The 72089-nt window shown below is 40.1% G+C and overlaps 2 protein-coding genes across 4 annotated transcripts in view; one reads left to right on the forward strand and one right to left on the reverse strand.

Moving 5' to 3' along the window:
- Window positions 1–4218: 4218 nt before the first annotated feature.
- On the reverse strand, window positions 4219–47551 carry dspa (desmoplakin a). Of its 2 annotated transcripts, none has more exons than XM_056266393.1 (24): window positions 47191–47551; window positions 39129–39219; window positions 38910–39031; window positions 36824–36968; window positions 33611–33736; window positions 24078–24137; window positions 22131–22298; window positions 21476–21580; window positions 19921–20016; window positions 19083–19208; window positions 18849–19001; window positions 15842–15996; window positions 15626–15752; window positions 15358–15544; window positions 14347–14666; window positions 13956–14134; window positions 11793–11931; window positions 11030–11223; window positions 10746–10908; window positions 10411–10494; window positions 10216–10323; window positions 9738–9836; window positions 7124–8950; window positions 4219–6798 (listed from the first exon to the last, which is right to left on the reverse strand). In XM_056266393.1, exons 1-24 carry the CDS (start codon window positions 47439–47441, stop codon window positions 4327–4329), a joined length of 7497 nt encoding a protein of 2498 aa, XP_056122368.1. In that variant the 5' UTR covers window positions 47442–47551; the 3' UTR covers window positions 4219–4326. The 2 variants fall into 2 exon arrangements, with proteins under 2 accessions (XP_056122368.1, XP_056122378.1); XM_056266403.1 differs by having other exon boundaries at window positions 8453–8950; window positions 47191–47550.
- Window positions 47552–68248: 20697 nt separating this feature from the next.
- slc22a23 (solute carrier family 22 member 23) overlaps window positions 68249–72089 on the forward strand; it is a 63786-nt gene continuing 59945 nt past the window's right edge. The window contains exons 1-2 of one of the 2 annotated variants that reach the window (XM_056266424.1): window positions 68249–68382; window positions 68499–69100. In XM_056266424.1, coding sequence (XP_056122399.1) covers window positions 68681–69100 — 420 coding nt within the window. In that variant the 5' untranslated portion in view covers window positions 68249–68382; window positions 68499–68680. Of the gene's footprint in view, window positions 69101–72089 lie in introns of both variants that reach the window. The other variant, XM_056266416.1, reaches the window with a different exon arrangement.

Here is a 72089-nt window from a genome sequence, read left to right on the forward strand (position 1 = left end):
CGAGTGAGAGCTGGTAGCGGGGAGTCAGACAGAGTTTAACAGCAGAGCAGAGACAGCACGTTATATCTCTCCTTTCATGTTGTACGGCGTGGGTTACGGCCATAACAGTAATCCTGCAGTTCTTGAATAAAGCCTTAGAAGGAGGAAGAATCCGTCTGTTTACTTCTTAGTAGCGAAACGCTACAGTATATTTACAGTTGAATGCATAAATACTAGGTGTACAGTTTTCTGAACCCAAATATGACCAACTATTCAGTGTTATTTACAACATGAAGATATTCTGGTATATGTGGAGGGCATGTAGGCCTATTATGATTTAACGAAATTAAAGGATGCAAAGTCATGGTGAAATGTGCAAAAACAGGTTGTTCCCAGAGGCGTAGAGGACAGGCACGGATTTTAAATCAATAATAGGTTAGAAATGTTTCCAGGGACCTCCTTCCTATTAAACCCGCAGTTAATGTGGTGGAGTAATAATGAGTAATAAGCACAATATTTTATTGGCACAACCCCATCTGTAAATATGGACAATTAAAAATACAACACAGCACAGCTCAAACTTAAGTTGTTGACAGAAACAAACATCTGTGGATCGGTCGCATTTTATAACATTCAAAAATAATGTAAAATACCGGTAAATAAAAATAAATGTTTATATAGTTCCCCTCACTCCACAACAATCCTTAGAATCAAACGGTAATCAATCCTATTCAGAAAAAAAAAAACAAGAATGAAAAATGTAAGCTATATAGCCTGAAATATACATAAGTTATAGAGGTATTACAAAAAAACATTTATTTTATAGCCTAAACTAGTTAATTTAAAGTGAAACTGAAACTGGCGTTGGGCTCCTCTTTTGGCACGAATCCACATTTTTACATATTCACAAGAATATGCGAACATGCGAAAATCCGAATTTGGATGCTTAACTATGTTAACAAGGCTTTAGGCTATAGCCTAGCCTCTATAGTGTCCCAATATCCACGTAAAACAGTAAATCCTTCACATGCACAATGTAGGAATAACACCAGTGTGACTGACGGTAAGGTGGTGCTCACCGGTGTTGCACAATATAGCCCATTTCAATTCAGCCGAATTACTTTTTCTTTTGTCACAAAAATGAACCGAAACTCGAAAACCGAAAGCTAATTTGCCTCACATCATGTGAGAGAACCTCGTCTATAAAAAACAGTGTCCACTTTTGAACTCTACGTTTTGCTTATTTGACATTAAATGCACTATAACTTTGGAATATAAGTCGCAGTTTCAGATGATTTAAATACGCGACTCGTTTAAAATACGTTTTCAAATTATTTCGCGGACCCCACTTTGAGAACCCCTGATTTAAAGTTTTAACTGGAACTTTGCGCAGAAATGAGACGGGTCTAACAGAACAGAGATTAATATTATTAACTATCTCTTCATGGATGCACACAAATGAAATAATCATTGCTATTGTGACCATTCAGTGCTTGAACAAGACTCTATGGTGCTTTAGTGGAATACACTTCGCTTTGGAGTAAACGTAGGATTTTCGTCATGACCAATTAAAACATTTGAGGTTGCATTTAATTCCCCACACATGCATGTTTTCTAGATACATGCAACAAGTCCAAAACATTACTCATTAATTAACTGTGTCTGCTAAAACAAGACAAACATCAGTATGTTGTATTGATACAAACAGATTATATTATGTATCTAAGAATAAACACACGTTTTTGTGCTGGTATCTTGGCTGGTTTAGGCCTATCATGAATATTTTTTTAATATTCTTCATATTCCCTGTGGTGGTCCGTTCATTGCAGCGACAGGAAACAATTTTTCCTTTAAAGGTCAATATTTGCCTCCCAATTTGATTTCCATGTGTATTTTAACCTTTATAAAGCCTTTTTCTGACCTCATCAAATGTAAGCATCATCTTTTATGTCAAATTCCTACATTTAATCTATAACTGTAATTAGAATAATAAGAAACTATTGGGATGTCACCATCAAATGAAACCAGTATCAGCAACATCTGCAAAAAGTGGCACAGAATCTGCATCTGAAGTACTTTTGGTTACACTTTATTTTAAGGTGTCCATATTACAGTGAAATTATACATTTAAGTACTGAGTAATAATAATTAACTACTTGTACTTACTTTTGGGTTAGGATTAGGGGAGAGTTGCCTGTAATTATGCACAATATATCGTAATTACTGTAACTATACATGTAACGTGTAACAAGGACACTATAAAATAAAGGGTTACACTTTATTTTATCATTGTTACAGTGTAATTATATATTTAAGTACTCAGTAATATTAATGAACTACATGTACTATAGGGTTTGGGCAGGATTAGGATTTGATAATTTACATTAAAATGCACTATACAAACTTAAATGGTTGTAATTCAAGAATGCTTTGGAATATAGACCTAAGTTTGGTCTTGTTTTAAAGAAAACAATCAGCAGATTATTACTAAAGTGAAAGCACTTCAAAAAATTAAAGTATGAAAAAGTTATGGAAGTTATAATTTACAGTAAATCAAATATACTTTATTAATATTTTTTTTAATATAAAATAAATATTTTACAAAATATTTTTTTTACTATAAAATTACTATAAAATGAAAGCTATATATCTAACCAAGTTGTGTTCCAAATTTAAAGTTGATATCACAAAAATTGAAGTTCCCATGAGAATTTGTTTAGGCGTTATACCAAAAATAGCCACCGGGTGCCATTGAATTCCATTGAATTTAATTGTATGCATTCTGCCATAACAAATTAATACATTTCTATCCAAATATCACTTCTGTCACTAAATATGGAACCTTGAGACTCAGACCTTTCTGACAATATGTGTTTTGTCAAGATTAGAAAAGGTTTTGATAATAAATTATGAAAGATGATGCCCAAAAGGGGAGGGGCCTAATAAAAAATACAGTTTCTATGGTAACGCAACGTCCAATTTCAAAACGGTTTTCACAGGATGAATTCTGAGTTCGTAACCTTTCAAATGATACCTAATTTATGATACCTACTAAAATATGTGATATAATAATAATAATAAAAAAATTATATATATATATATAATATATATTATACTTTTTAGAGGACTTCTTACTTTACTTTTTAAAATATAATTTTATCTTTTTTTATTGACAAATACTAGATTATGTTTTATTATGAACTTTTAGCACTAAAAACCAAAGTTTCAATTATTAAAAGTGTGTGTGTCAACTTTTTGTGACAAAGGTCAGAACCTCCTGTAATGACGTCGATTTTTTGAGGCGCACTCTTGTCATAAATTCATATATTACTGTTCATTCATAATTTGTAAGAAAAAAACAGCACTAAAATATCTATTTAGGAGTCTTAGACCTTTCCAACGATATATAGTTTGTCATGACTAGATTAGGATTTAATAGTAATATAGTGAAGTAAATTTAGGTTGCCCGTATACGGGCAGGTGACAGTTAAGCATCTCATGTTGTAGTAATGCATTTACACATGAGGCATGCTGTCATAATACTAACCAATCAGACCTCAAACGTACTGCGTTTCTAAAGGAGCATCTTACACTATAACCCGTTACGAAAAACATTATATTTCATGTAATTTTAGTCAGTAGTTAATCACATACTAGCACAAATTACAACCCTGACTCTCATAGGATTTAGTTGCAAAGAAAGGTGTGAAGAGTAAAAGGAAATTTCAAATGTGATGCTATAGAAATAATTTGGACTTATAATAAGTAAGAGAGAGAATGGTAGTTTATATTTCAATAGTTTTTATTGTTTAAATTGCTCCATATAAACACAATCAGATCAAATATTAATTCATTATAGGCAAAATATATGATTTCTACTTTGAAATTAGTAGATGCCACGTCAGCAGACGATTCAGATAAAAGAGTACATGTTTCTAACTTTGTAATCGGCTTTGTGCGGCAATGCTTGTTACATTTCTTGGATAGAAGTGTCTGCTAAATGAATAAGTGTAAATGTAAAATGTAAATAAAACATGCAAAAAGGAAAATATTTGAAACCAATCGGAATAAACCAAATAAAGAAGATGAAAACATTACGTCATGACAGATCTATAAATCCCCTTGTGTAAATAATGAAAAACACCATTACATTAATAATCTAAAAGACATCTTAAACACCCAAGAAAATGTATCAGTGCTAGTGCTAGTAAGTAAAATAAGATGTGTTTAAAACAAGTCAATCTACATTCTGTATCCCAAACCCATACTGAAATCCTCCTGATTATAAAATCCTACTTAAATTTAAATTGTACACTCTAAGCATAGGCATCACGACTAGCCGTATAGCTAAGATGAGGTGTAGCTGTAAGAAACAGAGGAGGTGTAGTCAACACTGCCTCTACGTGATCCACTTCTCGAGCCGGTGCGAGATCCGGTGCGAGAGCCCGGTCCTGACGACACGTTGTACGGGCTGCTTATGCCTTTAGTTGACATGGAGGTAGCCTGGAGCATCTTCATGCCATTGGTCTCCTCCACCATGCAGTTATCCATGGCCTCTTTGTATGAGATCTTAAGTTTGGTTTTAGGACAGGTGAGGTTCTTAATGTAGTTCCTCGTGTCCTGCAGCTTCTGTGCCCCTCTGCCGTCAAGCCATGCTCTTCGGATAGACTCCTCGATGCTCAAGCGGTGGCCGTTTACTGGCTCTATAAGTCCACCGGTCAGGTACTGGAACTCCAGAAACCTCTGCCCTGCCTCGTAAGGCAACCACTTCTCCTTCATGGCCTCAGCGGCAGAAAGTCTCCTCTTGGTCTTCACATCCTCAAACCCTGCATACGCCTTCTGTGCTGGCTTTAGCTTGACAGCCATGTCTTCATCAATAATGCTTTGTTTTACAGCATCATTCAGAGAGAGTCTCTGGCCAGTGGAAGGATTGATAATTCCTCCAGTGCAAACCTGGGCTTCCAGGAGGCGCTGAGCGGTGAGGTTGTCCAGTATTCCCCGCCGCTGTGCCTCGGAGATGGTTATCTTCTCTAGTGTCTCGGAGTCAAAAATGGCCCCCACGGGACTGTGGTCATCAAATATATCAGATGGAGGGGAGAGTGTAATGGATACACTGGCAAAGCGTTTGCGGACGGTTGGAGATGATGGCGTGGGACTACTGCAAGTAGCAATATCTTCAGGACTGCTGGAGCAGATGGCGAGCTCCGAACTATTGCTTTTACTTGTGATCAGCGCTGCAAACTCAGTGAGTGTCACAGTCCCGGCACGGTACTTCTCCAAGGTTTGTCTATCTATAATCCCCCTCTCTAGGGACTCTTGAATGTCATACTGGTTTCCAGTTTTGCGATCAACAAGCAAACGTCTGCTTCCGTCAGAAGTTTCGATGGTGATCTCCTCCCACTCGCACTCTTGTTCGGACAGCTCCAGAAAAGTGTCGTAGTCGATCAACTCTCGGTGGAACGCTTCTCGGACGGTCATCTCTTTGCCGGTGTCGGGGTCTACGATCACCACTCTCCTCTTGCGAAGTGTGTTCTTTTGAGAGGTCACCTGCTTCGGCTTCTGCTTGTCCTTCAAAGGCAAAAGGATGAGCCCCGTCTTAGGATCTGTGATGCACCGCTTTTTCAAATCCAGATACGTGAGGTTTTCATGGGTGTTGGGGTCAAAGAAACCTTTGGTGTCGTCGCCATCATACGACAAAATCTCATTCATTTCACGGCCAAAGTAGCCTTTCCTGTACGCCACTTCCACATCAATTCGATGGCTCCCTTTGGGATCTATGATGCCGCCACTGGCAATCTGAGCTTCCAGCAGTCTAATTCCGTGACCTTTCTCTATGACCTCCTTCTCAATAGCTTGAAACAGTGAGATTATGTTTCCTGTGGCAGGATCTTTGTATCCGGTCACGGCCTTCTCAGCAGAGAGTAGCTTGTCTTTAAACTCCTTTCCCACAAGAGCTCTCCTCCACGCCTCTTCCACCGTCATGCACACATTGTTGACCGGATCGATTATGAAACCAGAGGCAGCCTGGGCCTCCAGGAGCTCCAGTGTGGTTCCCCGTCGAATCAGACCTTCTTTCATAGCCTGGTAAAAGGGAATGACCCTATTCTTGGCCTCATCGAAGATACCAGCGATGCACGCAGAGCCACCCAGGTACGATCTGAGTCTGTACTCGATATCTTCGCCTGTTAGTTTTCCTTGGTTTATTTTATCCAAATCTGTTTGATCAAGCAAGTCGGAATCCACTAGCTCCGTGAGCGAGACCTCTCCACGCAGACCTTTCACTGTGAATTTCTGGACGCTACCCTCACAGGCAGGCTTGGAAACCTCAACCGTCTGCGTATTCTTACAGGTACAGGTTGCGACCGGACGCTGTTGCAACCTCCTCAGTTCAATTTCCAAAGTCTCCTTCCTTCGGGAGAGCTCCAAGATTTCCTTGTCCGAGGTCTGAAGACGATTCTTGTAGCGGTCTTCCACACTCCTCAGCTCAGCGGTCAATCTTTGGATCTCGCTCAGAAAGGAGGCCCTGTCTCTCTCAACTTTGTCTTTATCTACCTCACTCTGTCTGATCTGCCCCTCTTTTAACTCGTATTGGCTTTTCCAGTACTTGAAATCCTTGGTAAGTCGATCAATTTCCTCCTGGAGACGCTGCTTCTGCTTCGTCTCAGATTCCAAGGAGAGTTTGATGCGCCTGAGCTCCTCCTCATATCGCTGCTGCTTGTCTTTGTCCTGTTGCGAAAGCTTCAGTTTGATTAAAAGACTATCTCTCTCTTGCACAATCTCTTTGTAGTTGGCATCAGATCGCTGGATGACCATGGAAGTCTGGAAACAGAAAGAGAAATATTTCTGATTATGATTCATTTAGAGGATTTAACAAAGGAAATATTTATGTATCACACAATTAAAAAATTTATGATTCAAAAATGGTTAGAATAAAACAACAAAAATTAGGAGACCAGAGAAAATATGAAAAAAGATTGCAACCATGCAGTGTTATGCAGAAAATGTCCTTTAAAGGTCATTCAAAGATTATGCAGCAAAGCGTTACCCAGCAAAGCCATTGTGATATAACTTAAAATGGTGATGTATTTTTGATTCAACTGATTTAGAAAAAAAAAAATCAGTTGTGTCGCTCATAAAAAAATACCTCCGTGAATTGCTTTTGGATTCGGGCAATTTCCACCCTTAAACTTTCCCTCTCTTTAGTCAGTTCATTGATTAGTTCCTGCAGTTCCAGCGCTCTGTTATTGCTGGTTTGCAGCTGGAACTGAATGGCAGACAATCGGGAAGCACTTTCAATGTCGATGGTGCTCAAGCTTCTCTTCACATCGTCTCGCTCCAGTCGCGCACTCCTCAGCTCCTCCTCAAGCCGCAGACGCTCCTTGGTAAGATTCTGAGTGAGGCTCTGCAACTTCTCAATCTCGTTGGTGCTCTCATTTAGCGCTCGACTCTTCTCCTCTATGGTCTTGTAGAGGGAATCGTTTCGTTGATTGGCCTCACGGACAAGGGCTTGTTCCCGTAGAAGCTGCTGTTGCAAAGGTTTCAATTCTGCATTCACTTTGGTCAGACTCTCTAAGTTGATTTTGTACTCCTTCCGGATCCTCTCCAACTCCTCTTTAGAGCTGCGAAGCTCCAGCTCATACTTGCGTCCAGAAGCACTTTCCTGCTCCTTATGGACCTGTAGAGTGGTGATGGTAGTGGTGTATTCCCGGCACATCTGGTTCACCCTCTCTAGCTCCGTTTCCACCCTTTTCCTCTTCGTGAGGTCATCCTGATTATTCCTCTTCTCCTTCTCCAGTTCAGCCTGCAACTCGTTCACCTTGGACTGCAGTTCACCGATGCGACTCTGCAGTCTGGTGGCATTCTGTTCCAACTTGCTCTTTTCATTTTTTTGCATCTCCATCTCTCTCTTTACCACCAGGAACTCTTGCTCAGAGATCTTTAACTTGTTAATGACCTCAGTGGTTGAAGTTTGTTTAGCGAGTATCTCAGCCTGAGACTGTCTGATGCTATGATTCTCGACCTCCATGGCTTTCCTCCGTCGGGTCTCGTCTTGTAGATTCTGGGTCAGCAAGGTAATCTCACGGGCCCTTTCCTGAGCAACTCTGTTGGCGTCCGCCAGTTCCACCCGGTGTCTTGTTTCAATCTCTTCCCTTTGATGCGTTACGAGCTGGATCTTTGTCTCCAGTTCCCTCTTGCTCCTGCTTTCCTCGCTCACCGAAGACCTCTGCTGAAGTGCGTCCTCTTCTGCTTTCCTCCGTGCCGCTTCTACGTGGGAGAAAGAAAGCTTCACCTTTCTAAGTTCATCTTCCAGGTCTCTTTTCTCAGAGGCTAACCTCTCCATCTGAAGCCTCAGAGTTGCAGATTCCTCATCCTTCTGCTGTGTTGTCTTGAGCACACTGGTCTTGGTGATGTGGATCTCAGATTCAAAAGTTTGCTTTAGGCTATTAATGTCCTGGCTCAACTGCGATCTTACCTTTGAGGTCTCAGCTTCTGCTGCACTCCGCCGGGAGGCCTCATCATCCAGCTGTAATCTTAGCCGCTCAATCTCCCGCTCTTTGTCTTTGATGGCCCTTTCAAACTGGCTTTTGGACATGCTGAGCTCGTCCAGTTCCTTCTGTCTCTTGCGGATAGCAAGCTCGTACTCGTCCTGCTGGGTGGTGTAGCGCTCCTCAGCCAGCCTCCGCTTGCGCTTCTCCTCCTCAATGAGAAACGTGAGGCGGGACATCTCGTCTTGTAAGCCCTTCAGCTGATTCTGGGTGCTGTCCAGGCTTTCCTGAGTAGCACTGCACTGCCTAGCCTGGGTTCTCTTCCCCTCCTCCAGAGATATAAGCTTCTCTTTGGACTGGGTCAGCTCCAGCCGATAGTGAGTCATACTATCCTCCAGTGACTTGTTCTTCCGGGTTTGATCGTCAAGGTTCTCCTTGTGACGTCTCAGATTCTCCTCCATAATCCCAATTTCAGTCTTACATCTCTGTTTAAAAAGAAAATTCCATATTAAGTAGAGGTAGTAAACCAAAATAAATAAAATACTAAGTGAATGCAATATAACCCTGCCAATTATTTCTCACTTCTAAGAAAGCATTTGAGCATTGCACTTCCTTCTTGTTTCCTGTTTGTACTACACTTGGCATCAGCACTACTAATATGCAGCCTTGACCCTATACCTGCTAACTTGACTCATTTGTAGCGACTGATCTGTAGTGTCCTGAACAAGTGTCCTTCAATCTAGCACTGGGAAAATCTAGCTGTGGTGAAAATCAAGTTTATATGTGGTGTTTTAAATATGCTTTAAGACAAAACATGTTCAAATTAATAAGTCAACACCATTGCTGAGTATTTTCTTCCTACGTATACTATTTTTACTTAAATTTTAAATGTTAACCTCTTACAAATTTTAGTATTTTTATAGTTGTATTAATATTTTGAAAAAGCTTATTTAGTTTTCATGTTAATGTGCTTTTGCCATATTATTATTATTAGTAGTAGTAGTATAGCTATTTAGGCTTAATTTATTTTCATTTCAGTTCAACCTTTTTCAGTTTATTGCAAAGGCAACATTTCTAATTTTCGTTTATTTTTTCAACAAATACTTTTAATAGTATTAGTTTTAGTTAACGTTAATACCCCTGCTTACAAAAGCCAACCAAATCAATTCATTTCTATGTAATTTGGCACTGGCATCTCATTAACTGTCTCGTATATTATATTATTTGGAAAGATATATTCACAACACATCTTGTCTGAGACACAACGCTTACCATTAAGTCCTCCATGTTATTCTGCATTTCCCCAAGGTATTTGCAGTAGTCACTTGAACGTGTCAAGAGCTCTATGTAGTGTGACTGCAGCTCCGTGGCCTTTAGGGAAACAGTTATAAGTCAGTGAAGGTATGTTGAATACGGATACACTCAAAATAAAGTTAATCAGGGGAACTGTGATGTTAAAGAGATCATTTACTCACCCTAAAGTTGTTCCAAACCAAAGAATTTCTTTCTTCTGCTGAACACAAAAGATGATATTTTGAAGAATGTCAGTAACCAAACAGTTGACCGGACCCATTGATTTCCTTAGTAACTGTTTGGTTACCCATATTTTTCAGTATCTTCTTTTGTGTTCAGGAGAAGAAAGAAACTCATACAGGGTTGGCACACCTTGAGGGTGAGTAAATGATGACAGAATTGTGAACTGTCCCTATAGTTGACGATGTTGAGTGCAGCATGTGAAAGGTTTGGTTACCTCCTGCCTGAGTTCAGTGGTTGGAGACTGAAGCATAGTCTTCTTGATGGGAATGTTGAGCAGCGTCTCCAATCCTGCGCTGTAGGACGCCAGCTGGAGCTCATAGTCCTGTCAAAACAGAGATCCGGGACCTCAGCCTTCTGCAACGTTTCTACATGTACTTGTAATAAGCAATACAGCAAATACGAGTCTCACCTTTATGGAGGCAGCACATATGTCTGAGTCTTTGACCACATCATCCACTTTTTCTTTCTTTCCTTTTATCTCAGAATACAGCGCCTGTTCATTGACAAAATAGTTTTCTCAATAGGACATATTTTATCCAAGTCAGGGTTACATAATTAACTGAAACGTGTGTATTTTACTTCAGACTTTCAAACATTTATTTCTCATTTTCATTTATTTTAACTTGATTCACTAAAATAACTAAAAACTGAAATAAAAATTAATTTAAAAAAACTGACAAAACACAAATTTTTTGACTAAAAAAAAATTACAAAAACAAACATCAGCGAGTGTATTGGACTGACTTTTTGCTGTTCCAGGTGTTTAATTAAATTTTCCAAGCTGCTGAATTTAGTAATCTGGAAGGCATCTTGCCGCTGACTTGTTTCCTGAATCCATTTGTTGATTATGGAGCTTGATTGCTTGTAGTGATTCAGCTGTTTCTCCTGTTTATCCAGGTCCCAGACCCTGACAAACAAGCAAGGAATGGATTACAACTATAATTATGCTGTGATGCTTTCTACAACAGTCGTGCATGTTGATATTCAAGAAGAAGAAGAAGAAGAAGAAGCAGCACATCTCTCCACACCTGCTGTCAATCTGAGCCACAATCCTGCGCCAGCGGTCAGTCATCGTTCCCACTTGCTCTGAGTATCTGGACAGGTCCACGTCACACTGATGGAACGATTTGTCGATTTGACCGTTCCAGTGAACAGCCTTGGACAGCTCCGACTCCATAGTCTTCAAAACACCCTTCTTCTTCTCCAGATCTGCTTTCATGCTCTGCATGGCACAAGACATCACATTAAATGAGACATATCATGTGACATACTCTATCATTTGGAGTCACAAGGAGCCATTTGTGGAGACAAATGCATTATAAATAACCTCTTAAAGTTAGGATGAACTCCAACTTGTCTTAAATCCCAAAAGTTAAGATATTCAATGAGATATTCCCTGTGTTTCGTGTGTTCTGTGTTCTAGGACTTTTACATTGATGTGTATTTTCTCCTCCTATATTAGTTCCTGTTTTACTTTGTTTCTATAGTTACCCTTGTTGGTTACCATAGCGATTGATTTCTATCACCTGTGCCTTGCTAAGGCCCTGATATACTCACGCCGAAGTTTACTGTTAGCGAACATCCGGATCTGGATTCAGGTTATGATGACAGCCACTATTTAAATTCTATTTTGGAAACAATAATTCTATAGGTAGATTGCATAACACTCCAAATGTGTTTAGGGTCAAAATGACTCTAAATCATGGAACGGGTCTCATACACACACTGATTAGAAAAAGACAAGGTGTCTTATTAAGAGTTTAGATATATAAACTCAAATATTAAGTTCACCTTCAGAGTCATGCGGTATCTGTCCACTTCATTCAGATCAAGAGAAGAAGTCTCTTTTTCTGTAAGACGAGCTTCGTGGACTTTAATGATGTCCTCAGCCTGCAGGAGGCTCTGGATCAGGGCTTGAAGAGCAGTGAGCCTGGAAACACACACAAACACCTATGAAACACCACTCATGATTGTTGCATAGGTTCATTTCCCAGAAATGTATAAGTCTACTCTGCTCTGATTGGTCAGATGGCCCAGTCTGTTGTGATTGGTCTACTCTGCTCTGATTGGTCAGATGGCCCAGTCTGTTGTGATTGGTCTACTCTGCTCTGATTGGTCAGATGGCCCAGTCTGTTGTGATTGGTCTACTCTGCTCTGATTGGTCAGAAGACCCAGTCTTCTGTGATTGGTCTGCTCTGCTCTGATTGGTCAGAGAGCCCAGTCTGCTGTGATTGGTCTACTCTGCTCTGATTGGTCAGATGGTCCAGTCTGTTGTGATGGGTCTACTCTGCTCTGATTGGTCAGATGGCCCAGTCTGTTGTGATTGGTCTACTCTGCTCTGATTGGTCAGATGGCCCAGTCTGTTGTGATTGGTCTACTCTGCTCTGATTGGTCAGATAGCCCAGTCTGTTGTGATGGGTCTACTCTGCTCTGATTGGTCAGATGGCCCAGTCTGTTGTGATTGGTCTACTCTGCTCTGATTGGTCAGATGGCCCAGTCTGTTGTGATTGGTCTACTCTGCTCTGATTGGTCAGAAGACCCAGTCTTCTGTGATTGGTCTGCTCTGCTCTGATTGGTCAGAGAGCCCAGTCTGTTGTGATTGATCTACTCTGCTCTGATTGGTCAGATGACCCAGTCTGTTGTGATTGGTCTACTCTGCTCTGATTGGTCAGATGGCCCAGTCTGTTGTGATTGGCCTACTCTGCTCTGATTGGTCAGAAGACCCAGTCTGTTGTGATTGGTCTACTCTGCTCTGATTGGTCAGAAGACCCAGTCTTCTGTGATTGGTCTGCTCTGCTCTGATTGGTCAGATGGCCCAGTCTGTTGTGATTGGTCTACTCTGCTCTGATTGGTCAGAAGACCCAGTCTGTTGTGATTGGTCTGCTCTGCTCTGATTGGTCAGATGGCCCAGTCTTCTGTGATTGGTCTACTCTGCTCTGATTGGTCAGATGGCCCAGTCTGTTGTGATTGGTCTACTCTGCTCTGATTGGTCAGATGGCCCAGTCTGTTGTGATTGGTCTACTCTGCTCTGATTGGTCAGATGGCCCAGTCTGTTGTGATTGGTCTACTCTGCTCTGATTGGTCAGATGGCCCAGTCTGTTGTGATTGGTCTACTCTGCTCTGATTGGTCAGAAGACCCAGTCTGTTGTGATTGGTCTGCTCTGCTCTGATTGGTCAGATGGCCCAGTCTGTTGTGATTGGTCTACTCTGCTCTGATTGGTCAGATGGCCCAGTCTGTTGTGATTGGTCTACTCTGCTCTGATTGGTCAGATGGTCCAGTCTGTTGTGATTGGTCTACTCTGCTCTGATTGGTCAGAAGACCCAGTCTTCTGTGATTGGTCTGCTCTGCTCTGATTGGTCAGATAGCCCAGTCTGTTGTGATTGGTCTGCTCTGCTCTGATTGGTCAGATGGCCCAGTCTGTTGTGATTGGTCTACTCTGCTCTGATTGGTCAGATGGTCCAGTCTCTTGTGATTGGTCTACTCTGCTCTGATTGGTCAGATGGCCCAGTCTGTTGTGATTGGTCTACTCTGCTCTGATTGGTCAGATGGCCCAGTCTGTTGTGATTGGTCTACTCTGTTCTGATTGGTCAGATGACCCAGTGTTCTGTTGTGATTGGTCTACTCTGCTCTGATTGGTCAGATGGTCCAGTCTGTTGTGATTGGTCTACTCTGCTCTGATTGGTCAGATGGTCCAGTCTGTTGTGATTGGTCTACTCTGCTCTGATTGGTCAGATGGCCCAGTCTGTTGTGATTGGTCTACTCTGCTCTGATTGGCCGGAAGAAAACTCAAGACTACAATGGAGCCATTTCAGGGAGTTCAAAAACACTGACACTGATATAGAGAATAACGTTGGAACTTTGCAGAGCTTTTTCATGCTCAAATAGCAACATTACACACTAAAGAAAGATGAACATGACGAAAAGCAGAATAGGTCCTTGTAAAATGTTCTTGCCTCTGGATATATGCTGCTGAAAATCCTTGCAGACTGCCCAGCTTCTGGTTGATGAGGTCCAGTTCAGAGCGCAGGTACCGCGTCTGCTCTTGGTTAGTGCTTCCCTCCAGCTCTCTTAAAATCCTCTCCCTCAGATGCAGGTACTCGTCCTGGATGGTGTCCAGATCATGATGTACACCCTGATGAAACAGATCGTTATGCAAATGTGCTTAGTAAATAAAAAATTAACTTGCTATATGGTTATGAGGCAACTGTTATACGATTATGCTGGAATAATAATGCTGGAAATCCAAATATTGGCTGATAATCGGCTTGGGCAATACATTGGTCCATCACTGGTTGTTCCAGCAGACTATGCTACTGGTAGTGATGTTTAAGTGTGTGGTTGTACCTGCAGCAGCACAAGTCTCTGTGAGCACTGCTGTACACCGTTCTCCTTCAGAGGCACGTGGAGATGCTGAATCAAGCCGGCCTCCGCTCCCTCTAGTCTGCGTCTGAGAGCGCTCAGGTCTGACATGAGACTGACGTTCAGCCCCGAGGTGACCGTCTTCCCAGTCGTCACCACCGGTTTCCCAGTTGTCCCCGGTTTCCCAGTTGTCCCCGGTTTCCCAGCTGTCATCGTGTTTTCAGTTGTCACCGTTGTTCCAGTTGTCACCACGATCTTCCCATCTGTCTGCACATTCCCCACACCACCTTTCCCCCCTTTATCCCCTGAAAGACAAATACAACTCCTTTGTAAAGCAAGAGTAATTAAATGAAGTCATCCTAAATCAGGGATGGGCAACTTCAGTCCTGTATATGTAAGCAAAAAGGTACGAGAGTATCAATATGTATCAATGCAACTTTCATGAAGTAAAATCAATAAAAGCCTCGTCCCTAGTCCCTGACTGTGAACAGCAACAGAAGTTACATTATTTCGCCATTGGATGGCGGCAAAGACGGTCTTTATGAGTGAGTCAGTCATTCAGAAGACTTTTATATTGAAAGGACTACAACTTGTTGTGAACATGAAGAAGCAAGACACAGTGTATCGCCAACGGGAAAACCCCTTGACTGTTAAAAGGACAAGATATCAGCGGACATTCAAACAGATTTTGTATCACGAATATAGGACTGACCTGAAGGAAAATACTATATCTACTGTAAATGCAGGGACACTTGCTTACTAGATCTCTCACAATACTCTAACGTTACACTATAAGCTTCAATGAACAATATCAATGAGAACATGTGTTTGCGTTGCTAAGAGTGGTTGCTAGAGTCGTTGGGTGAAGCGGTTATAGGCGTGTTTTATCATGAATAAAACGCACCTATTGACCAATCAGAATCAAGGACTGGGACTAACCGTTTTACATGAATTAGTACATGTGACTGGATGTGTTGAACGTGTCTTTGGTCTTACTATAGTTGGGCAGCTGGATCACCAGCTGGTCGTAATGGGATTGTGCTCCAGCGTACTGCTGCTCCATCTTTCTCTTGTCTTCATCGCCAAACATCTCAGAGCCGAGACTGTGACGCATGAACTCCTGGTAGTGAATCTCCAGGCTCTTAATGATGTTGCGATACTCCTCAGGACGCATTTGTGACAGCTAAAACAGACAAAAGATTCAGTAAAGCACCCATAGATGGAGACATTGGTGACTGGAGGGCAGTAAGCTCTCATCTCCTACCATTGTGAGCGTGAGGGAGTTGATGTGCTGAAAGTCCTTCATGCAGTACTGCCAGGATATCAGACTCTTGATGTTGATGAACAGCTGACTCCAGATGGACATGATGGCTTCATAGTACTGCTCGTTCCTGTCAGACAATCAACGAATCAATGCATTTCTGCTCTATGACACTGTCAGCTGCTCTGTGATCTGTGTGCATGTGTGTGTTTGTCGTACTTTTGTGCCAGACTGATGCTCAGAGGGTTCGGCGGTGGGATGATCAGACACACGGATGGTATCAGCATCTCCAGTCCTCCTGGTCCGGTGACATGCCACTTGCTGCGCTGCGTGTTGTCCTTCAGGATGCCTTCGTCGTTCTTCAGAATCCCCTTCTGTAACACACACACACACACACACACAGTGTTTCACAGGGGTTTGCAGAAACATCAGATATACATACACTCTGCGTTTACATACTAAATTTAGTTCTAGCGTTAAATGACACCTGAAACAACTAAACAAGGTCTTTGGGTTTACTTGAAAATCACAGCTGGAGGCTCGTGCGTTCAAGTCATGTTCACTCACATGAGCGCCTACACTAACTAAGAGTGGGACACACTGGATGTTCAATGAGAAACATGGCAGAATCAATGGATGCAACGTCTATAGTTGATGGTAATTCTCAGAAACTGACAAAGTTATTATGCGCTTGGTATATGCAGCAATTTTCTAGAAGTAGAGTTAAAAAAACCGCGGTAACACTTTATTTTACAGTGTCCTTGTTACACGTTACATGTAGTTACTATAGTAATAACTGTAAATTATGTATAAGTACATGCAACTAACCCTAACTCCACAGTGCATGTAGTTCATCATTATTACTCAGCACTTAAATGCTTAATTACACGGTAACACGGACACCGTAAAATACAGTGAAACCAAAATACCTTGCTGTATTTTTGTGTAGTTAATTAACGCTTCCCGCCATTGACAGAAATGTCCAACTTTCCATGTTTTCACTGTTATACATTAAGGGTCGCTCTTACACAACTTCTGAGAGAGTACAGAATCTCCGGATCAAAACAGGAGCAGAAACAAGCGATAAAAGCGTATTAAACCTGTGACAAGTCTGATCACAGCGATTCAGATCTGATCCAGAGAGAGCCGTTGTAAAGATATGAACCAGTCTTTTCAACCTCACAGTATCATTATTTCTGCCTTACAATCATTCATATTGATCACAGAAGTACTGGGAGAAAAGCGTATAGTTCGGATATAAACACTGATGTCTACGGTAGCAAATTTGAGTAAATCAGCTTTTAAAAGTAGGCTAAATTGACGCTTCAAATAAAGAGTGTATTAATTACATCGTTACACCAGTAGGGGGAGACACGTGACTGTTAAACATGTGTTTGTCATTGAATCATTCACTCAAGAGATTCGTTCAAAAATGCTGATTCATCTAGTAAAGAAACAAGTTTTTATGAGTGAGTCATTGAATCATTCACTCAAGAGATTCGTTCAAAAACGTCTTTATGAGTGAGTCATTGAATCATTCACTCAAGAGATTCGTTCAAAAACGTCTTTATGAGTGAGTCATTGAATCATTCACTCAAGAGATTTGTTCGAAAACGTCTTTATGAGTGAGTCATTGAATCATTCACTCAAGAGATTCGTTCAAAAATGCTGATTCATCTAGTAAAGAAACAAGTTTTTATGAGTGAGTCATTGAATTATTCACTCAAGAGATTAGTTCAAAAACGTCTTTATGAGTAAGTCATTGAATCATTCACTCAAGAGATTCGTTCAAAAACGTCTTTATGAGTGAGTCATTGAATCATTCACTCAAGAGATTTGTTCGAAAACGTCTTTATGAGTGAGTCATTGAATCATTCACTCAAGAGATTCGTTCAAAAACGTCTTTATGAGTGAGTCATTGAATCATTCACTCAAGAGATTCATTCAAAAATGTCTTTATGAGTGAGTCATTGAATCATTCACTCAAGAGATTCGTTCAAAAATGCTGATTCATCCAGTAAAGAAACAAGTCTTTATGAGTGAGTCATTGAATTATTCACTCAAGAGATTCGTTCAAAAACGTCTTTATGAGTGAGTCATTGAATCATTCACTCAAGAGATTTGTTCGAAAACGTCTTTATGAGTGAGTCATTGAATCATTCACTCAAGAGATTCGTTCAAAAATGTCCTTATGAGTGAGTCATTGAATCATTCACTCAAGAGATTCGTTCAAAAATGTCTTTATGAGTGAGTCATTGAATCATTCACTCAAGAGATTCGTTCAAAAATGTCTTTATGAGTGAGTCATTGAATCATTCACTCAAGAGATTCGTTCAAAAATGTCTTTATGAGTGAGTCATTGAATCATTCACTCAAGAGATTCGTTCAAAAATGTCTTTATGAGTGAGTCATTGAATCATTCACTCAATAGATTCGTTCAAAAACGTCTTTATGAGTGAGTCATTGAATCATTCACTCAAGAGATTCGTTCAAAAACGTCTTTATGAGTGAGTCATTGAATCATTCACTCAAGAGATTTGTTCGAAAACGTCTTTATGAGTGAGTCATTGAATCATTCACTCAAGAGATTCGTTCAAAAACGTCTTTATGAGCGAGTCATTGAATCATTCACTCAAGAGATTCATTCAAAAATGTCTTTATGAGTGAGTCATTGAATCATTCACTCAAGAGATTCGTTCAAAAATGCTGATTCATCCAGTAAAGAAACAAGTCTTTATGAGTGAGTCATTGAATTATTCACTCAAGAGATTCGTTCAAAAACGTCTTTATGAGTGAGTCATTGAATCATTCACTCAAGAGATTTGTTCGAAAACGTCTTTATGAGTGAGTCATTGAATCATTCACTCAAGAGATTCGTTCAAAAATGTCCTTATGAGTGAGTCATTGAATCATTCACTCAAGAGATTCGTTCAAAAATGTCTTTATGAGTGAGTCATTGAATCATTCACTCAAGAGATTCGTTCAAAAATGTCTTTATGAGTGAGTCATTGAATCATTCACTCAAGAGATTCGTTCAAAAATGTCTTTATGAGTGAGTCATTGAATCATTCACTCAAGAGATTTGTTCGAAAACGTCTTTATGAGTGAGTCATTGAATCATTCACTCAATAGATATAGTAGTCATATATGCAATTCAATAGATACAACACATCTATTGAATGACTGACTCATAAAGACGTGTGTGTGTCTGAAGGAGGAGACTCACCTGGTCCTGTTTGAAGTCACACAGAGCTTTGACCATGACCTGAGCGCTGCTCTTCTCCTCGGGGTAACGCGGCTTCAGACACACGATGCTCTTGGACTTGCTGACCAGCGTCTGCACCTGCCTCTTGCTCTCTATCATCCTCTCCTTCTCTTTCTACACACACACACACACACAGAGGATCCAGTGAGCACTGGTGTTTAACTCCACAGGTGTTTGGCTTTGCAGAAGTCGTACCTCCAGCGTCTTGAGCATTTCTGTGAGGTTCTCCAGAGGTGTGCTCTTGTCACAGGAGAACTTCTTACGGATCACCTCGTGGTCTTTCTGCAGTCTGGCGTACGTCTCGTTCGCCTCCTTGAAGAACTACAGAGGAGTACACACACCAATAAAACTTTACTCGGCTTCATGGCTTACTTTCTTCCAGAATAGAAATGCTGGATAACGGACGGGTTCAATGCAACTACACTGAAAAGGGACTGGGGCTTTGAGTTATTGTAATACGTGCATCAACTTCAAGTTTATAAGTTTCTAATAATTACAATTTATTTAAATTTAGCAGAAATGCTTTTAATGGTTTTAGGTAATGATAATAATCCTGAAATATGCAACGTTATTCCTTCAAATATTCATGCACTGTCACCTATACTTAGACAGTAGCTCAGTTATAACTGTGCATGTAAACATTATTAATGAGGACACAACATAATAAAGCTTACAATGTACATGAGGCCAATTTTAGAAGGAAATGTGTAGCTTGTCATTTATAAAATCACTTGCATTAAAATTATTATTATTTTGGGGCTCTAAAGTTTTTCTGATAATTTGTACAGTCGTTTTAGGCTTTCATCCAATACCTTGTCATGGAAACAAACTCATAAACCGTGATATAACTTCACAATGTTTTTCCCCCACACTAAGAACCTGTGTATGTCTCGTGGCTGTAATTGTTAAACCGTATTACAGATTTGGATGTTTTTGGTGGACTAGCTCGTACTGGTCAGTCACTGTGACACACGTGCAACGTGTTTCTCTGCTGTCACAATAATACACCGTATATCCAGTCCATAACCCTTACCTGGCTGTAGGCGGCGTTCTCCTTCAGGTGCACGTCGATGCACTTGGTGATCTGCAGTAGCCAGCTCCACTGGGTTTGCAGCGTGTCCATGTAAGCCTGACAGGGAACATCAGAAAGCATTACGGAAAGCAGACGCTTCAACTCATGTGAGCCTAATGCAACAGTCTAAAACAGATCTGAGTCTGCATACTGAGTGCTTCGGGATACATTTATAGATTCAAATTATTGCTATGTGATTGTCAACCAATTGAAAAGAGCCTCTATATGTGGCTCAGGATCAGTTTGCACTCGTTTCAGTGTTTGCTTGAGAAAAATCACAAGTCTGACATCGCACTAGCAAACCTGCACTCCCCGATCATAGCACAGATCACATGTTTGCACAGCTGTGGGACATCTGTAATGAGGAAGTTTGCAATTTAGTACGTCTATTAACTCTAAATGCAATACTGTATAACACACTACAGTCCGATTATAATCACGCACACTACACTGTTCTTTAGTATGTTAGTCAACACTTCAAAATAAGGGCACTTCTTTAAAACATGATGATTTATAATGTACTTTAAAGTAAAACTGTTCATTTGAGATCATTCATTTTAAAAGTGTGTGCTTATATGGCCTTTTAATATTACAGGTGAAACTCGAAAAATGAGAATATCGTGCAAAAGTTCATGTATTTCAGTAATCCAAATTAAAAGGTGAAACTAATATATTTACACATGCATGATTATACTTTTCAGAGGGCCGACATTTCTGTATTTAAAATCCTTTTTTTTATTATTGATTTCATGTCATATTCTAATTTTCTGAGATTTTTAATAATTTCATAAGCTATAAGACATAATATTCTAATATTCGATACACGATATTCTAATGTTTCGATTTTCACCGGTATATTATCTGTAACTCAGAAGTACAAGTACACACTCAATACAGTGAAGTGCACTTCTTTTTCCCCAAGGGAAAGATTATTTCATAGCAAATATTTGTACATTTCTTTAATAATTGATTGGAAATGTCGCACAGTAAGCGCAGTGTCATAACTGATCTGAGATGCGTGATATATGCTGGTTGGGGGTGGATATTTTTGTGGTGAATGGTGTTGTTGTTTGTTGTGGATGGGTACTGGGTGGGTGGATTATTTTGTGATGTTATTAGTACTAATTATGTGTCTTAAAGGGCCCTATTTATAAGCCAGGACTTGGCTTCTGGGAGGTCCTTTTCTTTTACAGAATGATTCTTTAAATCTGTAAACATGAACTCGTTGTGTTCTGTGAATGAATCTCCAGCACGCCTGTCACAGACACACACTTCTGTAACCAAGAACACACACTGTGGAGTTTTGGTGGACATGATGACATCACTACTGAGAGAGAGTCCTGATTGGCTAAAGAAAATAACAGCTGTGAGTCACATTTATAATAAATGATTCAAATCTCTTTTTCCGGCCCATTTCATCAGGAATCCAAAAGTCTCACAGGGATGCCAGATCTCACGGGTTGCCAGATCTCACGGGTTGGCCACACGTCTATCACGTCCCCGTCATGTTCCTCACCTGGATCTTATCTGACGCTGGGTGCTGGTTCTTCAGGAGGTTGTCCACCTTCGTCTTCAGCTTATTCAGGTCTTTCTCTTTCTCTTCCAGATCACTCATCAGTTTCTAGCGGGAAACACATACATTAGAAGCTAAAATCATGCGGGATAGTTTCAATAAATAGATGAATAGGTAACACTTTACAATAAGGTTCATTAGTTAACATTAGTTAATGTATTTACTAACATGAACTAACATTTGTTACATTATTTATTCATCTTTGTTAATGTTAGTATTAGTAAATGTTAATGTTAGTATTAGTAAATGTTGAACAAATACAACCTTTGATTGTAATAACGTATTAGTAAATGCTGAAATTAACTAAGATTAATAATTGCTGAAGTATTGTTCATTTTTAGTTCATGTTAACTAAGGTAGTTAAGTAATGAACCTTATTGTAAAGTGTTACCAATTAATACATGTATTGTTCATTGTTAGCTTATATTGCAGCTAATATGACCAAATTAACCCATGCTAAGGCTACTAGATAACTAGACTCGCTCGGCCTGTTGCACGGACTGCAGATGGATGGAGTTAGCGTGTGTGTGTGTGCGTGTGTGTGCGTGTGTGTGTGTGTGTGTGTGTGTGTGTGTGTGTGTGTGTGTGTGTGTCTCACCGAGTAGCTCTCCTGTTTGCGAGGGATGTAGGTGTCGATGTTCTTGTCGCCCCAGTCGAACACCAGCTCCTCCTCCTCCCGGTCGTTGACCCACATGATGGCCGTGGAGATCTCCTCGATGATGCCCTGCAGGTCCCGCAGCTGAGACACGCGCTGGTGAGACATTTTCTGTGTGTGGAGAGGGAGAAACGATCAGGCGTGTGTGTGTGTGTGGTCTCTGTGCAACCGCAGGATTCAGATCATGACGAGAGAAGGCTGAACAAAGGGTTGCTCTGCCTTTTATTTCATTCATGCATTTAAATTCATAGTGTTTTATTTAAGTAATATATTTCTTTTGTTACGTTTTGGACTAGTTGGTAACGCTTGCTTTTACAGTACAGGACTTACGTGTGTTAGTATTAGTAAATGTTAATGTTTACATTAACAAAAAGAGAGTTTTTTGTTAATGTAGAAAGTAGAAAGAGATATTAGAAAGTACTGGCTAATATAAGGTAAGTACATGGGTTAGGGGTAGGTTCAGGGTTAGTACCTAGTTATTACCCAGTAATTATAATTACTATAATAAGTACATAGTATGTAGTACATGGGTAACAGGACTGTACAAGGAAGCATTACCGACTAGTTTTGGCCACTAGAGGCCCTCATTGTGTTTCACTTCAGTTTCCCGCCAGTTTATCATGCGTTATTGTTCTCACCTGTGCCTCATTCATTTATAAGAGTTTCTTGCCTTCCTCGTGTTCGTTTAGTGGAGTCTTCGAAAAGTAGAAAATAGGCTGTTTACACAACACCGTTTTCATGCTAAAAACGTACTTTTTATGCGCTTTGGCCGTTCGTTTACACACAACTGCGTTTTGGGCGCCTGAAAACGCAAACTTTTGAAAACGGGTTTCAAAGTGCACGTTTTTGAGAACAGTCTCTGTGTAAACAACAAAAACGTGAATCTGTGAAGACGATACACATGCGTATTACGTGTTCAGTCTACAGTGTGTTATCGCCATCTACTGGCCTGGCAGCAGAATACAGCGCTTTCAGCCGTATCCGCGGATCCGAGTGAATGGGGATCGGTTTCACACTGGTGTCGTCTGTACGCGGGAAACTCAAAGGAGAAACGTCTCGGCTTTAAGCGTGTCGCTGTCGTGTAAACACACCCTCAGCTGCTCTGTTCCTGTTTTTTGCTCAGTGTTAGTTAGGTTGAGGCATCTCCAGTCTTTCTCCGGATTGATTTGCTCTGTTTGATTATCTGACTTTTATTATTTTGTTGTCCTTATTTCCTTAGAAGTTTTTTTATTTACCCTTTGGGGAAACATTATTTGCCCTTTGTTTCTAGACCCTCTATTAGTTTTTTTGTATCGAGTCCTTGGAGCATTTGGATCTTCAGTTTTTTTATTTACTTTCTGGACTAATTAAAGGAGGCATTAAGTGTGCTCCCTGACCCTGACTGAGCTCTGGTTTCTGCAACTGGGTTCTCGGTCTTCTCCTACACTCAGCCCTCACAGCCTTCATCTAACCTCGGTTCCTGCAACATTGGTGTTTAAGAAGTTAGTTCACCTAAAAATGCAAACTCTAGGCTTTCATTCACACATGAACACTGCTTGTTGTTGTTGATTGTATGACATTACTGAGTGGCGAAATGATTTAGTGACTGAATGAAAATGGTTTGGTTACCTGTAAATGGCTCATTCTGATTGGCCAGCTCTTTTATGATGGCATGATGGCACCATTATGACCAAACAAGATCTGAGGCTTTAATAAACATCCTTACTGATGTTCTACTAACTGCACTTGATTAACCCTCTAACCTTTACAGTATCTCCTAAAATGTTTTTTCAAAGCTCTGCATATAAAACATTTCATAACATTTGAACTACCTGTAAATCACATGAAATAACAATCTGAATATTGTAATATTATATTACAATAAATTATATTGCTGCTATTATAACTGACCTGTAGATTGTCCCACTCCTGGTCCAGCGCGTGGAGTCCACCCTTCTCTCGGCTCTGCACCTGAAGCACAAACACACACAGTCAGACAACACACACTCACAGTCAGACAACACACACTCACAGTCAGACAACACACACTCACAGTCAGACAACACACACTCACAGTCAGACAACACACACACACAGTCAGACAACACACACTCACAGTCAGACAACACACACTCACAGTCAGACAACACACACACACACAGCCTTCTCTCGGCTCTGCACCTCAAGCACAAACACACACACAGTCAGACAACACACACACACAGTCAGTCAGACAACACACACTCACAGTCAGACAACACACACACAGTCAGACAACACACACACTCACAGTCAGACAACACACACTCACAGTCCAACAACACACACTCACAGTCAGACAACACACACTCACAGCCTTCTCTCGGCTCTGCACCTGAAGCACAAACACACACAGTCAGACAACACACACTCACAGTCAGACAACACACTTACAGTCAGACAACACACACTCACAGTCAGACAACACACACTCACAGTCAGACAACACACTCACACTCAGACAACACACACACACAGCCTTCTCTCGGCTCTGCACCTGAAGCACAAACACACACACAGTCAGACAACACACACTCACAGTCAGACAACACACACTCACAGTCAGACAACACACACTCACAGCCTTCTCTCGGCTCTGCACCTGAAGCACAAACACACACAGTCAGACAACACACACACACAGTCAGACAACACACACTCACAGCCTTCTCTCGGCTCTGCACCTGAAGCACAAACACACACAGTCAGACAACACACACTCACAGTCAGACAACACACACTTACAGTCAGTCAACACACACTCACAGTCAGACAACACACACTCACAGTCAGACAACACACACACACAGTCAGACAACACACACTCACAGTCAGACAACACACACTCACAGTCAGACAACACACACACACAGTCAGTCAGACAACACACACTCACAGTCAGACAACACACACACAGTCAGACAACACACACACTCACAGTCAGACAACACACACTCACAGTCCAACAACACACACTCACAGTCAGACAACACACACTCACAGCCTTCTCTCGGCTCTGCACCTGAAGCACAAACACACACAGTCAGACAACACACACTCACAGTCAGACAACACACTTACAGTCAGACAACACACACTCACAGTCAGACAACACACACTCACAGTCAGACAACACACTCACAGTCAGACAACACACACACACAGCCTTCTCTCGGCTCTGCACCTCAAGCACAAACACACACACAGTCAGACAACACACTTACAGTCAGAGAACACACTTACAGTCAGACAACACACACTCACAGTCAGACAACACACTTACAGTCAGACAACACACACACACAGCCTTCTCTCGGCTCTGCACCTGAAGCACAAACACACACAGTCAGACAACACACACTCACAGTCAGACAACACACTTACAGTCAGACAACACACACTCACAGTCAGACAACACACACTCACAGTCAGACAACACACTCACAGTCAGACAACACACACACACAGCCTTCTCTCGGCTCTGCACCTCAAGCACAAACACACACACACAGTCAGACAACACACACTCACAGTCAGACAACACACACTCACAGTCAGACAACACACACTCACAGTCAGACAACACACACTCACAGTCAGACAACACACACTCACAGTCAGACAACACACACACACAGTCAGACAACACACACACACACAGTCAGACAACACACACTCACAGTCAGACAACACACAGTCAGACAACACACACTCACAGCCTTCTCTCGGCTCTGCACCTGAAGCACAAACACACACAGTCAGACAACACACACTCACAGTCAGACAACACACACTCACAGTCAGACAACACACACTCACAGTCAGACAACACACACTCACAGTCAGACAACACACACACACAGTCAGACAACACACACTCACAGTCAGACAACACACACTCACAGTCAGACAACACACACACACAGTCAGACAACACACACTCAGTCAGACAACACACACTCACAGTCAGACAACACACACTCACAGTCAGACAACACACACACTCACAGTCAGACAACACACACTCACAGTCAGACAACACACACTCACAGTCAGACAACACACACACACACAGTCAGACAACACACACTCACAGTCAGACAACACACACTCACAGTCCAACAACACACACTCAGAGTCAGACAACACACACTCACAGTCAGACAACACACACTCACAGTCCAACAACACACACTCACAGTCAGACAACACACACACACAGTCAGACAACACACACTCACAGTCAGACAACACACACTCACAGTCAGACAACACACACACACAGTCAGACAACACACACTCACAGTCAGACAACACACACTCACAGTCAGACAATACACACACACAGTCAGACAACACACACTCACAGTCAGACAACACACACACAGTCAGACAACACACACTCACAGTCAGACAACACACACTCACAGTCAGACAACACACACACACAGTCAGACAACACACACTCACAGTCAGACAACACACACTCACAGTCAGACAACACACACACACAGTCAGACAACACACACTCACAGTCAGACAACACTCACACACAGTCAGACAACACACACTCACAGTCAGACAACACACACTCACAGTCAGACAACACACACACACAGTCAGACAACACACACTCACAGTCAGACAACACACACTCACAGTCAGACAACACACACTCACAGTCAGACAACACACACACACAGTCAGACAACACACACTCACAGTCAGACAACACACACACAGTCAGACAACACACACTCAGAGTCAGACAACACACACTCACAGTCAGACAACACACACACACAGTCAGACAACACACACTCACAGTCAGACAACACACACTCACAGTCCAACAACACACACTCACAGTCAGACAACACACACACACAGTCAGACAACACACACTCACAGTCAGACAACACACACTCACAGTCAGACAACACACACACACAGTCAGACAACACACACTCACAGTCAGACAACACACACTCACAGTCAGACAACACACACACACAGTCAGACAACACACACTCACAGTCAGACAACACACACTCACAGTCCAACAACACACACTCACAGTCAGACAACACACACTCACAGCCTTCTCTCGGCTCTGCACCTGAAGCACAAACACACACAGTCAGACAACACACACTCACAGTCAGACAACACACACTCACAGCCTTCTCTCGGCTCTGCACCTCAAGCACAAACACACACACAGTCAGACAACACACACTCAGTCAGACAACACACACTCACAGTCAGACAACACACACTCACAGTCAGACAACACACACTCACAGTCAGACAACACACACTCACAGTCAGACAACACACACACACAGTCAGACAACACACATACACACACACACACACACAGTCAGACAACACACACTCACAGTCAGACAACACACACACACACAGTCAGACAACACACACTCACAGTCAGACAACACACACTCACAGTCAGACAACACACACACAGTCAGACAACACACTCACAGTCAGACAACACACACACACAGTCAGACAACACACACTCACAGTCAGACAACACACACACACAGTCAGACAACACACACTCACAGTCAGACAACACACACTCACAGCCTTCTCTCGGCTCTGCACCTGAAGCACAAACATGCACACAGTCAGACAACACACACTCACAGTCAGACAACACACACTCACAGCCTTCTCTCGGCTCTGCACCTCAAGCACAAACACACACACAGTCAGACAACACACACTCACAGTCAGACAACACACACTCACAGTCAGACAACACACACTCACAGCCTTCCCTCGGCTCTGCATCTGAAGCACAAACACACACAGTCAGACATCACACACACTCACAGCCTTCTCTCGGCTCTGCATCTGAAGCACAAACACACACAGTCAGACATCACACACACTCACAGCCTTCTCTCGGCTCTGCATCTGAAGCACAAACACACACACAGTCAGACAACACACACTCACAGTCAGACAACACACACTCACAGTCAGACAACACACACTCACAGCCTTCTCTCGGCTCTGCACCTGAAGCACAAACACACACAGTCAGACAACACACACTCACAGTCAGACAACACACTTACAGTCAGACAACACACACACACAGCCTTCTCTCGGCTCTGCACCTGAAGCACAAACACACACAGTCAGACAACACACACTCACAGTCAGACAACACACTCACAGTCAGACAACACACACACACAGCCTTCTCTCGGCTCTGCACCTGAAGCACAAACGCACACAGTCAGACAACACACACTCACAGTCAGACAACACACTTACACTCAGACAACACACACTCACAGTCAGACAACACACACTCACAGTCAGACAACACACACTCACAGTCAGACAACACACACACACAGTCAGACATCACACACACTCACAGCCTTCTCTCGGCTCTGCATCTGAAGCACAAACACACACACACAGTCAGACAACACACACTCACAGTCAGACAACACACACTCACAGTCAGACAACACACACTCACAGCCTTCTCTCGGCTCTGCACCTGAAGCACAAACACACACAGTCAGACAACACACACTCACAGTCAGACAACACACTTACAGTCAGACAACACACACACACAGCCTTCTCTCGGCTCTGCACCTGAAGCACAAACACACACAGTCAGACAACACACACTCACAGTCAGACAACACACACTCACAGTCAGAGAACACACTCACAGTCAGACAACACACACACACAGCCTTCTCTCGGCTCTGCACCTGAAGCACAAACGCACACAGTCAGACAACACACACTCACAGTCAGACAACACACTTACAGTCAGACAACACACACTCACAGTCAGACAACACACACTCACAGTCAGACAACACACACTCACAGTCAGACAACACACACACACAGTCAGACAACACACACTCACAGCCTTCTCTCGGCTCTGCACCTGAAGCACAAACACACACAGTCAGACAACACACACTCACAGTCAGACAACACACTCACAGTCAGACAACACACACACACAGCCTTCTCTCGGCTCTGCACCTGAAGCACAAACGCACACAGTCAGACAACACACACTCACAGTCAGACAACACACTTACAGTCAGACAACACACACACACAGTCAGACAACACACACTCACAGTCTTCTCTCGGCTCTGCACCTGAAGCACAAACACACACAGTCAGACAACACACTCACAGTCAGACAACACACACACACATACAGCCTTCTCTCGGCTCTGCACCTGAAGCACAAACACACACAGTCAGACAACACACACTCACAGTCAGACAACACACACTCACAGCCTTCTCTCGGCTCTGCACCTGAAGCACAAACACACACAGTCAGACAACACACACTCACAGTCAGACAACACACACTCACAGTCAGACAACACACACTCACAGTCAGACAACACACACTCACAGTCAGACATCACACACACTCACAGCCTTCTCTCGGCTCTGCACCTGAAGCACAAACACACAGTCAGACAACACACACTCACAGTCAGACAACACACACTCACAGTCAGACAACACACACACACAGCCTTCTCTCGGCTCTTCACCTGAAGCACAAACACACACAGTCAGACAACACACACTCACAGTCAGACAACACACACTCACAGTCAGACAACACACACTCACAGCCTTCTCTCGGCTCTGCACCTGAAGCACAAACACACACAGTCAGACAACACACACTCACAGTCAGACAACACACACTCACAGTCAGACAACACACACTCACAGTCAGACAACACACACACACAGCCTTCTCTCGGCTCTGCACCTGAAGCACAAACACACACAGTCAGACAACACACACTCACAGTCAGACAACACACACTCACAGTCAGACAACACACACTCACAGCCTTCTCTCGGCTCTGCACCTGAAGCACAAACACACACAGTCAGACAACACACACTCACAGTCAGACAACACACACTCACAGTCAGACAACACACACTCACAGTCAGACAACACACACTCACAGTCAGACAACACACACTCACAGTCAGACAACACACACACACACAGCCTTCTCTCGGCTCTGCACCTGAAGCACAAACACACACAGTCAGACAACACACACTCACAGTCAGACAACACACACTCACAGTCAGACAACACACACTCACAGTCTTTCTTCCCCATCACATGTTTTATCACAATCATGAATCAGGCATCCATTTCCAAATGGTTAAAAACTTAACTTAGTTTAGTTTGCTTGGTTCATTTGGTCCGAAAAACAAAACAAAAAACATTTAGTCTTGGTCCACTTAGCATTCACATTGGCAATTTTAACGCCGAACATAAAAGCTTAGAGCTTAGAGATATGTGATGTAGATCTGTAGATCTGTAGATCTGTTATGTAGATCTGTAGATCTGTAGATGTGTTATGTAGATCTGTAGATCTGTAGATGTGTTATGTAGATCTGTAGATCTGTAGATCTGTTATGTAGATCTGTAGATCTGTAGATCTGTTATGTAGATCTGTAGATCTGTAGATGTGTTATGTAGATCTGTAGATCTGTAGATGTGTTATGTAGATCTGTAGATCTGTAGATATGTTATGTAGATCTGTAGATATGTTATGTAGATCTGTAGATATGTTATGTAGATCTGTAGATCTGTAGATATGTTATGTAGATCTGTAGATCTGTAGATGTGTTATGTAGATCTGTAGATCTGTAGATCTGTTATGTAGATCTGTAGATGTGTTATGTAGATCTGTAGATCTGTAGATGTGTTATGTAGATCTGTAGATCTGTAGATGTGTTATGTAGATCTGTAGATCTGTAGATATGTTATGTAGATCTGTAGATATGTGATGTAGATCTGTAGATCTGTAGATGTGTTATGTAGATCTGTAGATCTGTAGATGTGTTATGTAGATCTGTAGATCTGTAGATCTGTTATGTAGATCTGTAGATCTGTAGATCTGTTATGTAGATCTGTAGATCTGTTATGTAGATCTGTAGATCTGTAGATGTGTTATGTAGATCTGTAGATCTGTTATGTAGATCTGTAGATCTGTTATGTAGATCTGTAGATCTGTAGATGTGTTATGTAGATCTGTAGATCTGTAGATGTGTTATGTAGATCTGTAGATCTGTAGATGTGTTATGTAGATCTGTAGATCTGTAGATCTGTTATGTAGATCTGTAGATCTGTAGATGTGTTATGTAGATCTGTAGATCTGTTATGTAGATCTGTAGATCTGTTATGTAGATCTGTAGATCTGTAGATGTGTTATGTAGATCTGTAGATCTGTTATGTAGATCTGTAGATCTGTAGATGTGTTATGTAGATCTGTAGATCTGTAGATATGTTATGTAGATCTGTAGATCTGTAGATATGTTATGTAGATCTGTAGATCTGTAGATCTGTTATGTAGATCTGTAGATCTGTTATGTAGATCTGTAGATCTGTAGATCTGTTATGTAGATCTGTAGATCTGTAGATGTGTTATGTAGATCTGTAGATCTGTAGATATGTTATGTAGATCTGTAGATATGTTATGTAGATCTGTAGATCTGTAGATCTGTTATGTAGATCTGTAGATCTGTTATGTAGATCTGTAGATATGTTATGTAGATCTGTAGATCTGTAGATCTGTTATGTAGATCTGTAGATCTGTTATGTAGATCTGTAGATCTGTAGATCTGTTATGTAGATCTGTAGATCTGTAGATGTGTTATGTAGATCTGTAGATCTGTAGATATGTTATGTAGATCTGTAGATATGTTATGTAGATCTGTAGATCTGTAGATATGTTATGTAGATCTGTAGATCTGTAGATGTGTTATGTAGATCTGTAGATCTGTAGATCTGTTATGTAGATCTGTAGATGTGTTATGTAGATCTGTAGATCTGTAGATGTGTTATGTAGATCTGTAGATCTGTAGATGTGTTATGTAGATCTGTAGATATGTTATGTAGATCTGTAGATATGTTATGTAGATCTGTAGATATGTTATGTAGATCTGTAGATCTGTAGATATGTGATGTAGATCTGTAGATCTGTTATGTAGATCTGTAGATCTGTAGATATGTTATGTAGATCTGTAGATCTGTAGATCTGTTATGTAGATATGTAGATCTGTAGATCTGTAGATCTGTTATGTAGATCTGTAGATCTGTAGATATGTTATGTAGATCTGTAGATGTGTTATGTAGATCTGTAGATCTGTAGATATGTTATGTAGATCTGTAGATCTGTAGATCTGTTATGTAGATCTGTAGATGTGTTATGTAGATCTGTAGATCTGTAGATATGTTATGTAGATCTGTAGATCTGTAGATCTGTTATGTAGATCTGTAGATGTGTTATGTAGATCTGTAGATCTGTAGATGTGTTATGTAGATCTGTAGATGTGTTATGTAGATCTGTAGATCTGTAGATGTGTTATGTAGATCTGTAGATCTGTAGATGTGTTATGTAGATCTGTAGATATGTTATGTAGATCTGTAGATATGTTATGTAGATCTGTAGATATGTTATGTAGATCTGTAGATCTGTAGATATGTGATGTAGATCTGTAGATCTGTTATGTAGATCTGTAGATCTGTAGATATGTTATGTAGATCTGTAGATCTGTAGATATGTTATGTAGATATGTAGATCTGTAGATCTGTAGATCTGTTATGTAGATCTGTAGATCTGTAGATATGTTATGTAGATCTGTAGATGTGTTATGTAGATCTGTAGATCTGTAGATATGTTATGTAGATCTGTAGATCTGTAGATCTGTTATGTAGATATGTAGATCTGTTCACAGCCTGATTGGTCGGCTCAAATCGCTGATATTGGACACTGCGTTACCGTGCTCTTTACTGCAGTTTAGCAGCTACATCTGTGTGATATCAACTTCAAACTTATTTAGACACTTGGCTTTGATTTTCTAGCAATTTTAAAGTCCATGTTATTTTGTAAAATATATATTTTGCATAAAATAAAAATATTTAGTTCAGTACATTTGCCTTACGGTAAACTTCTATAAGTTTCTTACAGGCTCATTAGTTGAAGTGCTTTCAAATAATTCTCTTGCCGCCCGCTCACACCGAGGACGATTACTGTAACGATAAAGATATCCTTCTAAAAATCCTATATAATCCTATAAATATAACGTTGATAATACGATGATATCGTTGGAATCACTTTCAGAACGATTGTTTTCCAGCTGATGAATGATAAAAACTTCGACAGCCAATCAGAATCCACCCAGACGACCAAACTGCAGAGCGCTTATAACAAACTCAGCTAATAGAGCTAATATCGTTATGGTACTCGGCGTGAACAGGCCTTCACTACCCCCACTCAAACGACTCCATCATATGAAGGCCATGCACTGAAGAAGCGTCCTCGTACCAGCTCATCCCGGGCCCGCTCCACCTCCACGCTCCTCTGGATCGAGCTGTGGAACTTGTTGTGATTCAGGATTTGTTGGTTGATGGTCTCACTATCTTCACCGAAGGGTGACGTCTCAATGAGTCTCTGCAACACACAAACACACACACATGAACAACATACAACACCAACATCTGCAATCTTCATCATATCAAGACCAAAAAATGTTAATTTGAGCACTTAAACTGGGTGAGTTAAGTCAGAATAACCCAGTGAACCCTAACCTTCTGGTGCAGAACCTGTTGGGAACCACAGAAGGCGTATTACACACACTTTCTATCTGAAGTCTTAAGTTCAGATCTGACATTTAGGATTTTTCAGAAATTCTTTTTACAGAATTTGATTTAGGATTCTTATCCTATCTTATAAAATCTCATCTGTAGTTAGGAAATCCTAAACCCTCCATCGAGTTCGGTGATCAACTCTCAGGTCTGTTACCAAGCAACCAGCGACACGCAAACAAACAAACCGCTGTGAAGTAAAACGGATAAAACATGAGTGGTGCTTTTCATTAAGATAAGCTTTCATAGGAGTCTGTTATTGATTGTTTGTTGAGTGCAGCACATCAGGGGTTCACAACGTCTCTCCGCCATCACACATCGCTGTTCTTCATTGATAAATGTTTTTAGCTTCATGACTTTTGAAGTTAGGACACCATTGGGGTTGTCCTAAAGTTTTTTAGTGGAGTTAGGATTCTTCTGTAATACCCTTTTCCTGTCTGTAGTTGAGATAAGATTGTTCACTTCCTGTTATTCGCGGGTCTCCCTGAGAGCAGAGTCCGGTGTAGTGTGCCATTATCCTGTGTAAACATCGCCTCCCTTTCCTCGGCGGATCGTCGGGAAGTGTCTGAGCATGGACGGGTTTCCTGTGCTGTGGATTCATCCTTTTAGTTCAATGAAATCTGCAGAGTTGGCACACTTTAAAGCTCATGGTTTAGTCGCAGTGATTCGTGGCCTCTGAAAGCATATCTGAGCTTTATATCTTCATCATCATCATCATCATCATCGCCGCTGATGGCCTGTAGGGGTCAATGTGTGAGCGCTAACATCAGCTGATCTGAGAGCAGTCTGTGGCTTCTTCTTCTGTGATGTGTGTGTGTGTGTGATCAGGGTCGGGCGAGACTCAGAGGTATTTCAGCCGACAGAGATCAGTGTTAAAGCACTGCAAACCAGTTCCACCACACACACTCTCACTGCTGTGTCTTTGTTTGCTACAGACACTCCCTGTTTCCCTCCTCCCCCCTTCCTGCTCTCAGAGACAATGTGTTCTCTGTGTGTGTGTGTGTGTGTGTGTTCTCTGTCTAAACCTCTGTGTGTGTGTGTGTGTGTGTGTGTGTGTGTGTGTGTGTGTGTGTGTGTGTGTGTGTGTGTGTGTGTTCTCTGTCGAACCTCTGTGTGTGTGTGTGTGTGTTCTCTGTCGAACCTCTGTGTGTGTGTGTGTGTGTTCTCTGTCTAAATTCTGTGTGTGTGTGTGTGTGTGTGTGTGTGTGTGTGTGTGTGTGTGTGTGTGTGTGTGGCCTGGTAAACCCTACGTTATGGGGACAAAATGTCCCCACAAGGATCGCAATATCCGAAATCCTTGTTCGTGTGGGGACATTTTTTGGTCCCCATGAGGAAATCAGCTTATAAATCATACTAAGTGATGTTGTTTGAAAATGTAAAAATGCAGAATGTTTCCTGTGATGGGTAGGTTTAGGGATAGGGTTGGTGTAAGGGAATAGAATATACAGTCTGTACAGTATAAAAATCATTATGTCTATGGAAAGTCCCCATAAAACATGAAAACACAACGTGTGTGTGTGTGTGTGTGTGTGCGAGTGTGTGTGTGCACGTGCAAGTGTGTGTGTGTGTGTTTGTGCGAGTGTGCGCGCGAGTGTGCGTGTGTGTGTGCCACAGGTGGATGATAATATGCAAATGTTCTTTTACTTGATTTAACGCATTACAATGATGTTGTCGGTATAAATGAATGTATTCAGTGGAAGTCTTGCTCGTTCGCCACTCCTTTACTTTAAAGGGAAAGTGGTATGGGAGTGTCTCAGCAGAGCCGGGTGTGTCTCCTGCTCCTCTGTCTAACCTCTGTGTGTGTGTGTGTGTGTGTGTGTGTGTGTGTGTGTGCGTGCGTGTCCTTCTCTACACTACCACAAGTAACAACAAGTCAGGGAGTTGCATACACTCCTACTCTCTCTCTCTCTCTCTCTCTCTCTCTCTCTCTCTCTCTCTCTCTCTCTCTCTCTCTCTCTCTCTCTCTCTCTGTTGTGGTAAGTGGGGGTCTGAGATAGGGCCAGTCTGGACAGGAGGAGGAGCGAGTGAATTCCAGCGCAGTGCTGTCATTATGGGCTGTTCTGCCTGATAAACACATGAGGAATCACATCGTCCTCTCCACACACACACACACACACACACACACACACACACACACACACACACACTGACACTGAAGACTGGAGTAAAGATGCTGAAAATTCAGCTTTGATCACAGGCATAAATTATACTTTATTAAATATTCACATAGAGAACAGCTGATTTACATTGTAATAATTTTTCACAATATTTGAAAGTATTTTTCATCAGATAAACACTTTCAACATCAGTAACACATCTTGTTCTCTTCTAGTTTAAATCCAAAAAACAGCATTATTTACTTTTTAGTTTAGTTTTATCAATATAGTTTTTGAATTAGCATTTATCTCTAGTTTTCATGTTAATTGAAGCTTAAATATCAGTCATTATGTTACATGCTTTTTGTCATTTTATTATTATTATTTTAATATTACAATTTAGGTTTAAATTACTTTCATTTCAGTTTGATTTATTTCCAGTTAATAATTTTAGTGCTTCAACTAAAAGTTGTTCAACTAATATTTATATTTTATTCAATTAACATAAATGTTTTTTTTTAAATAGTTGCAACAACTGATGGCAAACGCACCACCAATGTACTAATATCACCAATAATCTGCAATAGCCAAGCATCGGAAACACTTCACAATAAGGGTCATTAGTTTACTACCTTAGTTTATTTACACAACTGAGTGTATTGCTCATGGTTTGTTCATGTTAGTTAATACACTAATGTTAGCTAATGAACCTTATTGTGAAGTGGGTTACACTATTTGAAGGTGTCATAGTTGACCGTGCTCGTGTGTGTGTGTGTGTGTGTGTGTGTGTGTCAGACCTTCTTCTGGTTGATCCAGGCTAAAGCGTCCTGCAAGCTCTTGCTGGGGTCGTCCCATCCGCCGCTCGCCGCGCTGGTCCTGCGCAGAGTCGTGCCCGTGATGGAGTTACGGATGTCCGTGTGGATCAACATACACTCCTCCAGACTGCAACACACACACACACACACACAGCCTTCAGCTCAGCCTCACACACACATCTGCTGTTTCTTCAACAAGGGGCATTAAAATCAAGAGATTTTAACTCCGCATGATCATCGTAGCCAATCACGACTCTGATCTCCAGATATTGTACTGCTGATTAAAATGCTAAATTTGGTGTTACATAGTGTGTGTGAATGAACAGGCGTTTGGACTCGGTGCTGAAACCCAAAGCACAGGACAATAGAGACACCAGAATAACAATATTCATGATTCTGAAGCTGAAAACACTGAATTACTTTGGTGGAATATGCTTGTGCTGTCACTGACTAGATATACACTCACCTAAAGGATTATTAGGAACACCACACTAATACTGTGTTTGACCCCCTTTCGCCTTCAGAACTGCCTTAATTCTACGTGGCATTGATTCAACAAGGTGCTGAAAGCATTCTTTAGAAATGTTGGCCATATTGATAGGATAGCATCTTGCAGTTGATGGAGATTTGTGGGATGCACATCCAGGGCACGAAGCTCCCGTTCCACCACATACCAAAGATGCTCTATTGGGTTGAGATCTGGTGACTGTGGGGGCCATTTTAGTACAGTGAACTCATTGTCATGTTCAAGAAACCAATTTGAAATGATTCGAGCTTTGTGACATGGTGCATTATCCTGCTGGAAGTAGCCATCAGAGGATGGGTACATGGTGGCCATAAAGGGATGGACATGGTCAGAAACAATGCTCAGGTAGGCCGTGGCATTTAAACGATGCCCAATTGGCACTAAGGGGCCTAAAGTGTGCCAGGAAAACATCCCCCACACCATTACACCACCACCACCAGCCTGCACAGTGGTAACAAGGCATGATGGATCCATGTTCTCATTCTGTTTACGCCAAATTCTGAATCTACCATCTGAATGTCTCAACAGAAATCGAGACTCATCAGACCAGGCAACATTTTTCCAGTCTTCAACTGTCCAATTTTGGTGAGCTCTTGCAAATTGTAGCCTCTTTTTCCTATTTGTAGTGGAGATGAGTGGTACCCGGTGGGGTCTTCTGCTGTTGTAGCCCATCCGCCTCAAGGTTGTGCGTGTTGTGGCTTCACAAATGCTTTGCTGCATACCTCGGTTGTAACGAGTGGTTATTTCAGTCAAAGTTGCTCTTCTATCAGCTTGAATCAGTCGGCCCATTCTCCTCTGACCTCTAGCATCAACAAGGCATTTTCGCCCACAGGACTGCCGCATACTGGATGTTTTTCCCTTTTCACACCATTCTTTGTAAACCCTAGAAATGGTTGTGCGTGAAAATCCCAGTAACTGAGCAGATTGTGAAATACTCAGACCGGCCCGTCTGGCACCAACAACCATGCCACGCTCAAAATTGCTTAAATCACCTTTCTTTCCCATTCTGACATTCAGTTTGGAGTTCAGGAGATTGTCTTGACCAGGACCACACCCCTAAATGCATTGAAGCAACTGCCATGTGATTGGTTGATTAGATAATTGCATTAATGAGAAATTGAACAGGTGTTCCTAATAATCCTTTAGGTGAGTGTATTTATAATAATGTCGGCCACTTTTTACTGACATCTGGCATTATCAGGACACACAAATATTCCCCCAGTGCATTATTATACATTATATTCAACATAATATATAGCAGTTTAATGTCGTACTGACACTAAAACTCTGAAAACCTCTCGCACAGTAATTTTCATTTTGGGTGAACTATACACAATACATATTGATGCATTTTTGTATTGCGATATTGTTACAGCCCTAAGCAAGTTTAGCAAGAGTCCGTAAGATGAAGAAACACACATGCTTGCTGAACGAATGTCACAATATATTCCTGGATACTGACATGTACTCATAGTGTGCTGAATACTGACGTCAGCAGGTTACGTCACACACACACACACACACACACACACACTGCTGTACCTGCGCAGGATGTTGTCGGCGGGCACTCGGGCGCTCTGTAACTCCACCGCACACATCTTCATCTGCTCCATGGTCTCCAGTGCTGCCATCATGTTCTTGTCCACCTCAGCGGCCGGCCCCATCTGAAACACCACAGCAGAACCATGCAGAGATCACTGTGAGTGTGTGTGTGTGTGTGTCACATGCAGAAGAGTGGACGTGTGTGTGAACGGCTCTCACGTTCTCCAGGAGGTTCTGCGCTCGCTTCAGGAAGCCGTAGCAATCCTGGTAGAGGATCTGCGCTCTCTTCTGGACAGCCATCGCGGACAAGCTGAGGACAGCGAGACGGGAACATTCATTAACACACACGTGTTCTCGAGACACACACTACACATCAAACACACACGTGTTCCTGAGACACACACTACACATCAAACACACACGTGTTCCTGAGACACACACTACACATCAAACACACACGTGTTCTCGAGACACACACTACACATCAGATAAACACACACGTGTTCCTGAGACACACACTACACATCAGATAAACACACACGTGTTCCTGAGACACACACTACACATCAGATAAACACACACGTGTTCCTGAGACACACACTACACATCAGATAAACACACACGTGTTCCTGAGACACACACTACACATCAGATAAACACACACGTGTTCCTGAGACACACACTACACATCAGATAAACACACACGTGTTCCTGAGACACACACTACACATCAGATAAACACACACGTGTTCCTGAGACACACACTACACATCAGATAAACACACACGTGTTCCTGAGACACACACTACACATCAGATAAACACACACGTGTTCCTGAGACACACACTACACATCAGATAAACACACACGTGTTCCTGAGACACACACTACGCATCAGATAAACACACACGTGTTCCTGAGACACACACTACACATCAAACACACACGTGTTCCTGAGACACACACTACACATCAAACACACACGTGTTCCTGAGACACACACTACACATCAGATAAACACACACGTGTTCCTGAGACACACACTACACATCAGATAAACACACACGTGTTCCTGAGACACACACTACACATCAGATAAACACACACGTGTTCTCGAGACACACACTACACATCAGATAAACACACACGTGTTCCTGAGACACACACTACACATCAGATAAACACACACGTGTTCCTGAGACACACACTACACATCAGATAAACACACACGTGTTCCTGAGACACACACTACACATCAGATAAACACACACGTGTTCCTGAGACACACACTACACATCAGATAAACACACACGTGTTCCTGAGACACACACTACACATCAGATAAACACACACGTGTTCCTGAGACACACACTACACATCAGATAAACACACACGTGTTCCTGAGACACACACTACGCATCAGATAAACACACACGTGTTCCTGAGACACACACTACACATCAAACACACACGTGTTCCTGAGACACACACTACACATCAGATAAACACACACGTGTTCCTGAGACACACACTACACATCAGATAAACACACACGTGTTCTCGAGACACACACTACACATCAGATAAACACACACGTGTTCCTGAGACACACACTACACATCAAACACACACGTGTTCCTGAGACACACACTACACATCAGATAAACACACACGTGTTCCTGAGACACACACTACACATCAAACACACACGTGTTCCTGAGACACACACTACACATCAGATAAACACACACGTGTTCCTGAGACACACACTACACATCAGATAAACACACACGTGTTCTCGAGACACACACTACACATCAGATAAACACACACGTGTTCCTGAGACACACACTACGCATCAGATAAACACACACGTGTTCCTGAGACACACACTACACATCAGATAAACACACACGTGTTCTCGAGACACACACTACGCATCAGATAAACACACACGTGTTCCTGAGACACACACTACACATCAAACACACACGTGTTCCTGAGACACACACTACACATCAAACACACACGTGTTCCTGAGACACACACTACACATCAGATAAACACACACGTGTTCCTGAGACACACACTACACATCAGATAAACACACACGTGTTCCTGAGACACACACTACGCATCAGATAAACACACACGTGTTCCTGAGACACACACTACGCATCAGATAAACACACACGTGTTCTCGAGACACACACTACACATCAGATAAACACACACGTGTTCTCGAGACACACACTACACATCAGATAAACACACACGTGTTCTCGAGACACACACTACACATCAGATAAACACACACGTGTTCTCGAGACACACACTACACATCAGATAAACACACACGTGTTCCTGAGACACACACTACACATCAGATAAACACACACGTGTTCCTGAGACACACACTACACATCAGATAAACACACACGTGTTCCTGAGACACACACTACACATCAGATAAACACACACGTGTTCCTGAGACACACACTACGCATCAGATAAACACACACGTGTTCTCGAGACACACACTACACATCAGATAAACACACACGTGTTCTCGAGACACACACTACACATCAGATAAACACACACGTGTTCCTGAGACACACACTACACATCAGATAAACACACACGTGTTCCTGAGACACACACTACACATCAAACACACACGTGTTCCTGAGACACACACTACACATCAAACACACACGTGTTCCTGAGACACACACTACACATCAGATAAACACACACGTGTTCCTGAGACACACACTACGCATCAAACACACACGTGTTCCTGAGACACACACTACACATCAGATAAACACACACGTGTTCCTGAGACACACACTACACATCAGATAAACACACACGTGTTCCTGAGACACACACTACACATCAGATAAACACACACGTGTTCCTGAGACACACACTACACATCAGATAAACACACACGTGTTCCTGAGACACACACTACGCATCAGATAAACACACACGTGTTCCTGAGACACACACTACACATCAGATAAACACACACGTGTTCCTGAGACACACACTACACATCAGATAAACACACACGTGTTCCTGAGACACACACTACACATCAGATGAACACACACGTGTTCCTGAGACACACACTACACATCAGATAAACACACACGTGTTCCTGAGACACACACTACGCATCAGATAAACACACACGTGTTCCTGAGACACACACTACACATCAGATAAACACACACGTGTTCCTGAGACACACACTACACATCAAACACACACGTGTTCCTGAGACACACACTACACATCAAACACACACGTGTTCCTGAGACACACACTACACATCAGATAAACACACACGTGTTCCTGAGACACACACTACGCATCAAACACACACGTGTTCCTGAGACACACACTACACATCAGATAAACACACACGTGTTCCTGAGACACACACTACACATCAGATAAACACACACGTGTTCCTGAGACACACACTACACATCAGATAAACACACACGTGTTCCTGAGACACACACTACACATCAGATAAACACACACGTGTTCCTGAGACACACACTACGCATCAGATAAACACACACGTGTTCCTGAGACACACACTACACATCAGATAAACACACACGTGTTCCTGAGACACACACTACACATCAGATAAACACACACGTGTTCCTGAGACACACACTACACATCAGATAAACACACACGTGTTCCTGAGACACACACTACACATCAGATAAACACACACGTGTTCCTGAGACACACACTACACATCAGATAAACACACACGTGTTCTCGAGACACACACTACGCATCAGATAAACACACACGTGTTCCTGAGACACACACTACACATCAGATAAACACACACGTGTTCCTGAGACACACACTACACATCAAACACACACGTGTTCCTGAGACACACACTACACATCAGATAAACACACACGTGTTCTCGAGACACACACTACACATCAGATAAACACACACGTGTTCCTGAGACACACACTACACATCAGATAAACACACACGTGTTCCTGAGACACACACTACACATCAGATAAACACACACGTGTTCCTGAGACACACACTACACATCAGATAAACACACACGTGTTCCTGAGACACACACTACACATCAGATAAACACACACGTGTTCTCGAGACACACACTACGCATCAGATAAACACACACGTGTTCCTGAGACACACACTACACATCAGATAAACACACACGTGTTCCTGAGACACACACTACGCATCAGATAAACACACACGTGTTCCTGAGACACACACTACACATCAGATGAACACACACGTGTTCTCGAGACACACACTACACATCAGATAAACACACACGTGTTCCTGAGACACACACTACACATCAGATGAACACACACGTGTTCTCGAGACACACACTACACATCAGATAAACACACACGTGTTCCTGAGACACACACTACACATCAGATAAACACACACGTGTTCCTGAGACACACACTACGCATCAGATAAACACACACGTGTTCTTGAGAAGTAGATCACTACACTTATTTAAGGTATTTTAAAGAAAACCTAAAGATTTCATGTTCTGTTGGATAGATTTATCATTTCCATCTTCCATCAAAACAGATCAGAACAATTTCTCAAACGGGAACAAACGAGCCATTCTGGCAACACTTTATCTTACAGTGTCCTTGTTACACATGTACTTACCATAGTAATAACAGCATAATTACATGCAACTAACCCTCAACCAAACCCTAATCCTGCCCTAACCCTATAGCAAGTACATGTAGTTCATTAATATTACTCAGCACTTAATTACACTGTAACTATGACACCTTCAAATAAAGTGTAACGCCATTCTTTACAGACCTTTTTCCTGTCTCATCGCAATCTTCGCCTTTTTACGGACGGTAAATGCATGTTACGGTACCCCTTTTTTAAAGGTGACATATAATTCAAAATTGAATTTACCTTGGTATAGTCAAATAACAAGAGTTCAGTGCATGGACATGACATAGAGTGAATCTCAAACTGGACTGTTTTAGCGTTCTCATTTAATTCACGTTTATGAAAAACACCCCTGAAAAACGGTCGGTTCTCCACACAATACCGACTGTGACGCAATAGTCGGGATCATTAATATGTACGCCTCCAAATATTTGCATAATGCCAGCCCTCAATGCCAGGCGGAACTGCGCAGCCGAAGCATGGCAGTTGCTCAGTGTGGATGTACACATGAACACAAAAGTATTTTTTCTCTGGAAATTTCCAAACATTTCACCGAGTGTTTCCTCAACTTGGGCCAATACAGAGCTGGCCTCGGATCGAGCTACCAAGCAACACTTTCTGATGTGTAATTGTTCAAGTTCAGACAGGTAATCTTTCTCTCAAAATCGTTCAATACTGTTTATGCATCAGTAAGTCAAGCCAGTGACTAAAATATCAGCTTCACATCGTTTCTTTTAGTAGGATGAAAAAAAACTTATTTAAATTGTGAATAAATTATATACAGAAAGCGATCAAAGAACAATCTTTCCACAGCGCGAGTTTATCTGGACACTTGCCAAACTCGTTATGAAATCAATGACGCACGTTACTGCACAACGAAGCTCTTACTGTATTTACATCATCGTGTTTGCATTGGTGAAAGCATTAGAGAGTGCAGAAACTGCTTTGCACTGATAAGATCTTCATTCTCGCGATCAACACACTGTCATCTGCTCAATGCTCATCACGGCAACATTTTATGTGATGGGAATAGATCTAAATACTTTAAAAACTTCTCACAATTCGTTAATCTCGATAGCTGTTATAGTAAAAACGTATAATAGCAGTAGTAAAAGTATTCGGGAGAGAGTTTCACATGTAATGCGTAGCTATTTCATATGCAAGCATGTCAGCCAATCACAGCAGTGGCCGCGGTTACACTGAATCCCACAGCCAATCACAGCAGTGGGCGGTTACACTGAATCCCACAGCAGACACGCCCCTTCAAACAGAGTGTTCAAATCAGAGGCTAAAAGCAGGCTAGGAAAAATGCTATTTATTTCTAAATTATGATTATTTTTTATCTAAAAAACATACTAACATTATAAGGGTAACCCAGGAAACATTATAAAATAATAAAAAAATACATTCTAGGGCACCTTTAAAGGTGCTCTATTGAACTTTTAGCGGCCTCTAGTGGTGATGTTTCAGATTGCAACAAGAGCGCTCGTGCTCGTGTGTGTGTGTGTGTGTGTGTGTGTGTGTGTGTGTGTGTGTGTGTGTGTGTGTGTGTGTGTGTGTGTGTGTGTGTGTGTGTGTGTGTGTGTGTGTGTGTGTGTGTGTGTGTGTGTGCGATCTCAGGAGCGAGCATTCACTACCGGCCACACGGGGATTTCAACACACCGGAGACATGCTGGAAACTCATGTAAACTCCCACTGCAACGCTACAGTAATAGGATACTTTATCAGCTTGGCGTTGAACTAATGCTCCATGCTCGTACCATGATAACGTTACATTTGTGGTGTTATCTAGCATAAGGCATTTCACTAACTATTCGTGTCTTTCACAATCAGCAATGTCAACATAGGTGAATGTATAATATGATAACGAAAACGGTGAACTAGACTGAACAATGTCAGTGTAACAGTAAGGCAGTAGGAAGTACCATTACTGTACTGAACGTGTCTGGAAATGTGCATTATAAACAATATGATAGTGGGATGAGTGACATTAGACAGTAGATCTAGTACATAAAACAAGTATACATCCTAAAGCACCTCCTTTTTCTTATCCTGGAACAGTCTTTTGTATTCATTTCATGTCTCATGTAGTTTACCTTGCTATTTCATTAGAGTTTACTAATAATTCAAAAGCTCTGCCGATGTTGATCCGTGTTTTCGTCCTGAGTCGATCAGAATCACGTTTGGCCTGACGAGCTTCAGCAGATACAACTTTTTTTTGTTTTATCTGCTGAAGCAAAACCCGACAAGTGGATCATTGTAATGTGTGATTACAACCCCTTCACACACAGGCAATAAAAAAAGGATTCATTTTAGAAGAAAAGCTACATAGAGCACCTTTAAGGTGACGTAGTTACATTGTAATTATTCAAATAAGAACTGAGTAATATTAATTAACTACATGTACCTACTATAGAGTTACGGTTTGGTTTAGTTACTTTTAATCATGTATAATTTACTGTTATTACTATAGTAAGTACATGTAGTATCGTGTAACTACGTCACCTTGAAATAGAGTGTTATCCTACGGTCTGTTAAAGTAGCGGGGCACAACCTAACACTTTTACTTTCTCAGCTTGTGTAAATCCACTTAAGGTTCAGAGAATTAATTTTCTCCCACATTAATTTCACACGTTTCGTTCAATTATGTGGTTTTGTTTCATTAATACACTGTATACTTTTTGCTTGATACACGTGTGACAACATGCCCCATAGGTGAGGCACATTGTAACATGACCATATGACAGATTCAAATGCTCTCTGATCTAATCAAAAAATATATAAGGCAAACTAAAATATTTTGTCAATAAAATGCAATTATTAACTTTTTCATATAAAATAATAGCATTTATTAATAATTCAAAATAAACTCATTTTTGAGTTTGACAACAAACACACCGCAAAAAAAAACAGCTATACAGCATAGTTCAAAACATAATAATAATAATTAATAAAATGACTTTTGCTATGGTTAAATAAATGTTCAATCTTCCAAATATTTTTTAATTTTTGAAGTTTTTCTCTATATAGTGTTGATATGGCAACCAGTAAATACACTCAGTTTCGTAATGCTGGCATGTGTGGAAACTTTTAAAAGATGTGTGTGTGTGTGTGTGTGTGTGTGTGTGTGCCAACTATCCCCGCGTTAGTGTGTGTCTCGCGCACTCCTACACGTTACAGGAGACTGACACTATGATTGATTGACACATGCCAGTCAGTGCTGGACCGTTTCCTGTCTCGCGACATAACACAATAACATGCACGATGCAAAAGTTATTGCTAAAAAAATGTTACTCTTTCATATACTGCATCTGGACTCTTAAGTATCCACCTCTTCTCAGATGTGTCACCATAATTTCCTTTAAAATGAACAATAGCTGACACAGTAAAAGCAGAGCTACACAATGAACTTGAATATCTCTGATCATGGAAGAAATACTTGAGGTCATCATACTTCCACTTTTTAGTGCAGACTTTGTTAATATTTAACACGTAACTTGATAGCGCATGAATGGAAGCTCACCCCAGTGTCCCCCCTCCTCCTCCTCCTCCTCCTCCTCCTCCTCCTCCTCCTCCCTGGGAGCTCTTGGAGAAGGAGTGTGTGAAGGTCTGCTGCGCGTATCCGCCGTCGTTGAACTCGGACTGGTATCCGTTTCCACTCATGAAGACTCCGTCGCCCCGCGGTAAACTGTAGCCCATGGCGGTGAGGTCGGGCCTGGAGGTGGACCTGCGGCTCATCTGTTGGAGCCGGGTCTGGGATCCGGACAAACTCATCTCTGCAGAAGTTGAAGCAGCGGGTCAGCGAAAGAAAGCGCAGTGAGAGTGATACCGTCCTCGTCCTCTCCTGCTCGTGCTCGTGCGCGTCTCTGCGCGGCGGTGACTGCGGCGGTAATGGACGCTGCGCGCTCGATAGTTCCGGTTTTCCTTTAGACCACACCTGCACACACACACACACACACACACACACACCCGTGTTCCCATGAGGCGCGGCTTATACATGCTGAGGTGTTCCCGAAAAATCCCCCCCACTTTCCCACGGAATTCTCTGATACACTCCAATTAAATAGTCGTGTTTTTTTTTCTTTAAAACAAATTCTTGAACTTTAGCCAACTTTGTTAACAAGTATTGCTTTTAAAAACATTGTTTTTAAAATAACTTTCTGTTAAAAGCTGAAGATGTACTGTACTACTGCATTTTCCCCTCAGCTTTTATTATTTATTTTTTATTTGGTAACGCTTTACAATAAGGTTCATACATTAGTTAACATGAACTAAGAATGGACAATACTTCTACAGCATTTTTTCATCTTAGTTAATATTACTTTTAACATTTACTAATACATTATTAAAATGGTGGATTTTACATTAGTTAATGCACTGTGATTTCTAATGAATAAATACTTTAACAAATGTATTGCTCATTGTTAGTTCATGTTAATTAATACATTACATAATGTAAACTAATGAACCTTGTTGTAAAGCGTTGCCTTTTAATTAATTATTCATGAATTGATTTGTTTTGCAAGGCTATAAACATATAACACAGCAGCACTATACACATTATATCCAAAATATCCCATATGATTACAGAATCGGTGAAATGGTGAGCATGCGCATCTTACATTAGTTGAAAATTAAGTTGAAAAGAAAAGAGAAAATGACATGATCGCAGGGATGCAGAAGAAGCACGCCCTGTCTGACTCAAACACACACACACACACACACACACACACAGTCAGTCAATCTGCGGAGGACTTTCGCCTGTGTGTGTGTTTTCCACAGGAGAGCAACACACCCAGTTTCACACACCCTTTACACTCCTCTGTGACTGAGAGGTTCGTCAGTTTGTTTTTTGTCTGCTTCTTGTCTTTGAAAAAAAGTGAAGTGCACAGTCTGTGGTACAAAAAAAAACATTAATTGTCCATTAGCCTGGTTGACAAGTGCAAATGACCACTCATAATGTCATGTTGCATTAATTTAACATTAGTGTGGGAAAGTTAGAACAGATGTTGAATCTCATAGATTAAAAATGAGTCATAATTTTGTTGCTTATGTCAGCATTTAAAACTAGGTATTAAAACCAAACTTAATTGCAACATAGTATGTAAGCAATACTGTGTGTTACCATGTGCAATATGAATTTTTAACATAACATTCTAGCATTTTGCAACACAGCAAAGATCTTACACAAACTTATCTCAACCAACCAGTTTAGTTTACTTCCACGCCCGTTTATCAGGTGCACACATCCAGTTACAATTTAAAATTTAAATTAAAACCCTCTTTTCAAATTCTTAACTCTCAACAAATTAGAGTTTACCTTTGAAACTTAGGTCCAGTCCAACCTCACTAAAGATATAGCCTATAACCTGTTAATCATTTGTGGAAAAACTAATAGGTGTTATGTACTATGATGCCACTATGTTTATTAGAAATGATTGACTTAGTCATCAAATATGTCTAGTTTACACATTATAAGAAAAACATTTTGTAATGTTGTGGGTGTGTATGTCATGTTTGAATTTCATTATTTTTTCTAGAATAGGTTCTGCTCCAGGCAAGATTAAACACATAGATAAGAACATTTTGTTGTGTTGTATTTCTGTAATTTCGGCCCAACAATGACAGCTATGTATGGAGGATACACAGCTTTCAGGCATCATGTGACATCTCGCGGTGTCCCCCAAGGCTCAGTCCTGGGCCCATTGTTGTTTGACCCAGGGGTGTCCAATCCTGCTCCTGCAGAGTTCAGCTCCAACCCTAATTAAACACTCCTGAACCAGCTAATCAATGTCTTAACACTTCCAGACAGGTGTGTTGAGGCGATCTGGAGCCAAACTCTGCAGGACCTCTGCACTTAACCTACTACTGTGAACGTTTTATTTAGCTGGTTTTAAACAATATAACACTGTTGTTAAGTCTGGCGTCATGCGTCACTTTTTCCAGGTTCAAACGATCTAACAGATCGCAAAAGCAAAACTTCATGATCCTAACCTTTATCTTCATACTGAAATCTCAGTTGGCCAAATCCATCTTTTCTGAATGATTAAAGGGCCTTTTATGCCCTTTTACGAAGGGATTTTGTTCTTGGGGTGTACTAGAATATGTTTTCTTGCTTGATTGTTCAAAAAACACATTAGTTTTTAGCTACATAATTTACATTATTACAGCTCTTCTCTCCCCAGTCTGCGTCATTTTCGATAAAGCCCCTCCTTCTGAAATATGAAATGTGCTGTGATTGGTTAGCTGACCCAGTGTGCTGTGATTGGTTAGCTGACCCAGTGTGCTGTGATTGGTTAGCTGACCCAGTGTATTGTGATTGGTTAGCTGACCCAGTGTGTTGTGATTGGTTAGCTGACCCAGTGTGCTGTGATTGGTTAGCTGACCCAGTGTATTGTGATTGGTTAGCTGACCCAGTGTGCTGTGATTGGTTAGCTGACCCAGTGTGTTGTGATTGGTTAGCTGACCCAGTGTGCTGTGATTGGTTAGCTGACCCAGTGTGCTGTGATTGGTTAGCTGACCCAGTGTATTGTGATTGGTTAGCTGACCCAGTGTGTTGTGATTGGTTAGCTGACCCAGTGTGCTGTGATTGGTTAGCTGACCCAGTGTGCTGTGATTGGTTAGCTGACCCAGTGTATTGTGATTGGTTAGCTGACCCAGTGTATTGTGATTGGTTAGCTGACCCAGTGTGCTGTGATTGGTTAGCTGGCCCAGTGTGCTGTGATTGGTTAGCTGACCCAGTGTGCTGTGATTGGTTAGCTGACCCAGTGTGCTGTGATTGGTTAGCTGACCCAGTGTGTTGTGATTGGTTAGCTGACCCAGTGTGCTGTGATTGGTTAGCTGACCCAGTGTGCTGTGATTGGTTAGCTGACCCAGTGTGCTGTGATTGGTTAGCTGACCCAGTGTGCTGTGATTGGTTAGCTGACCCAGTGTGCTGTGATTGGTTAGCTGACCCAGTGTGCTGTGATTGGTTAGCTGACCCAGTGTGCTGTGATTGGTTAGCTGACCCAGTGTATTGTGATTGGTTAGCTGACCCAGTGTGTTGTGATTGGTTAGCTGACCCAGTGTGCTGTGATTGGTTAGCTGACCCAGTGTGCTGTGATTGGTTAGCTGACCCAGTGTGCTGTGATTGATTAGCTGACCCAGTGTGCTGTGATTGGTTAGCTGACCCAGTGTGCTGTGATTGGTTAGCTGACCCAGTGTGTTGTGATTGGTTAGCTGACCCAGTGTGTTGTGATTGGTTAGCTGACCCAGTGTGCTGTGATTGGTTAGCTGACCCAGTGTGCTGTGATTGGTTAGCTGACCCAGTGTGTTGTGATTGGTTAGCTGACCCAGTGTGTTGTGATTGGTTAGCTGACCCAGTGTGCTGTGATTGGTTAGCTGACCCAGTGTGCTGTGATTGGTTAGCTGACCCAGTGTATTGTGATTGGTTAGCTGACCCAGTGTATTGTGATTGGTTAGCTGACCCAGTGTGCTGTGATTGGTTAGCTGACCCAGTGTGCTGTGATTGGTTAGCTGACCCAGTGTGCTGTGATTGGTTAGCTGACCCAGTGTGCTGTGATTGGTTAGCTGACCCAGTGTGCTGTGATTGGTTAGCTGACCCAGTGTGCTGTGATTGGTTAGCTGACCCAGTGTATTGTGATTGGTTAGCTGACCCAGTGTGTTGTGATTGGTTAGCTGACCCAGTGTGCTGTGATTGGTTAGCTGACCCAGTGTGCTGTGATTGGTTAGCTGACCCAGTGTGCTGTGATTGATTAGCTGACCCAGTGTGCTGTGATTGGTTAGCTGACCCAGTGTGCTGTGATTGGTTAGCTGACCCAGTGTGTTGTGATTGGTTAGCTGACCCAGTGTGTTGTGATTGGTTAGCTGACCCAGTGTGCTGTGATTGGTTAGCTGACCCAGTGTGCTGTGATTGGTTAGCTGACCCAGTGTGTTGTGATTGGTTAGCTGACCCAGTGTGTTGTGATTGGTTAGCTGACCCAGTGTGCTGTGATTGGTTAGCTGACCCAGTGTGCTGTGATTGGTTAGCTGACCCAGTGTGCTGTGATTGGTTAGCTGACCCAGTGTGCTGTGATTGGTTAGCTGACCCAGTGTGCTGTGATTGGTTAGCTGACCCAGTGTATTGTCATTGGTTAGCTGACCCAGTGTGCTGTGATTGGTTAGCTGACCTAGTGTGCTGTGATTGGTTAGCTGACCCAGTGTGCTGTGATTGGTTAGCTGACCCAGTGTATTGTGATTGGTTAGCTGACCCAGTGTGTTGTGATTGGTTAGCTGACCCAGTGTGCTGTGATTGGTTAGCTGACCCAGTGTGCTGTGATTGGTTAGCTGACCCAGTGTGCTGTGATTGGTTAGCTGACCCAGTGTATTGTGATTGGTTAGCTGACCCAGTGTGCTGTGATTGGTTAGCTGACCCAGTGTATTGTGATTGGTTAGCTGACCCAGTGTGTTGTGATTGGTTAGCTGACCTAGTGTGTTGTGATTGGTTAGCTGACCTAGTGTGTTGTGATTGGTTAGCTGACCCAGTGTGTTGTGATTGGCGTGTGTTCGGGAACTGTCTCGCCCCTTCATAACCGCGAGCTCTACTCAGATGTAAATTTTCATAATTTCAGACCATTTCGAGCCTGATTCAGACCCTGACAATGTTAACGAACAAGAGGATCGTGCAGAACGGAATTTCAAGCACGGATATTTCAGAGTAGTATGTTTTTTTTGTAATTTTTTTGTTGATAATATATGTTATCCACCATTTAATTATATTTGTCGGAAAACTATGGTAATGCAAACAGTAATCGATAACAAAATCATGGATAATTTACCTAAGGGGCGGTGAACAGTCTTACAAAAGCTCCAGTAAACACTACATCAATACTGTAGTGTTAGTTAGCAGGCTAGCGGAGGCAAAGCTTTACATCATAGCTATCATAGCAACTACATAAAGCTTATAATTGGAACTGTTAAGAAAACACAACTACAAATAATAAGACATACTTACAAGTTGTGATCCATAAATATATAGCCTACATTGTATTCTCTTCTGGAAGCTGTTCTCTGTAAAATGTGCAGCGCACAGACACACGTTAAGGTTATAATCTTCAGGAACAGTGTTAAAAATGTAATTTTAACCAGCCTTAGGACAAACTTTTTCCGGTGTGTAAAAAAACAGAAACAACAGGTCTTCCTCTTCTCTAAAGCAGCCCAACATGGCCTCACACCCTTTAGTCCCGACCAGCCTTTTGTTGTAGTCCTTGAAAAGCGATTTCTGTAAAAGAAAATATTGTTGTAACTTTGCAGATGTTGTGTATGCTCGAACAGCAACATTACACACTAACTAAAGTAAAAAAAAAAAAAGTGACATTATAATCAACCACCCCTTGAAAATATTGCCAATGTGAGCCAGGAGACTGTAGTTTTTAAGAGATTTTTAAAAGATTGTCTATAAATGAGTTGGGCTAGTAAATGTCTGTTGAGATGATATTCTCACAGATTTGGACTTGGAAACAGTATTCGATATGTCACGATTTAACAAGTATATAGTTTGCTGATAATACACAGCTCTGCTATAGTCACTTGCACTAGATGTCCACAAATCAATTAGCAACAGGTTGGTGTGCATATAGAGAGCATACATGTGTTTGTCAGAGAGCGTTCTACAATAAAGATAAGAAAGAGACCACAGAGAGATTGTGATTTATTTTCTTATTTTGACTTATTTTTACCCCTCTGAGAAGATCCTATAGATAAAAAGCGTATGCTTCTCTTTTAGATTGGTTTTGTGTGAATAATTGACGTTTTACATTTCAATCTTACACCCTAAATGATGTGACTTGTGCAACGATTTTTGATGGTAAATATTTTGTTTTGTTTAATTCTTGACTAATGTTTTGTTTAATGCTTCAATAAACTTCCTAAAACAAAATGAGCTAACCTATACACCTATATGCTATCAACAGTTGTCTCTGGCTGGGAACATAGTGTTTCTCTTAATCGTATTTAACAAGAGTGGCACACACCTACAGACACACCTGTCAAGCCCTTAATAATTTTGTGATTTCATTTCTTTCAGTACAGTTAATAGTTGCACTTCTGGAAAGAGCATGAACAAACTTGCCTCTATTATAAATGTAACGACTGAAAGAAGCTACACATACTGTACACACTTGAAAATCAAGAAAAGAACACCGCCCAAGCCTCGCATACAACACTTCAGCATTAAGTATATCACAACTCGGCTATACTTTCAAAGTTTCTGGATAAAACAAAACAAAAGAAAACAACTCTCTCTTTGAGTATGTGTATTTGTATGTGTGAACTGGAACTAAAAACTGGAAAACACTTGCAGTGCCTGTTGTAGCTGCCTTTGAAACATTAAAACATGTATTTAATTATGTTGTTTTCTGAAGCAAAATCATTATGCGCACACGTGTAATGTACTTATAAAGCACAAGTGACAGTCCTTACACTGCTTTTTATGATTGTGACAGCCATCTGATTATATAGGCCTATTGTTACTTCAGAGGATGCATTGAGCGTCGGGGTTTACATGAATTGGAGCATGGCTGGTAAGACAGGATGAACCACAGTTGTGCAACATTATTCTAAGATAGAGAATTGAACAACTCCATGACCTTCTGCAGCGACTTCAGACCTTCACAAGGTCCCTTTATCTGAATGGCAAGACTACAAGGACCTCGGAGTCCAACACTCCTCAGGACGTAATGCTCAGCTCTTCTCTTGACTGCAGTGGGGCACAACCACTGGAAAGGTAGTTCTGGGAACGTAGTTTATGGGTGTTTCCCCGAGAACTAATGGTTCCCTTAGGAACATTGTCCCGGTTGCATTCGCACCGCCAGTAGGAACTCTGAAGTGACGTGAGCCGCGCTCGTTGTTGAGACTTTTATTTTGACGGCGCTGAGAACGGCTGAGCTCACAGTGCTCACATTCTCTGTCTTTGTGAGTTTACGATCTGTCGAACAGTCCTGTCTAATACGTTATTACAGTAGTCAACATTTGAAGTGTGTCCTAAGACAAGAACTTAGGGTATTCTTAAAAAAAAATTTTTTTTGAAAAGGTCGCACGTGTTCTGTTTCAGAAATGTAGTGTGAAAAACTCCATCTCATTTTCTCCTCCAACTTCAAAATCGTTCAACATTGTTGTTTTACTTTTTATTTTTTTATAAATGGCGTTTGATTTAGCCATTTCACGTTGGCTTTGTAAACACTGAGTCTGTACTTCCGCCTACGTCACGCTTGACCTTTCAACATGATTACTTAATGTGTGGTGCATCACAACTAGTGTAAGACCAGCATTTGTGGTATAAAAGTATACAAATGTTTATTTCTTTATAAAATGACGATGGTTGGTCTAGATCAGACTCTTATTCCTCGGCTGGATCGTGTCGAGACTTTGAAGCTGCACTGAAACTCACATCTGGACCTTCGACCCGTTGGACCCCATTGAAGTCACTATATGGAGAAAATCCTGGAATCCTTTCCTCAAAAAACTTAATTTCTTTTTGACTGAAGAAAGAAAGACATGAATATCTTGGATGACGTGAGTGTGGGTAAATGATCAGGAAATTTTAATTCTGAAGTGAACTTATCCTTGAATTGAGCACCCTTATTGTAAAGGTGAGGAGTTTTGCTCGCAGGTCAAAGATATTTTGATTTTTCAACCTTGTTATTGAGCTTACGGCACATGTTCTTCAAGGTCTGATTAAACCGTTCAACTAGCCCATCGGTGTGTGGATGGTAAACACTGGTATGCATCGATTTAGTCCCCAATAAATAACAAGATATCATGTTTTATGTGTGAATTACTTAGTAAACACAGACGGTACAATCTCTGTATGGAATAGTTGACATATAAAAAAATAAATAAAAGATGTGTCTTGGATGGGGGGGTCAATTAAATAACCGCTTCATTTGGGTGTCTCGTTTATTTTCATATAAAAGCAACAGAATTTAGGGTACGTTTACACGACAACGATATGCTTAAAAGTTTTCCGCGTGCAGACGACACCGATATCAAAACGATCCCCATTCACACGGATCCGCGAAAACGGCTAAAAGCGCTGTATTCTGGTGCCAGACCTTTAGATGTCGATAACACACTATAGACTGAACACGTAATACGCATGAGCATGCGACGTCGTCTTCACAGATTCACGTTTTTGTTGTTTACATGGAGATGGTTTGCAAAAACTTGCACTTTGAAACCCCTGTTTTCAAAAGTTTGCGTTTTCAGGCGCCCAACTCCAACAAGTTGACATGTAGTTGTCGTGTAAATGAACGGCCAAAGCGTATAAAACGTTTTTAGTCGTTCGGTGTCGTGTAAACAGCCTTTTAGATTATATCCAATATACAAAGCACACAATATTTGTCTTTGATGTCACACAGTAGCCGGCTGATCCACTACCAGAAGTGAGCACTACACTATTCTGAGTGCACTCATTTCACTTCTCCCATGACTCATCGAGATTATCTCCAATGATATTATTGTCTACTTTCAAGGCGAGGCATTTGGCATGTCAAGAGCCTAATGGAATGAAAAGTGTAGTGTTGCCACCCCTTAAGTCACAGACTAACCGGCAAGGGTTAACACGATTTCAGTCAATCATTAACTTTCATCATTTGCATATAGCCTTCAACCACACAATCTTTATCAATCTTAGATATTTCAGTGATATTTCTCAGGTAGAATGCATGTTTTATAAATGGTGTGCGAAAGAAAGTTGCTTATCGTTAATTTCGACTGTTTTAAGAATCAACCCTTTAGTTCTGTGTTATCCAGACACATGTTTATACAGTAACTACTCAACAGAACACAACTTTCATTTATTACGAGGGATGGGTCATAAAGGTGAGCCAACGCCTCTCTCTCTCCGTTTCCCACTGCTTCTCGAGTGCGATACAGGTGTGGCTGCGCACATACCCCCATGTCTACAGCTGCTCTGTTACCACTTGTTGTGTTTTCTCTCAATGCGTAAGGCTTTTCATGACCACACATTACTCACACTCTTCTGACACACCCTTGGCAGTGATTCTGCTTGCCTAAACTCCCCGGCAAGCCAGGCATTTTGATTGGGTTTAGATTAGATTACATTTTTTATTTCTCTAGAAACTGACAACTGAGGGAGGTATGCGATTTCTTTGCAAGCAAGTGTTACTATGTGTATCCAAGCAGAACTTGAAAAGGTCAAAGTACAGAATACATCTAGGCTCCATGCCAATGAAACATTTGGATAAACCATTCAGTGATTGACAGCAAAACTCCCCAGCAGCTGCTAACTCATCAGATACCTTAGAAGATGACACACAAATAATGATTTCATCAACCACAGTATAAAGACCAGCCCATGTTCACCTCTTCATTAGTGGATTTCGCAATCACAAAAGACAAAAGCTGAGGAAAATTCATTAAAGACCCATCGACTTTTGGGTTCCTGCCATTAAAAAGCTATTTATATTGCCTATTTAACAGCTTTTTTACCAAATGTAAACTGTTATTAGTTACATAATTACATATTAAAACTAAACAGTTCCTGAAACGGCACATGGTAAAGGTAACACAAAAATATCAAGCCATTATTTAACTACCAGATATTTTACTAAATGAGTATTATGAAGGTAGGGAACCCTTTCTTTCGATGGTCCACATTAGACATTCTACTAACTACAAGTTACGTTGGAACTACATGTCAACGTATTCTACTAACCCTAACAGTCTAGTAATACTCTACTGAGAGTTAGTTGACGTGGTTGCAAATTAATGAGAAGTAATTGACATGTAGTTGCAAATTAATGAGAGGTAGTTTACATGTAGTTGCAAATGAATGAGAGTTAGTTGACATGTTGCAAATTAATTAGTTAGTTGACATGTAGTTGCAAATTAATGAGTTAGTTGACATGTAGTTGCAAATTAATGAGAAGTAATTAACATGTAGTTGCATATTAATGAGAGTTAGTTGACATGTAGTTGCAAATTAATGAGAGGTAGTTGACATGTAGTTGCAAATTAATGAGAGTTAGTTGACATGTAGTTGCAAATTAATCAGAGTTAGCTGATATGTAGTTGCATATTAATATGAGTTACTTTACATGTAGTTGCATATTAATGAGAGTTAATTGACATGTAGTTACAAATTAATGAGTTAGTTGACATGTAGTTGCAAATTAATGAGTCAGTTGATATGTAGTTGCATATTAATGAGTTAGTTGACATGTAGTTGCATATTAATGAGAGTTAGTTGACATGTAGTTGCATATTAATGAGAGTTAGTTGACATGTAGTTGCATATTAATAAGATTTAGTTAACATGTAGTTGCAAATTAATGAGTTAGTTGACATGTAGTTGTAAATTAATGAGTTAGTTGACATGTAGTTGCAAATTAATGAGTTAGTTGACATGTAGTTGCAAATTAATTAGTTAGTTGACATGTAGTTGCATATTAATGAGTTAGTTGACATGTGGTTGCAAATTAATTAGTTAGTTGACATGTAGTTGCAAATTAATGAGTTAGTTGACATGTAGTTGCATATTAATGAGTTAGTTGACATGTAGTTGTAAATTAATAAGTTAGTTGACATGTAGTTGCAAATTAATGAGTTAGTTGACATGTAGTTGCAAATTAATGAGTTAGTCGACATGTAGTTGCATATTAATGAGTTAGTTGACATGTAGTTGCAAATTAATGAGAGTTAGTTGACATGTTGCAAATTAATTAGTTAGTTGACATGTAGTTGCAAATTAATGAGTTAGTTGACATGTAGTTGCAAATTAATGAGAAGTAATTAACATGTAGTTGCATATTAATGAGAGTTAGTTGACATGTAGTTGCAAATTAATGAGAGGTAGTTGACATGTAGTTGCAAATTAATGAGAGTTAGTTGACATGTAGTTGCAAATTAATGAGAGTTAGTTGATATGTAGTTGCATATTAATATGAGTTACTTTACATGTAGTTGCATATTAATGAGAGTTAATTGACATGTAGTTACAAATTAATGAGTTAGTTGACATGTAGTTGCAAATTAATGAGTTAGTTGATATGTAGTTGCATATTAATGAGTTAGTTGACATGTAGTTGCATATTAATGAGAGTTAGTTGACATGTAGTTGCATATTAATGAGAGTTAGTTGACATGTAGTTGCATATTAATAAGATTTAGTTAACATGTAGTTGCAAATTAATGAGTTAGTTGACATGTAGTTGTAAATTAATGAGTTAGTTGACATGTAGTTGCAAATTAATGAGTTAGTTGACATGTAGTTGCAAATTAATTAGTTAGTTGACATGTAGTTGCATATTAATGAGTTAGTTGACATGTGGTTGCAAATTAATTAGTTAGTTGACATGTAGTTGCAAATTAATGAGTTAGTTGACATGTAGTTGCATATTAATGAGTTAGTTGACATGTAGTTGTAAATTAATAAGTTAGTTGACATGTAGTTGCAAATTAATGAGTTAGTTGACATGTAGTTGCAAATTAATGAGTTAGTCGACATGTAGTTGCATATTAATGAGTTAGTTGACATGTAGTTGCAAATTAATGAGTTAAGGTGATGATACACAGGGCAACTTTTTGAGCAATCTTGCTGGGCAATGTTGCCGTCAACGGGCAACCAGATAAGACACAGGGCCCACGACCGATCTAAATTATCCAGATAGGAATGTATTGCCCATTTTCAATGGGAAAGTGCCCAAGCAACAATCGCTCGGCAAGATTGCCCAGCAACATTGCTCAAAAAGTTGCCCTGTGTATCATCACCTTTAGTCGACATGTAGTTGCAAATTAATGAGAAGTAATTAAGATGTAGTTGCAAATTAATGAGAGGTAGTTGACATGTAGTTGCATATTAATGAGTTAGTTGACATGTATTTGCAAATTAATGAGTTAGTCGACATGTAGTTGCATATTAATGAGTTAGTTGACATGTAGTTGCATATTAATGAGAGTAAGTTGATATGTAGTTGCATATTAACGAGAGTTAGTTGACATGTAGTTGCAAATTAATGAGTTAGTTGACATGTAGTTGCAAATTAATGAGAGGTAGTTGACATGTAGTTGCAAATTAATGAGAGGTAGTTGACATGTAGTTGCATATTAATGAGTTAGTTGACATGTAGTTGCAGATTAATGAGAGTTAGTTCACATGTAGTTGCAAATTAATAAGTTAGTTTACATGTAGTTGCAAATTAATAAGTGTTAGTTGACATGTAGTTGCATATTAATGAAAGTTAGTTGACATGTAGTTGCATATTAAAGAGAGTTAGTTGACATGTAGTTGCATATTAATGAGAGTTAGTTGACATGTAGTTGCAAATTAATTAGTTAGTTGACATGTAGTTGCAAATTAATTAGTTAGTTGACACGTAGTTGCAAATTAATTAGTTAGTTGACATGTAGTTGCATATTAATGAGATTTAGTTAACATGTAGTTGCAAATTAATGAGTTAGTTGACATGTAGTTGCATATTAATGAGAGTTAGTTGACATGTAGTTGCAAATTAATGAGAGTTAGTTGACATGAAGTTAAAAATTAATGAGTTAGTTGACATGTAGTTGCATATTAATGAGAGTTAGTTGACATGTAGTTGCATATTAATGAGATTTTGTTAACACGTAGTTGTAAACGAATGAGTTAGTTGACATGTAGTTGCATATTAATGAGTTAGTTGACATGTAGTTGCAAATTAATGAGTTAGTTGACATGTAGTTGCAAATTAATGAGTTAGTTGACATGTAGTTGCAAATTAATGAGTTAGTTGACATGTAGTTGCATATTAATGAGAGTTAGTTGACATGTAGTTGCATATTAATGAGAGTTAGTTGACATGTAGTTGCAAATTAATGATTTAGTTGACATGTAGTTGCATATTAATGAGTTAGTTGACATGTAGTTGCAAATTAATGAGTTTGTTGACATGTAGTTGCAAATTAATGAGTTAGTTGACATATTTGCATATTAATGAGAGTTAGTTGACATGTAGTTGCATATCCTCCTGGGACCCAAGAATAGACTTTTGTCCACTGTAGTGGACATTATATTTTAGTGAATTTCTCTGACATCATACATGTCACATGACACAACCTGGGTGTCCTGTAAAGAGCACATCCAGGACTTTTCAGAGATACCAAATGTTTGGAGGTTTCACCATGAAAACAACTTCTCCTTGGTCTTTAAAAATGTCTGACATTAATTTAGTGATCAAATGTAGCATTCTTATGGAAATATGATAATATAGTGTAATTATAATATAAATTGGACTACTTTTCAAATTGTATTTCATAAAACAACATCTCAGGAAAATGTTAAGGGGTTAAAAAAAAAAAACTTTCTGTTACAGAACAGGGCATTGATTTCAAACGTGTCAACTGTAGAGGACATCAGGACTAAAATCATGTTTATCAGGCATTCTGGGAGACACAACAAGTGAATATGGAAATAAATTATACATCAATATTCCTATGAAATGTTAGATATTATTATTAAAATGTTGCCAATTATTACTCCAATTATTACCCTTTATTCTTTCATTAAATGTTGCTCCAAGAACACATTAATGTGCAAATTAGATACAGTGTATAGATACATTGCATTGAATGGGAATATTAACTTATGGCCATTTTACCCACATATTGCAAAAAGTAAAATGGTGTATCAATTCATTCCATTATTTCTTTCATAACATAGTTGAGAATAATCTTTATACAAATTTTGGTTGAAAAAATCCTGAAACCCCAAAATGTATTGGTGATTGAAAAAAAAATCCCATTGTTTTTGCCTATACATATAATTTCATGTCATTTTATTTTTTAAACAACTTAGTCCTGGCGTCCACTACAGAGGACATAGCATAACGTATGAATAAAATATTATTTTATATATATGTTTTTTTTTACCATTTGTTTATTGTGCTCTAAACAGTGTGATGACATGGAAAAAAACTAAATTCAAAAAACTTTTTTTTTCTGGGTCTCAGGAGGATATTAATGAGAGTTAGTTGACATGTAATTGCAAATTAATGAGTTAGTTGACATGTAGTTGCAAATTAATGAGTTAGTTGACATGTAGTTGCATATTATTGAGAGTTAGTTGACATGTAGTTGCAAATTAATGAGTTAGTTGACATGTAGTTGCAAATTAATGAGTTAGTTGACATGTAGTTGCAAATTAATGAGAGGTAGTTGACATGTAGTTGCAAATTAATGAGAGTTAGTTGACATGTAGTTGCAAATTAATGAGTTAGTTGATATGTAGTTGCATATTAATGAGAGTTAGTTGACATGTAGTTGCAAATTAATGAGTTAGTTGACATGTAGTTGTAAATTAATGAGTTAGTTGACATGTAGTTGCAAATTAATGAGTTAGTTGACATGTAGTTGCAAATTAATTAGTTAGTTGACATGTAGTTGCATATTAATGAGTTAGTTGACATGTGGTTGCAAATTAATTAGTTAGTTGACATGTAGTTGCAAATGAATGAGTTAGTTGACATGTAGTTGCATATTAATGAGTTAGTTGACATGTAGTTGCAAATTAATGAGTTAGTTGACATGTAGTTGCAAATTAATGAGTTAGTTGACATGTAGTTGCATATTAATGAGTTAGTTGACATGTAGTTGCAAATTAATGAGTTAGTCGACATGTAGTTGCAAATTAATGAGAAGTAATTAAGATGTAGTTGCAAATTAATGAGAGGTAGTTGACATGTAGTTGCATATTAATGAGTTAGTTGACATGTATTTGCAAATTAATGAGTTAGTCGACATGTAGTTGCATATTAATGAGTTAGTTGACATGTAGTTGCAAATTAATGAGTTAGTTGACATGTAGTTGCAAATTAATGAGAGGTAGTTGACATGTAGTTGCAAATTAATGAGAGGTAGTTGACATGTAGTTGCATATTAATGAGTTAGTTGACATGTAGTTGCAGATTAATGAGAGTTAGTTCACATGTAGTTGCAAATTAATAAGTTAGTTTACATGTAGTTGCAAATTAATAAGAGTTAGTTGACATGTAGTTGCATATTAATGAAAGTTAGTTGACATGTAGTTGCATATTAAAGAGAGTTAGTTGACATGTAGTTGCAAATTAATGAGTTAGTTGACATGTAGTTGCAAATTAATGAGTTAGTCGACATGTAGGTGCATATTAATGAGTTAGTTGACATGTAGTTGCAAATTAATGAGTTAGTCGACATGTAGTTGCAAATTAATGAGTTAGTTGACATGTAGTTGCAAATTAATGAGAAGTAATGAAGATGTAGTTGCAAATTAATGAGAGGTAGTTGACATGTAGTTGCATATTAATGAGTTAGTTGACATGTAGTTGCAAATTAATGAGAGTTAGTTCACATGTAGTTGCAAATTAATAAGAGTTAGTTGACATGTAGTTGCAAATTAATTAGTTAGTTGACATGTAGTTGCAAATTAATGAGTTAGTTGACATGTAGTTGCATATTAATGAGTTAGTTGACATGTAGTTGTAAATTAATGAGTTAGTTGACATGTAGTTGCAAATTAATGAGTTAGTTGACATGTAGTTGCAAATTAATGAGTTAGTCGACATGTAGTTGCATATTAATGAGTTAGTTGACATGTAGTTGCAAATTAATGAGTTAGTCGACATGTAGTTGCAAATTAATGAGAAGTAATTAAGATGTAGTTGCAAATTAATGAGAGTTAGTTGACATGTAGTTGCATATTAATGAGAGTTAGTTGACATGTAATTGCAAATTAATGAGTTAGTTGACATGTAGTTGCAAATTAATGAGTTAGTTGACATGTAGTTGCATATTATTGAGAGTTAGTTGACATGTAGTTGCAAATTAATGAGTTAGTTGACATGTAGTTGCAAATTAATGAGTTAGTTGACATGTAGTTGCAAATTAATGAGAGGTAGTTGACATGTAGTTGCAAATTAATGAGAGTTAGTTGACATGTAGTTGCAAATTAATGAGTTAGTTGATATGTAGTTGCATATTAATGAGAGTTAGTTGACATGTAGTTGCAAATTAATGAGTTAGTTGACATGTAGTTGTAAATTAATGAGTTAGTTGACATGTAGTTGCAAATTAATGAGTTAGTTGACATGTAGTTGCAAATTAATTAGTTAGTTGACATGTAGTTGCATATTAATGAGTTAGTTGACATGTGGTTGCAAATTAATTAGTTAGTTGACATGTAGTTGCAAATGAATGAGTTAGTTGACATGTAGTTGCATATTAATGAGTTAGTTGACATGTAGTTGTAAATTAATAAGTTAGTTGACATGTAGTTGCAAATTAATGAGTTAGTTGACATGTAGTTGCAAATTAATGAGTTAGTTGACATGTAGTTGCATATTAATGAGTTAGTTGACATGTAGTTGCAAATTAATGAGTTAGTCGACATGTAGTTGCAAATTAATGAGAAGTAATTAAGATGTAGTTGCAAATTAATGAGAGGTAGTTGACATGTAGTTGCATATTAATGAGTTAGTTGACATGTATTTGCAAATTAATGAGTTAGTCGACATGTAGTTGCATATTAATGAGTTAGTTGACATGTAGTTGCAAATTAATGAGTTAGGTGACATGTAGTTGCAAATTAATGAGAGGTAGTTGACATGTAGTTGCAAATTAATGAGAGGTAGTTGACATGTAGTTGCATATTAATGAGTTAGTTGACATGTAGTTGCAGATTAATGAGAGTTAGTTCACATGTAGTTGCAAATTAATAAGTTAGTTTACATGTAGTTGCAAATTAATAAGAGTTAGTTGACATGTAGTTGCATATTAATGAAAGTTAGTTGACATGTAGTTGCATATTAAAGAGAGTTAGTTGACATGTAGTTGCAAATTAATGAGTTAGTTGACATGTAGTTGCAAATTAATGAGTTAGTCGACATGTAGGTGCATATTAATGAGTTAGTTGACATGTAGTTGCAAATTAATGAGTTAGTCGACATGTAGTTGCAAATTAATGAGTTAGTTGACATGTAGTTGCAAATTAATGAGAAGTAATGAAGATGTAGTTGCAAATTAATGAGAGGTAGTTGACATGTAGTTGCATATTAATGAGTTAGTTGACATGTAGTTGCAAATTAATGAGAGTTAGTTCACATGTAGTTGCAAATTAATAAGAGTTAGTTGACATGTAGTTGCAAATTAATTAGTTAGTTGACATGTAGTTGCAAATTAATGAGTTAGTTGACATGTAGTTGCATATTAATGAGTTAGTTGACATGTAGTTGTAAATTAATGAGTTAGTTGACATGTAGTTGCAAATTAATGAGTTAGTTGACATGTAGTTGCAAATTAATGAGTTAGTCGACATGTAGTTGCATATTAATGAGTTAGTCGACATGTAGTTGCAAATTAATGAGTTAGTCGACATGTAGTTGCAAATTAATGAGTTAGTCGACATGTAGTTGCATATTAATGAGTTAGTCGACATGTAGTTGCAAATTAATGAGTTAGTCGACATGTAGTTGCAAATTAATGAGAAGTAATTAAGATGTAGTTGCAAATTAATGAGAGTTAGTTGACATGTAGTTGCAAATTAATGAGAGTTAGTTCACATGTAGTTGCAAATTAATGAGTTAGTTTACATGTAGTTGCAAATTAATAAGAGTTAGTTGACATGTAGTTGCAAATTAATTAGTTAGTTGACATGTAGTTGCAAATTAATGAGTTAGTTGACATGTAGTTGCATATTAATGAGTTAGTTGACATGTAGTTGTAAATTAATGAGTTAGTTGACATGTAGTTGCAAATTAATGAGTTAGTTGACATGTAGTTGCAAATTAATGAGTTAGTCGACATGTAGTTGCATATTAATGAGTTAGTTGACATGTAGTTGCAAATTAATGAGTTAGTCGACATGTAGTTGCAAATTAATGAGAAGTAATTAAGATGTAGTTGCAAATTAATGAGAGTTAGTTGACATGTAGTTGCAAATTAATGAGAGTTAGTTGACATGTAGTTGCATATTAATGAGAGTTAGTTCACATGTAGTTGCAAATTAATGAGTTAGTTTACATGTAGTTGCAAATTAATAAGAGTTAGTTGACATGTAGTTGAAAATTAATTAGTTAGTTGACATGTAGTTGCAAATTAATGAGAGTTAGTTGACATGTAGTTGCAAATTAATGAGAGTTAGTTCACATGTAGTTGCAAATTAATGAGTTAGTTTACATGTAGTTGCAAATTAATAAGAGTTAGTTGACATGTAGTTGAAAATTAATTAGTTAGTTGACATGTAGTTGCAAATTAATGAGTTAGTTGACATGTAGTTGCATATTAATGAGTTAGTTGACATGTAGTTGTAAATTAATGAGTTAGTTGACATGTAGTTGCAAATTAATGAGTTAGTCGACATGTAGTTGCATATTAATGAGTTAGTTGACATGTAGTTGCAAATTAATGAGTTAGTCGACATGTAGTTGCAAATTAATGAGAAGTAATTAAGATGTAGTTGCAAATTAATGAGAGGTAGTTGACATGTAGTTGCATATTAATGAGTTAGTTGACATGTAGTTGCAAATTAATGAGAGTTAGTTCACATGTAGTTGCAAATTAATGAGTTAGTTTACATGTAGTTGCAAATTAATAAGAGTTAGTTGACATGTAGTTGCATATTAATGAGAGTTAGTTGACATGTAGTTGCATATTAATGAGTTAGTCGACATGTAGTTGCATATTAATGAGTTAGTCGACATGTAGTTGCATATTAATGAGAGTTAGTTCACATGTAGTTGCATATTAATGAGTTAGTTGACATGTAGTTGCAAATTAATGAGAGGTAGTTGACATGTAGTTGCATATTAATGAGAGTTAGTTGACATGTAGTTGCATATTAATGAGTTAGTCGACATGTAGTTGCATATTAATGAGTTAGTTGATGTAGTTGCAAATTAATTAGTTAGTTTACATGTAGTTGCAAATTAATGAGAGTTAATTGACATGTAGTTGCAAAGTTACTTATAGATAGTTAGAAGAATGTCTAAATTGGACTATCGAAATAAAATGTAACCTAAAAGTATAATATTATATTTCCTACCCAACCTGCAAAACCCCTGGGAACAGAAACCAGTGTCTGCTGTTATAGCATTTGTCTTAATGCCAAGCTGTTTTAATTGGTTACCAAGAAAACAACAGCAACATACAAACCACAAGCTTTTAATTTAATGTTTAAATCAAAACCTTATCATTGCTGAGACGTAACATTTGTAAGAACCTCCAAGTGTGACACATAGCAACAGCCTCCTCTATACAGTATTTGTATTTTTAATCGGAGACTGTTGAGAAAACTGTGAAAGAAGTTGATAAATAAGCACAGTGTCAGCTTTATATCACACGAGTGTGTTATGACTCACGGCTGGGATCGAAGGTTGAGGACTTTAATGAAAGGGTGTGACCTGCGTCTCTGAGGAGAACATTCACACACTGACCGCAAACATAACAAAAGCCAGGGCTGATATCAGTGTGGAAACCATGAAGGAACTGCACTGCCCCAGTCTGCCCTACAGGAATACACCAAAGACTACAGCGGCAAGCAAATAATACTCATTTAATACTCACATCCCAGATCAAAAATCAGATAAGATCTCTGAGTTTCTGAGTTTCTTTCTCTCTCTCTCTCTGGATCATACTTTACATGTTTAAAATGATTGACTCGGGAATGTTTGTCAGGTGTCTTTCAATCAGTGAATAAAGAGGCAGTGCAGCAATGAATTTAGCATACTGAATGTAAACCATAAGCACATGTTAATAAGAGTCCCAACCACTGCCTTTCAATCCACATTTCAGTGTCCAATTCAAATCTCTTCTGGAAACACAAATACATTATAAACTTACTTAAAAAAAAAAAATCCTGTAACACTGTAAGCAATACTCTACTGTCACCACTAGATGGCAGGCTTATTTAAATTATGCGAATCCACAAATATTAGAACAGTTTCGGCTTAAAACACACACACACACACACACACGCAATCTCTGTTACTTTAATTTCCTATTATCACTGTAAAACTGATTTGAAACCATTTATATTGTTAAAAGCGCTATAAATGAAGGTGATTTGACTATATAGCCTATATATTTACACAAAATAAATTACTTTAATGCATAAGCCTACATGTGTAAAACAGGAGCAATTTTATGGAATTACTTTTATGTTTAATGCAGCGTAACATAGGCTCAATAACACTATCTTTGGTCTTGTTTAACACGAGACTCACTGCTCTTATGTATTGTCATTTAAATAGTCCTGCTACCAGTTTGGCCAGTAGAGAGCAGCAATAGCCTACTGCATAATGAAACCAGCAGGATCACCCTCGAACTAAAATATGATTACATTATTATTATTAAAGAGCATAATTTCTTGGTTCTTTAAAATATATTGTTTCCTCTAAAACCACAAGTAGCTGCAGGCTACTCAGAGTTAACCCGCTGAGCAGAAGTTGAGCACACACACACACACACACACACACACACACACACAGTTTTAATCAATGCCAGCAGTGAGTGCGTGTTGACGGGGGTGTTGATCTGAGTTCCGCCATCGCTCGGTCCGGATCATCACCGGAGAGCGCGAGGGAACGCGAGGGAACGCGACGGAACGCGTTAAACACTCGCGTCAGAAGAGAGATTCCTGAGCGCGTGAGTGGATCATGACGCGTGTCTCCGTGTAATGTCACGCGCAGCGGGTCTGTGTGTGTGTGTGTCTGTACAGGTGTGTTACCTGTGGCTGTGAGTGAGTGAATGCTGGAAAAATGGACACGGAATTGAATCGCTGTCCTTGAACACTGTTGTTGTTGTTGTTGTTTTTCTTCTCGACTATAGGAACGCGTTTGGAGACAGACAGTGGGCCAAGCCGGTGACTTTACTCTATTGATTGATCGCGATCAGTCCGTGACGCTTTGTGAACGGGTGAAGACACGCAAACCACTCCCTGAGCACCGCACGCGAAGCTCTCCGTGCGTCTGATCGGTGTGAACGCGGGGAGTGTGTGTGTTTGCCGCAGTATGTGTGAGACGGTGATGGCCGTGTCTCATCAGCTGGACATCGAGCCTCATCCACCGGAGAACGGGTTCGTCACCCCCGAAACCAGCAACGCGCCCGGCTTACTCACGCAGATCGACGCCCGCGTCCTGCCAAGCGTGGGCGGATTCGGGAAGTATCAGAAACAGCTGATCGTTTTAACATGGATCCCGGCCCTTTTCATTGGCTTCAGCCAGTTTTCGGACAATTTTCTCCTGGCTCAGCCTCAGCCTCAGCCGAACACATCGTGCGAGCGCCTGTCCAACAACAACAACGCGCTCACGACCGTCGCGCCGCGCGAGATGCTCGCCGGCGTCAGTAACGACAGCACCAAGGCGCCGTGCATCTGTGTGCAGTCCGGGAAGGACCTGGAAAATGGACTAGAGAGAAATGTGGTGACCAAGGTAAGAGACACGGGTGTAAAACAGCGATGTTCATGTTCTGCCAGGCATTTTCAAATATATTCACATAGCTTTAATGTGCAATTTTCATGATTAGAGGACGCACATGACATGAGTGCATAAAGGTGAGTTTGTTTACAAAGCTTGCAGCTATCTGGACACACACACACACACACACACACACACTTGTTTACAAAGCTTGCAGCTATCTGGACACACACACACACACACACACACACACACGCTACAGGGAGAGAATGGCATTGCTGACAGAGATGAATATGAGTAATCTGCATGGACAGCCGTCACGGGGTGTCATGTCACTGGGTTTCCTCATGCTGACCAGATGACATAACCACAAATAAATCAACAGCACCCTTTTAACCACTGCTGTCCTGCCCCTCGTCTTCATTAGCCTGTCAGTGTGTGTTGTGCAATGAGGAATATGGGTCAACAAACCCTAACAGTAGCCTTCTGAGATAAGAGGAAGCCACCGTGGGCTTTATGATTTGATCATATTAGTGTCACATTATGTCCTTCCCCAGATAATCTGCATCTTTTTTGAGGATTCTCTGCCTGGATGCTCATATTACGATGGCAGATTAAGTGCGAGTAATTCTGTGTGTGCAGCCATTTTAGATTAGCTGTGTCAGTATCAAAACTATAGTTGTGTCCTCAAGTGTGAATAGAGTATAAGCGTGAGTGAGGCATTGTGTATTTATATACTTAGACACTATGATCCATATGTTCAGTTATGGCCGCTTGAACACATGCTGTGATGGGAATTCAGCATTTGGTTTCTTTAACCTGAACTCTGAAATTGAGTGTAAGATATTGGACAGTCAGTCTTTTTTTTTGGTTCGTGTCATCAAAAGATGATTTGACATGAGATATTAACTTGAGTTGACATTTTATTAGCTCACTTGATAAACTCAAAACTATAAACTGTGTTTGCTCCTTTAGGGGCTTTGGGAACAGGGTTGCATGTTCAAGTCCAGCAGCGTTAGGGAAGAAATGCTGTCTGATTGGGTCTACTGTTATCGGGTCTGTCTGTCAAAATATGTGCAATGGATATGGAAATATGTGCAGGCCATTTATTTAAACCTTTAAACATGCGAGGTTCCTTACACATCAAATATGGTAAACATAAGCTCAAACATGCTTGACACATGAGAAAAACATCACTGGTTCCTGTGTGAGCTTCTGTTTACTGTACTGGATGTGCTTTATGGATGTTCATATGTGAATAAACTGATAGTGGTGGGCAACGATTAATCACACCCGAAATAAAAGTTTATGTTTACATAATATATGTGTGTGTACTGTGTATATTATTTTGAAAACATGCATGTTTATATTTAAGAATTATGTTTTATTTATATGAAATATTGATATGTGTATATATAATATAAATTATGTATATATTATTTATATACAGTATATACATGCAAATATGTCTTAAACATGCATATGTGTGTATTTATATCATACAAAATAATATACACAGTACACACACATATATTATGTAAACACAAACTTTTATTTCGGGTGTGATTAATCGTTGCCCAGCACTAGATTAAACTGATCGTATCTCTTCAGAAGATTTGGATTGAACCACTTGATTAATGTGGATTACTTTATTATCATATGGTCTTTATTTACTTTTAAAGCTATTGATTATTACCTAGACTTTGACTGAATAGACAAAAAAATGATGAGATATTAAAAGTCTTAAAACATCATGAGTGTGAGTAAACATCCACAGTTGAACTGGTTTAGGTCATACGTGTGTGTGTGTGTGTGTGTGTGTGTGTGTGTGTGTGTGTGTGTGTGTGTGTGTGTGTGTGTGTGTGTGTGTGTGTGTGTGTGTGTGTGTGTGTGTTGTAGTCTCCGTCGGGTCAGTGTCCTCATCCTCCAGTCAGGTGTTTGTGTTCAGGGATGAAGGACTGGTTTCAGGTTGGACACACTGACAGGATTCGCTGGATTCGCCATCAGTGGACTCCTGAAGAGACCCAGTGTAGCCTGACGCTCGCTGAACACACTCTTGAGTTTCAGGGTTAGAGCTGACTAACCTGGTTTAGATCAGACTGAACATGCTCACACAGCTGGGTATCAACGCTCTCGGGTTTGAGCCAGAGATTGGGATTAACTCTGAACGTGTGACATCATCAGTGAACAGCCAATCACAGGGAGCGTGCAGTTTGAGTCACTTCTCTTCTGAAGATTAGAGATCATTATGAAAAATATCCTGAAATTAAACGCATAACAGAAAATATCTGACTATATCAATGCATGATGTGAATCAATAGGCCTTATAATTTATATAGTTTCACAAAGAGCTCAAAAGAAACGGGTATTGTATACGCTTGATCTGTCTAAAAGCTTATTAAAGCTTTTATTCATATATATTTAGATTAATTTAAAAGCTAAAAGTTTATTTATGCGAGTATATTAAATGAATTATCCATAATTACAATTCATATTATTAATATAAATAATAATTAGCAGCAAAAGATGGGCAACTTTATCTCTACAGTTTTCCACTCTCAGCTGCTGTGGAGCGAGACACAGGGGGCGGGGCTTCGTTGCATTTACTCACAGCTGATTGGTCCAGCTTGGGTTTGTGGATAACCTGTTCTGGAGCAGGAACCCGATTAAAACCAATCCACATTCTTGAGGCCGAAAAACCAGAGTTTGCTCAAACTAATCTCAAACTGATCTGGGTATCAGTGAAGCAACAGGCCACAGGTGTTGTGTTGTACATCAGCTGACCTGAGACGATGACCTTTGTCCTCCTAAACCAGGCGCTGGAGTCAGTGTATAATGTGGAAGCTGAAGTTCTGCCTTCTTCCTAACATCACCTGTTTCTTCCAACTATCGGGGAAACACTTGGTTTCTGCTCAAGCCAGTGGAAGGAGATATTCTGCTGTTTTCCTTGTACAGTGTCATCTGTGTTTAGTGTGTGATGTTGCTGTTTGAGAGAGAAAACGCT

The sequence above is a fragment of the Rhinichthys klamathensis genome, unplaced genomic scaffold (assembly GCF_029890125.1).
Source record: "Rhinichthys klamathensis goyatoka isolate OS25496 unplaced genomic scaffold, OSU_Roscu_1.1 h1tg000011l_1, whole genome shotgun sequence".
Lineage (NCBI taxonomy): Eukaryota > Metazoa > Chordata > Actinopteri > Cypriniformes > Leuciscidae > Rhinichthys > Rhinichthys klamathensis.

What these genes read in the sequence shown, in the direction of transcription:
- dspa (XM_056266393.1), bottom strand. Translation starts at nt 47,441, where the DNA reads ATGAGTTTGTCCGGATCCCAGACCCGGCTCCAACAGATGAGCCGCAGG. An exon ending in CCTGGATCAACCAGAAGAAG is followed by an intron (nt 33,737 to 36,823) that starts GTCTGACACACA and finishes TGTGTGTTGCAG; the next exon opens with AGACTCATTGAGACGTCACC. An exon ending in AGCATCAGTCTGGCACAAAA is followed by an intron (nt 15,753 to 15,841) that starts GTACGACAAACA and finishes ATTGTCTGACAG; the next exon opens with GAACGAGCAGTACTATGAAG.